Source organism: Lepus europaeus, chromosome 6 (assembly GCF_033115175.1).
Source record: "Lepus europaeus isolate LE1 chromosome 6, mLepTim1.pri, whole genome shotgun sequence".
NCBI classification, from domain to species: domain Eukaryota; kingdom Metazoa; phylum Chordata; class Mammalia; order Lagomorpha; family Leporidae; genus Lepus; species Lepus europaeus.
In genome coordinates this window covers 30,910,953-30,983,041 of record NC_084832.1, presented here as the reverse complement: position 1 = coordinate 30,983,041, position 72,089 = coordinate 30,910,953, and positions in this window count along the sequence as shown.

Here is a 72,089-nt window from a genome sequence, read left to right as displayed (position 1 = left end):
AGAAAGAGAACAGATACCTGCTGCTTTACCTCACAAATGTCTGCAAAGGCTGAGGCTGGCCCAGGCTGGATGGAAACTCAATCCATATCTCCACAGTAGCCCAGTTATTTATGTGATTATTGCTGCCTTTAGACATTACCATAAAGCTGCAATCAGACATGTTGTCATACTCAAACCCAGGTGTTCTGATATGGGATTTGAGCATCTTAAACACTAGGCAAAACGCCCCTAGATAAGTATTATAAAATTGAGGAAAGGAACAGAAAAAAAGGCTAATTTGGGGGTTAGTAAAGGGAAAATGTCATTTTGCTTGTTTTAATCTTGCTTGAGTTAAACCACAGATTTGGCTTATTTTGTGCAGCAGATAATACACAGAAGTGAAATACGGTCAATGACACAGTTTACTATCATGTACATCAGAAACTTTTTTTTCCTCAGGCTCGCTCTTTAGAACTCAAATCTACTTACACTTACTAGGGCTGTAAATCCTTTCAACTTGGGGAAAAAAATCTTATAGAATAAATAGGCTTCACCATGTAATTTCAAGTGTTTGTGGTTTGACAGTCCATCTAGTTCAGCTAGAGTAGAGAGATAAAAAGTCTTTTTGTTAGAATTTGTCTCCACTGACACTGGTAGCTATATTTTGGCTTGGTTTTTCTTCAAGCCTTGATAAAAATCTACCACTGAATCACTGGATGTTAAAGAGTTGAAGGGCAGCAATTAATTCTCAATTTACTGATCTTCTCTCTGAAGACAGAAAATGTCTATATGGGAGACAAACATTTTTGGATCCACATCAAGTGGACCAACTGAGACTCCTATATTGAAAATGTAATTGCTGGATTAGTAAAACAAATCTTTTGGTCTTTGTAAAGATCCAATCTTACTTGCTAGTTTTGCACTGTGGGACAGTCTCACTCTAAACCCCATCCTTTATTCCTCTCAAGTTTAATTTTTCTTTTCAACTTTTGAACTGAATCTAAGGCAAAGTGTGGATTAAAGAAAATAAAATGGTGGTTTGAACTGCTTAAAAGTTACATTTATCAGTAAACATTTTTCAGGATCATTGTGATATTTTTCAGTTTTGCAAATAATGTGAATAGTATGTGACTATTTGTGCATTTATTATCTACTTCTTCCACACTAGGATTGTATTTTGTGACATGATTTATATGTGTTCATTTAGTACTATGTCCAAAATACCTAGAAAATTCCCTAGCACACTATAGTTGTAATAAAGAATTTTTGAATGAATAGATAAAAACATGAATGACTAAATGAAAGTTGCCATGCCATGCTATTTTAAGTGGTTCCCTGAACACCATTTTGTACATGCTGACAACTTACTTCTCATAATTTTGTGATCAATTATGCTAGGTTTCCCGATAATCTAGAGCTCTACAAAGGGCTTCTGGTAACAACATCAAAAACAATTTGACAAAAATTTCTTGTTGTCATACATCAATAGTATATACATTCTATACAATTGATAATTGGGTTTGAACTTTGAAAATAAAAATATGCTCTTTGCTTTGTGTTTTGCAAATGGTTCCTTCTCTTGACTCTCTCAAATCCGTATTAAGAGGATAAAGATGGAAATTTCAACCTTACATATGGACACACTCAAATATGTACTTTTATTAAGGTACATGTGGTTAGAACTAGTTGCATGGATATAATGTCCTAGTATTTTAACATTAAAAGTTAAGACATTTTGGTCCAGCGCTGTGGTGTAGTGGGTAAAGCCACCTTCTACAGTAATGGCATCTCATATGGGTGCAGGTTCGAGTCCTGGCTGCTCCACTTCCATTCAGCTCTCTGCTGTGGCCTGGGAAAGCAACGGAAGATGGCCCAAGTGATTGGGCCCTGGCACCTGCAAGGGAGACCTGGAAGAAACACCTGGCTGGGGCCTCCTGGCTCTTGGCTTCACATGAGCACAGCTCCAGCCATTGTGGCCATCTGAGGAGTGAACCAGAGGATTGAAGACTTCTCTCTCTCCCTCTCTCTCTGCCTCTGCCTCTCTGTAACCCTGCCTTTCAAATAAATAAATAAATCTTTAAAAAAAAAAAGAAAAGATAAGACATTTGTAATTTGGGAAATTGCACAATGTGGGTAACCCTCAGGGCTATTGAATTTATTTCCCTCTCTCTCCTTTTAATTTTTGCAATAAAACAAGTTCAAGTGATTTTATAATCAAAGGCTTAATGCAACACTATTCATAGTGGTCAACAAGTAAAAAGTAGAAAGAGTACTGTTCCACAGGAATATAGACAAGGACTATAAATAATAATTAAATCATATGATGTCAGTTTCACTCTTACACATTTAGAGTTTTTATTGACCTTAATATGTTGGCTATTGCACATGAGAGAAATACGATTTTTAAACTTTTGGATATAGAAGATTATTTGTGCTTTATTTCAGTTTTGTACCATTTTTACTTTACACTTGCCCTCAAATTCCAGTTTCAAAATCAGTTTACCTCCACTGTTCTAAGAAATTCTACTATAGTTCAGTGAGGAATTTTTAATAAAGCAATGATATATTTTGTAATGTTAATAAATAAGTGGTCAATATTAGCTATCTGCTCCTGCCCTGTGATACAGATACGGTTCAATTTACAACTTGTTTCTTGAGAAATTTACCGTGTGTGGATCCACAAAATCTTTTTAGGTTGGACATCAGATGAATTAAACATATAATTTAGAAAGTTAAGACCGTGAAGATAAGAAAACTAAGCCGGGGCCGGCGCTGTGGCTCACTTGGTTAATCCTCCGTCTGTGGTGCCAGCATTCCATATGGGCACCTGGTTCTAGTCCCAGTTGCTCCTCTTCCAGTCCAGCTCTCTGCTGTGGCCCTGGAGTGCAGTGGAGGATGGCTCAAGTGCTTGGGCCCCTGTGCCCGCATGGGAGATCAGGAGGAAGCCTACCTGGCTCCTGGCTTCAGATCGGCACAGCGCTGGCCATTGCAGCCATTTGGGGAGTGAACCAATGGAAGGAAGACCTTTCTCTCCATCTCCCTCTCTCACTGTCTATAACTCTGCTTGTCAAATAAAAAAAACAAAAACAAAAACAAAAACAAAAAACAAAAACAAAAAATATCTTCTTTTTTTAAGATTATTTATTTGTTTGAAAGGCAAAGTTACAGAAAGGCAGAGACAGAGGCAGAGAGACAAAGAAAGAGAGAAAAATCTTCCACCTGCTGATTCATTTCCCAGTTGACCACAACGGCTGGAGCTATGCTGATCTGAAGCCAGGAGCCAGGAGCTTTTCCCAGGTTTCCCATGCAGGTGCAGGTGTCCAAACACTAGGGCCATCTTCTACTGCTTTCCCAGGCCATAGCAGAGAACCAAATAAGAGATGGAGCAACTAGGACCCAAACCCACACCCATGTGGGATGCTGGCATTACAGATGGAGCATCAGCCCCTGAATACCTTCTAAAAGAAAACTTTACCACAAAAAAATTGGCTTGCTTAATACATAACAAAAAATAAAATTAGATTTAGGCAAACACAATAAAGAAGATGTATTGAAAATATTCAATATCTAATAATATGTAAAGACCAACATCAAAAAAAGAAGAAAGTTTTGCAAACCAAAAATCTTTGCTTTGAATGAAAACCACAGATGCAATAAAAAAGTCATTTTAGTAAAAGAAATCCAAGTCATTGCACCAATATGAAGTGATGCTCAATTCTAAGAAATATGAATTTTTGGGCCGGCGCTGTGGAATAGTGGGTAAAGGCACCTTCTGTGGTGCCGGTATCCCATATGGGCGCCAGCACAAGTCCCAGCTCTCCACTTCACATCCAGCTCTCTGCTATGGACTGGGAAACCAGTAGAAGATGGCCCAGGTCTTTAGGCCCCTCCACCCGTGTGGGAGACCAAGAAGAAGTTCCTGGCTCTTGGCTTCATATTGGCCCACATCTGTCCTTTCTGGCCATTTGGGGAATGGACCAGCAGATGGAAGACCTCTCTCTCTCTCTGCTTCTGCCTCTCTGTAACTCTTTCAAATAAAATAAATAAATCTTAGATATGTATTAGAACACAACAATAGTGGGTGCTTTGCTTAGCAACTAGACACCTGCATCCCATATCAGATTATCTGGGTTCAAGCCTCATTCCACTTTTGATTCTTCTTCCTTCTAATGTTCACCCTAAAGGCGGGGAGGAGGGTTGTTTAAATATTTGTGTCCTTGCCACCCTAATGGCAGACCTGGATGCAATTCTAGGATGCTGGTTTCCCACTGACCTTTCCTCAGCTATTGCAGGAACTTGGAGAGTGAACGAGAGGAAAGATGATCTCTCCATTTAGTCTCTAACTCTCCCCCTCCCCTTCTTCCTCTTTCTTTCAAATAAAAGAAAATAAACAAATAGGGACCAGGACTGTGGTACAGCAGGTTAAACCTCTGCATACAGTACTGCCAACCCACATGGGCCCTGATTGAAGTTTCAGCTGCTCCACTTCTGGTCCAGCTCCCTGCTAAGGCGTGAGAAAAGCAGTGGAAGCTGGCCCAAGTGCTTAGGCCTCTGTCACCCATGTGGCAAACCCGGAAGGCATGGCCATTTAAGGAATGAATCAGTGGATAGAAAATCTCTCTCTTTTTGTCTCCTCTCTCTCTGTGTATCTCTGCCTTTCAAATAAATAGATAGATACTTTAAACAAATAAATAGATTATAAGTATGTAGGATGACAATTAAAAAAGACAAGAATAATTTCACAAACAATGATACTCTGGGTCATAATAAGTGCTGTTGTAGATATGGGCCTGATATGATCATAGATTATTGTCCAAACATACAGAATATGAATCTTATTGAAATTATTAATGCTTGACTCCCAGGAACTAACAAATTCACACTTGTATATGGACCATGGAGAAATTTTCATACAGTGAAAATGTTTACATTTGAATGTATTTACTGCAGAGGGATAGGTGAATGTGTGTCCAGGTGACAGTAGGGTATTGGAAATAAAAGATACATGCAGTTCTGAAGAATATGGAAGTCAAATGTGAAGGATATTTATAGAGGGAATGAAACGATGAAATATGAAGCAACTCGAATATAATGTTAAAATTTGCTTTGGCACATTTAAATTATATGCACATAAAACTACACTTCTTATTTACAAAAACATAAAAGAAAACACATCAAATATATCTTAAATGGTTGCTTAGTCAGGGGACAAGACTGGGAGAGAGAAATGGGAGAGGACACATGAAGAAACAGGGATGTTTGAGTGTCTGTCTATGAATAGAAATAGGTAATATTTTTTTTCTTCTCTCCCTTTCTTTTTTTTTTATTAAACTTTTATTTAATGAATATAAATTTCCAAAGTACAGCTTATGGGTTACAATGGTAGCCCCCTCCCAAAACTTCCCTCCCACCCACAACCCTCCCCTTTCCCGCTCCCTCTCCCCTTCCAATCACATCATGATTCATTTTCAATTCTCTTTATATACAGAAGATCAGTTTAGTATATATTAGGTAACAATTTCAATTTTTTATATAACACCTAAGACACAAAATAACGTGATTTAAGATAAAAGTTATTAAAGGTAGGAGATAGTGCTTTATGAGGATAGAAAGCATTTGATAGGAGCCTTTGGCCATCCCCATTAACAATTACAGAAATTCTATACCAACAATCTTAACTACCAATAATCTACCCAGAGCATACCACTTTGATTCTAGGATTTTGCTAACCAAAAATATACTAAATCAGAAAAATGCTTTCTACACACTCAAAAGAAATGTGAATAAAGTGAAAGCTGATATGAAAACCAGGCAACACAAAATATTTCCGTTGTTGTGGTCCTTTCCTTATTGTGCTGTTACAGTGGCCATAACATACTTTCTTTAAGAGAAAGTAAGAATTGTTTGCATCTAGTGACATCTTAATGCTAAGCAGCGAGTGTTCTTCTAAAGTAGCACATTAAAAAGCTACAATTGGGAGAAATCAGCTTGTAGTTAATGAGCTTTAAGGCATATAGGGAAGGATCACCTACATAAAGACATACTCATGCAGTCCTCGGAGTGAAAACACTTCTCATTAGTGACTGAATCATTGGGGTTTGGAGTCAAAAGAATTTAATAACCTAAAATAACTTAAATGTAAAAAAAATTGCTTTGATTGCAATAACTAATGTCTAAGAAGTATGCTTTTTTCTTTTCTTTTTTTCCTCACATATTTGCATATGTGAGAACTGAAAAACAAAACAGCAAGGACACAAAAATATTTAGGCTTTAATTCCTGATATAACTAACAGAAGCAGATGAGATTTCAGTCTGAGACTTGTCATGTGCTCAGGGGTGAAGCCCTTCTGTGTCCCTTTGTGTTAAGCCATCTGAACTCAGATCATTTTGCATATTATAATAAAATGTTTTAGTATCTGCAAATGGTAATAGTGCTTTTTAATATGTATAGGGGAAATTGAGAAGACATGGGTTTTACAAACAATAATGCAAATGACAAAGCACCTCTGTTTTGTCTCTGTCAAATATTAGTATGCAAATTTTAATCACTTTAATTAGAATTGTTTGATGCAAAAGAACTGTAGAACTGCTGGTGTTGATTTCATATGAAAATGATTGTATTAAAATGAGTAAAGAATATAACTGAATTCAGGAAAGAAATGTATACTGTCTATGTATACTTATATAAGAAATGTATACTTATGTCTATGAAGGATAGATTTCTTGTCAGGATTTTGAGCATTCCTTGACTTATTAGATACTTTTGCATATTGGAAGTCAGAATATAAGTTTTTTTTTTCACTGTGTGCTTGGAATACCAATAAGGAAACTATTGCAAATCTGAAAAGTAAGGGCCCATATTCAAGAATAGCTCTAAAATGATTGCTTTTTAGTCAACCAAAAATGTAATCCTACTGTACTCATTTGTATAAAACTAAATGTAGGTTTAATATATTAACCAGAGGGACAAGTTTCCATACTTTTGTTTCAGAAGCTTTTTTTTCTCATTTTATGATTTATAGACTTCATTTTTCAAAATACCTTTTGGTTGATAGCAAAATTGAATGCAAATAGTTTTCAAATCTACCTCCTGCCCCGCCTATGCAAAGCCTCCTTCACCAGAATGGTATGTTTATTATTACCTGTGGACCCATATTCACCATTGTTATCACTCAAATCCATAGTTTACAATAGGTTTGTACATTACTTGGCTTTTGGCAACTGTAGAATGACATGGTATAGAATGACATGACAAATTCCAGTAGCACCGAGTATCTTCACTGCCCCCAAAATCTTCAGAGTCACACCTACATATCCCTCCCTTTCTCCTCAGCCCTCAGAACCACTAATCCTTTTACTCTCTTCATAGGTTTGCGGTTCATGAATGCCATATGAATGCAATCATACAGTATAAGCTTCTTCGGATTAACTTTATTATTCACTTTGTAATATTGAATTTTTCACTTTGTAATATTTGCTCCACTTATTTTAGTGGCTTGACTCATTCAATCATTAATGGTCATCTTAGTTATTTCCAAATTTTTGGAAGTTATGATAAAACATGTGTGTGGAGGTTTTTTGCATGTTCTATGTATTTTGTTTTAATAGCATAATCTTACATGAACCGATTAGAGAATAACTTGTAGGTAAATCAATGCTATCAATCAACAGCCAAAAGGTGGAGTTCAAGTTATAAAGAATTAAATTTCTTTATTTCTTCATGACCTCAGTTATTAAAAAGACACTGATAAACTTCCAAACACAGATAGTGAGAAGTGATAGGTTTTAGGTTCCTCATCACAATGAAGCAGCTACAGATCATGATAATACATTATATGCCACCAAAAGAACTGGAAAGGAACAGCAAGTAGGCTCCAAACAGGGAGCAAGAATGGAAGCGGATATGCTAATTGCCTGAATGGGCCAGCTTATGCTGTGTGCATGTGTGGAAATACCACATGGTGCCCTATAAAAGTGTACAAGTAGTACAATTTAATAAAATTTTAGTAAAAGAACTTACTGAAAAGGCTGAATCTTATATTAGTCAATACATCCAGTACAGGCAGAGCCAAGATGGTGGAGGAGGGAGGGCGCACACCAACAGTCCGGGAAAAGATAGTTTAACAAAAGTGGAGTTACTGTACCCTCAGGAAGAGACTCAGAAGGAAAACTGCAGAGGAAACTCTTCTGGATCTGGTGGATGTGACACAGAATCACCTACGGGGAGAGCAGGGTGGCCCACTGCCGCGCCGAGCCATGCCGTGGGACTGGAGCCGTGAGGGCAGAGCCGTAGGAGCGGGGAGCCTGGCAAGCCCAGCTACAGAAGCCCAGCTTCAGAATTGGAGCCCCAGCGCTGGAAGGAGAGGTAACCTGAGACATTGGCCGGGAAAGTTGGAGCGTGGTCTGGGGTCTCATGGGGGAAAGTGCACCAGGCTGACTGGAGAAGAGAAAAAAATGCGAATAAATAGGGGGAACAGCAGGGTCACTAGTCTCTCTCTCCACTCACCTTACAAAGACTAGCAAGACAAAGAGCAGACACCATTTTACATATGTAAAACAAACTCCCTAACCTAGGCAACCCGGTGAACTGTGTGGAATTTCTTCCCAACTGAGTCTTAAAAAAAAAAAAGAGAGAGAGAGAGAGAGAGAGAGAGCAAGAAAGCCAGCCAGAGAACAATCTGGGTGAGTAACCTTGAGCACACCCTTAACCCTGAAGAACCAAACAGAGCTCTTTGGCCACACCCAGCATAGCCTCTAAGGATCCATCAAAAGCAGGCAGTCCACATACTATAGAGTCATAGCATAATGAGATAAAACACCACATCGAAGGAAACAAAGAACACCTCCAAGATGCCAAACAAATGTAGAAACCAAGGTAACAAGAGCCAGGAAGACACTATGATGCCCCCAAATGAAAAAGACACCCCAATTCAAGATTATGAAGAAGATGAGATAGAAGAAATGCAGGAAGCAGATCTCAAAAAATTGGTAAGATCATTAAGAAGCTCTCAAAAACAAATTCTTGAACTACAGAAATCCTTCATGGACAAGATAGAAAATCTCTCGTGAGAAAATGAAATATAAAGGAGGAATCAAAATGAAATGAAACAACTAGTAGAACAAGAAACAATGATAGTGAAAAGAAAACATAATGAAATGAAATTCAATAGATCAAATGACAAACACATTAGAGAGCCTTAAAAACAGAATGCGTGAAGCAGAAGAGAGAGTATCAGACTTAGAAGACAGAGAACAGGAAAGGAAACAGGCAAACCAAAGAAAAGAAGAGTCAACTAGAAATCTAAAAAATATTGTTGGGAATCTACAGGATACTATTAAAAAACCCAACATTCGGGTTCTAGGAGTTCCTGAAGGCATGGAGAGAGAGAAAAGATTAGAAGGCCTTTTTAGTGAGATACTAGCAGAAAATTTCCAAAGTTTGGAGAAGGACAGACATCTTAGTACAGGAAGCTCATAGAACCCCTAATAAACATGACCAAAAGAGACCCTCACCATGACACATTGTAATTAAACTCACCACAGATAAACATAAAGAAAAGATCTTCAAATGTGCAAGAGAGAAATGTTAGACCACTCTCAGAAGATCCCCAATTAGACTCACAGCTGACTTCTCATAAGAAACCCTAAAAGTGAGGAGAGAATGGCAAGATATAGCCCAGGTACTAAGAGAGAAAAACTGCCAGCCCAGAATATTATATCCTGCAAAGCTCTCATTTGTGAATGAAGGTGAAATTAAGACTTTTCATTGCAAACAGAAATTGAAAGAATTTGTCGCCACTCATCCAGCCCTGCAGAAGATGCTTAAAGATGTGATACATACAGAAACACAGAAACACGGTCATCAATATGAAAGAAGGTAAAGGAAGGAAACCTCTCAGCAAAAGATCACAGGAAACCCAAAAATGGTAGGGCAAAGTTATTACTTATCAATAGTCACATTAAACGATAAAGGCCTGAACAATCCAGTTAAAAGACACCGATTGGCTGATTGGGTAAAGGAACAAAACCCATCTATCTGGTGCTTACAAGAAACACATCTTTCTAACAAAGATGAACACAGACTGAAACTGAAAGGCTGGAAAAAGATATACCATGCCAACAGAAATGAAAAAAGAGCAGGCGTAGCCATCTTAATATCGGACAACATAAACTTTACCACAAAAACTGTTAGGAGAGACAAAGAGGGACACTATGTAATGATTAAGGGATCCATTCAACAGAAAGATATAATTATTATCAATGTATATGTACCTAATTACAGGGCACCAGTTTATTTAAAAGACTTGTTAAGGGAATTAAAGGGAGACTTAGACCCCAATACAGCAGTATTGGGGGACTTCAATACTCCACTCTCAGAGATAGACAGATCAACAGGACAGAAGATCAACAAGGAGACAGTAGATATAAATGACACTATAGCTCAAATGGACCTAACAGATATCTACAGAACTTTTCATCCTACACAGAAAGAATTTACATTCTTCTCAGCAGTACATGGAACCTTCTCTAGGATTGACCACATACTAGGCCATAAAGCAAGTCTCAGCAAATTCAAAAGAATTAGAATCATACCATGCAGCTTCTCAGACCATAAAGGAATGAAGTTGGAAATTAGCAGCTCGGGAATCCCTAGAGCACGTGCAAACACATGGAGACTGAATAACATGCTCCTGAATGATCAATGGGTCATAGAAGAAATTAAATAGAAATCAAAAATTTTCTGGAAGTAAATGAGGATAACAGCACATCATACCAAAACCTATGGGATACAGCAAAAGCAGTGCTAAGAGGAAAGTTTATATCAATAGGTGCCTACATCAAGAAATTGGAAAGGCACCAAATAGATGAGCTTTCAGTTCATCTCAAGGATCTAGAAAATCAGCAGCAAACCAACCCAAACCCAGTAGGAAAAGAGAAATAATTAAAATCAGAGAAGAAATCAACAGGATTGAATCAAAAAAAATTACAAAAATCAGCCAAACAAGGAGCTGGTTTTTTGAAAAAATAAACAAAATTGACACCCCATTGGCCCAACTAAATAAAAAAAGAAGAGAAAAGACCCAAATCAATACAATCAGAGATGAAAATGGAAACGTAACAACAGACACCACAGAAAAAAAGAATCATCAGAGATTACTACAAGGACTTGTATGCCAGCAAGCAGGGAAATCTATCAGAAATGGATAGATTTCTGGACACATACAGCCTACCTAAATTGAACCAGGAAGACATAGAAAACCTAAACAGACGCATAACTGAGACAGAAATTGAAACAGTAATAAAGGCCCTCGCAACAAAGAAAAGCCCAGGGCCAGATGGATTCACTGCTGAATTCTACCAGACATTTAAAGAAGAATTAACTCCAATTCTCAAACTATTCAGAGCAATCGAAAAAGAGGGAATCCTCCCAAATTCTTTCTTTTTTTCTTTTATTTATTTATTTATTTTTTTTTTGACAGGCAGAGTGGATAGTGAGAGAGAGAGAAACAGAGAGAAAGGTATTCCTTTTTGCCCTTAGTTCACCCTCCAACGGCTGCTGTGGCCGGTGCATCATGCTGATCCAAAGCCAGGAGCCTGGTGCTTCTCCTGGTCTCCCATGTGGGTGCAGGGCCCAAGGACTTGGGCCATCCTCCACTGCCTTCCCGGGCCATAGCAGAGAGCTGGCCTGGAAGAGGGGCAACCGGGATAGAATCCAGCGCCCCAACAGGGACTAGAACCCAGTGTGCTGGTGCCGCAAGGCGGAGGATTAGCCTGTTAAGCCACGGCGCCTGCCTAAATCCTCCCAAATTCTTTCTATGAAGCCACCATCACCTTAATTCCTAAGCCAGGAAAAGATGCAGCATTGAAAGAGAATTACAGACCAATATCCCTGATGAACATAGATGCAAAAATCCTCAATAAAATTCTGGCCAATAGAATGCAACATCACATTAGAAAGATCATCCAGCAGACCAAGTGGGATTTATCCCTGGTACGCAGGGATGGTTCAATGTTTGCAAAACAATCAACGTGATACACCACATTAACAGACTGCAGAAGAAAAACCTTACGATTATCTCAATAGATGCAGAGAAAGCATTTGATAAAATACAACACCCTTTCATGATGAAAAACCTAAACAAACTGGGTATAGAAGGAACATTCCACAATACAATCAAAACAATTTATGGAAAACCCACGGCCAGTATCCTATTGAATGGGGAAAAGTTAGAAGCATTTCTGCTGAGATCTGGTACCAGACAGGGATGCCCACTCTCACCACTGCTCTTCAATATAATTCTGGAAGTTTTAGCCAGAGCTATTAGGCAAGAAAAAGAAATTAAAGGGGTACAAATTGGGAAGGAAGAACTCAAACTATCCCTCTTTGCAGACGATATGATTCTTTATTTAGGGGACCCAAAGAACTCTAATAAGAGACTATTGGAACTCATAGAAGAGTTTGCAAAGTAGCAGGATATAAAATCAATGCACAAAAATCAACAGCCTTTGTATACACAGGCAATGCCGCAGCTGAGGAAGAACTTCTAAGTTGAATCCCATCTCAATAGCTACAAAAACAATCAAATACCTTGGAATGAACTTAACCAAGGACATTAATGATCTGTACAATGAGAATTACAAAATCTTAATGTAAGAAATAGAAGAGGATACCAAAAAATGAAAAAATCTTCCATGCTAATGGGTTGGAAGAATCAACATCATCAAAATGTCCATTGTCCCAAAAGCAATTTACAGATTCAATGCAATACCAATCAAAATACCAAAGGCATTCTCAGATCTGGGAAAAATGATGCTGAAATTCATATGGAGACACAGAAGACCTCGAATAGCCAAAGCAATCTTGTACAACAAAAACAAAGCCGGAGGCATCACAATACTAGATTTAAGGACATACTACAGGGCAGTAGTTATCAAACAGCATGGTACTGGTACAGAAACAGATGGATAGGCATGGAAAGCCAAGACACTCTGGAAAAACAAAAAAAGACCTAAATGAAGGATCTCAGCGAGTGTGATCCCAGTGGAAAGAATGGGGCCATCAAGGTAGGAGTTACCTTTCTCTGAAGGGAGGAGAGAACTTCCACTTTGACTAAGACCCTAGCGGAATAAGATCGAAGTCGGCGAACCCTAAAGGCTTCCATAGCCTTTGCAACTCATGACTAGAACCTAGGGAGATTACTGACGCCATAAACAAGAGTGTTAAATTGTTAAATCAACATCAAGAGTCACTGTGTACTTACATCCCATGTGGGATCTGTCCTTAATGGGTTGTCCAATGTGAAGTAATGATATAGCTAGTACTGAAACAGTATTTTTACACTTTGTGTTTATGTGTGGGTGCAAACTGATGAAATCTTTACTTAATATATACTAAATCGATCTTCTGTATATAAAGATAATTGAAAATAAAAAAAAAACCTTGGTGTTAAATTGGAAATTACATAGAAAATTAATCAATTTTTTTAAAAAATTCATGTAGGATCTCTGTCTTTAATGTGATGTACACTGTGATTTAATGCTATAACTAGCGCTCCAACAGTATTTTTTCACTTTGTGTTGCTATGTGAGGGCAAACTGTTGAAATCTTTATATATACTAAACTGATTTTCTGCATATAAAGAGAATTGAAAATGAATCTTGATGTGAATGGAAAAGGAGAGCGAGTGGGAAAGGGGAGGGTTGCGAGTGGGAGGGAAATTATGGGGGGGAGGAAGCCATTTTAATCCATAAGCTGTACTTTGGAAATTTATATTCATTAAATAAAAGATAAAACAAATACATCCAGTACAGACATTTTTAGGGTTAGATTTTCAAACTCAAATAAGCTTTCTCACTTACCAAGAGAGAAGGGTAATTTTTATCTTAGGCATTGTATGGACTTGTTTGAATTAATATAAATTTCCAGCTTAATATCTTGTACAAATTGGTTTTAAAATAACATTAACAAGGCCAGCGCCGCGGCTCAATAGGCTAATCTTCCGCCTTTTGGCGCTGGCACACCGGTTCTAGTCCCGGTCGGGGCACCGATCCTGTCCCGGTTGCCCCGCTTCCAGGCCAGCTCTCTGCTGTGGCCAGGGAGTGCAGTGGAGGATGGCCCAAGTTCTTGGGCCCTGCACCCCATGGGAGACCAGGAGAAGCACCTGGCTCCTGCCATCGGATCAGCATGGTGCGCCGGCCGCAGCGCGCTACCGCGGCGGCCATTGGAGGGTGAACCAATGACAAAAGGAAGGCCTTTCTCTCTCTCTCTCACTGTCCACTCTGCCTGTCAAAAAAAAAAATTCAGAATAAATAAATAAGTTTTAGCTTTATTAGCTCATAGTCTTTACTATCATTTTTTAATCTAGTATAAATGTAGCTCTTTGTATGCTCATTTCAAATACTGATCACATTAATATGGATTATATTATAGTCCTCAAATTGTACTAATTGGTTCAGTTTCTAAATTATTAGGCCCATCAAAATTTTTCAAGGAAAAGTACAAACTTCTGGTAGTTTACTCAAATCTTTTGTAGTTCCTGGAGTCCTTGAAATACTATAGTTTTAAAACAAGGAAAATGATTATGCCAATAAAAAATGGTTTATGAAATGTCAAGAGAGAAATTCAAATACTGAAGAAGTCATTGGTACAACATAATTTTAGATCACTGATGGAGCTCACAAGTTAAAGTATGTGCCACTGATACCATGAAAATGTGTTAAAATTACTTCCATTGCCAGGCTGTCACTTCATATTAAGAAGAGCTACACTGAAAAATCATGGTAAATTTGCAAAAGCAGTGACACTCTAATACATACCTTCTGTTTTGACCTTTTTAATAGGTTGTTTGAGAACAGAAATGAAAATATTAGATTCAGCTCTTCAACTTTTACATTGATTGAGAAAAATATATTCTCAGATTCTGACAAATTCCAGTTTAAAATATTATAAATACCTGTATGTGTTTGAAAGTTTAAATATTATTTTTAAATAAGTCCATATTGGTAATAATCCAATCAAAACATGAGTTATACTTGAAAATTTTGATAGAGATATAATTTAAATAGATGTACTTTCTTTTTCCGTGTTAAAAAATTTTATCTGAAATAGTGCAAAGCATTTCTATGAATTCTGAAGTTTATCTAAGTTTTTTTTTTTTGTTTTGTTTTTTTAAGGGAAAGGATTTATTAGTGGGGAAACCCAACAGACAGGAGGGAGGGGGAGAAGAAGGAAAAGAGGGAGGAGAGTGTAAGAGAGATCGAGAGAAAGCAGGAGAGTGAGCGATATCAAGAGGCAGAGAGAGATTGAGAGAGAGAGCCACGTGTTCAGGAACAGGTCCTCTTAAACCTTTGCTAGGGGGCGGGCAGGGAAGTAAGAGCAGCAAATCCCATTAAGATGGGGGTGCAGCTGACACTGGTGGTTGGGCCATGGGGTCACCTGCCTTCCAGACATGGCGGTGGCTAGAGCCTAGGATGGTGTCTGGGGTGTAGATCACACCACAGCTAATACTGCACCATCTTGTTTTTTATAAAACAAGAGTTGCATGAGATTACATTAGCCCCAAAAGTCCAGGAGAGTTAGAGAGACAATGACCTGTCTTTAGAGCTGCTTCCTTCTGATATGGGGTGACAAGTTACTCTGCTGGCATGGGGTGATGTCTCAAGCTGCTGTCTTCTGGGTGGGGAGCAGAGTATATCCTTGTAGCAGCATTTGGTTGACTGCCTGGCTGGTGAAGGCCTTGGTTTGTTCCATTTTCAACTCCTGTAAACATTTAAACAGACACGGTAGTATAAAAGACAGAGTGAGAATAGTAACCAATGGTCCTAGAAGTGGCATTGACAAAGTAATGAGAGGATTTCATAGAGGACAGGAAATGAAGGGATCTCTGGACATTTTATACAGGGTTAAAATAGGGATTTATCAAGAAAGATCTCCTTTCCTCTCAGATCCATTACCATAAATTAGAAATTTCTCCATGTCTAGTAAGAATTCTTGATTTTAATGAATATATATTTTATTAAACTAAGTGCCAACACTATTAAATGCTTCATTTTCTATAGCATTGTGTAAGCTGAGTAATGTAACAGCAATAGGAAATGGAGAAAGTAGAATACAAAATCAGATCCTTCTCCACTGCTGATCTATATTGCTTTTCCATCAATGTGTATGAGGGAAACTGACATTTTAAGGTTTGATTATTGTGTATAGCCTTTGTCTATACTCCTGAGAAACAGTTGTCTTTCTACTTTAAGCTTGTTGAGTTCTTTATTTAATGGAGGATTAACACTGTGATTATTACATAAATTGAAAACATGTTATTACAAAAATTAAAAGAAAAATAAGAAAGGAGGAGAGAGGGTGGGAAGGAAGAAGGTGAGGGTATTTTTTTTTTTTTGACAAGTTGAGATAGTTCTTCTCTTTCTTCAACAGAAGAACAGAATTCTGGGGATAGATCTCATTGGCAAACATGGAAATAATTTCCTATCTTGAAATTATCTGCTTAAGACATTTTCAAGGGTTTAGGATAACCAAAGCCCATCAGCTAGCTAAAAATTTGGGGTAACTTTGTACAAACCACTTGCAATCCAGTACTTTGAATAATTAGAATCCTGTTTTGCCAGAAAGATGAAATATTACTGAGAAAACTATCATGCATTCACCTAGGTAAAATATTTAATGATACTTCTTTTAAAAGACATATTTATTTGTTTGAAAGGCAGACCTACAGAGACAGAGAAGGAGAAGCACGAAGAGAGAGAGAGAGAGAGAGAGAATCTTCTGTCTGCTGGTTCATGCCCCCAAAAGCCACAATGAATTGCAGGAGCTGGGATGATCCAAAGTTAGGAGTCGGGAGCTTGTTATTGGTCTCCCACGTGGGTACCAGAGCCCAAGGACTTGACCATCTTTTGGTGCTTTCCTAGGCACGTTAGCAGGGACCTGGATTAGAAGTGGAGCAGCCAGCACTTGAACCAGTGCCCATATCAGATGCTGGCATTTCTGGCATTGGCTTTACTAGCTACTCAATAGTGCCAGCCACTAGTAATACTTCTATGTTATTTCCCTTCTTAGATAGTCATGAAAAGGAATTAGAGTGCAAGAATACTGTGAAAACATTATACTTTAAGTTGCAAGAGTCATTCTTATTTTAGGCAAATTTCCCAAATTCATCCTTTATATTTTATATACATTTAATAAAATTCACACAATCCATGTTTATTATATTTATACTATACTTATTATTATTAACATGAATATTACAATCCAATAACTTTTCCTCCATTGTCTGAAAATCATAACTAAAAATTATGTATCTCTTACAGGTTTTTTTCTGTGAAGGAGACAAAATTGTATCAAAATTATGGCCTCTTGACTTCCAACTTGAAAGGGAAGACTTATTGATATACACATTAGTATCTTATGATTTATATGGCCTTCATTTTCCAACATAAATATTTATAATATGTGTTTTTCATAATTACTACTGTGTATTATTTTCTAGCACACAGTTAAAACCTAAAATACTCAAAACACAGTTTTGAGATTCCATTAAATAAGACTATAATTTTAAGGAAACTAAGATTACATGCAACAGATCACACAGAAATGGAAAAATTTAATTTATTTTAACATAATAGATACCCAGATATAAATATTACTCTTTGACTACAGAGATATTTTCATAGGAAACATGTGTGTTTATTTCACTAATTCATTTATTAATCCATGGATTTTTAATTTTATTGCTAGTTCATTTATTAATCATGGATTTCATTTTTTAAATCTATAGCCTAATAATTGGAAAAAAATTAAAAGAAACTCTGTGGACATCCATTGTACTAATGTGTATACACAGTAGGCATTAATATTGTTAGTTTTGGTTATAATGACAATATCCTGACTCTGATTAACTTATAGGAAAATTAATTCATGGAAACATAAAGGACTATCTCAAGAAATAATAAGAGAAAATTAAGATAGGCAGGGAAAAACTTTGGGTACTTCAAGGGTATCAACACGGAACTTCACTGACCTTTGGCTATTATATGCCTTTACTATTAAAAATATGGTCAAGTCAAAAGTAGAGTCAGCACCACTAGTGTTTTCTTTTCTTTTCTTCTTCTTCTTCTTCTTCTTCTTCTTCTTTTTTTTTTTTTTGAAAGGCAGAGTGGACAATGAGAGACAGAGAGAAAGGTCTTCCTTTTCCGTTGGTTCACCCCCACAATGGCCACTGTGGCACCGCACTGATCGGAAGCCAGGAGCCAGGTGCTTCTCCTGTTCTTGCAGGTGCAGGGCCCAAGGACTTGGGCCATCCTCCACTGCACTCCCGGGCCACAGCAGAGAGCTGGCCTGGAAGAGGGGCAACCAGGACAGAATCCGGTGCCCCAACCGGAACTAGAACCCGGTGTGCCGGCGCCGCAGGTGGAGGATTAGCCTATAGAGCCTTGGCACAGGCCACCACTAGTGTTCTCACAAAAGGCAATATTCTTCTCCATTTCTATACCAGAATCTACATTGTAACAAGTTGGATGATAGTCAACATGCACATTAACCTTTGAAATGTACAAGCATTTTAATTAATGTGACTTAAAGGAAATAATCTCTGTGCTTCATAATTACAAATCTCAAAAGTATAAGAGAAAATAAATTTCATCAATTCAATTATATTTCATGATTTAACTTAAGATAGATGCATTATCTGTAGAGTGGGAGAAAACAAAAGAGATATTTATTGACACTTTTTATACATTGTTATTTGACACAGTAGAGATTTTTACCTAATAAATTCAGATTCACTTGCTGGGTCAGATGTGAATACGTTATCAATATAGAATAATGAATAAAGAGAAGAAGGAGGTAGACATTTGGTTCAGGGGTTAAGATGACACTGGAAATACCCATATTCCATATGGGAGTTGCTGAGTCAAGTCCTGGCTTTCTCCCCATTCTAGATTCCTACAAATATGCAACATTGTGATATGGTGTAACTAGGCTATTACAGTTAAGTGAGATGCAAACTCCTGTATCTCTGCAAACAGCAGCTGTCTTTTTTAACTGACAGTTAGATATACAGATCTTTGTAGGATGCACCTGTTGCATCTGGGACAAGAGTACAGGTTCAGACACCTCCTCAGTTGTCTATCCAGTTGGAGTACCACTACCTTCCTTATAAAAAGAGGTGAACAGTGGGAGGGTGGTCTCTTTCAACCCTAGATCAGTCTCTGACAAATCTCTCCCACTCTTGCTTAGCAGAATCATTTTTTATTTTTTCCTCCTTCTGTCATTTACAGCCAATCCTTCAGCCCACTTATGATGGATAATTCTCTGTGTGGTGTGAGCCACATCCATGTGTGAATGTGTGTTTATTCTCTCACTCTTAATTAGATTCTGTTACTATATCCACACAGGACTAGTCTCCTGTTAGTGCTTCTATCTCTGTGTGAAATGAGAACTTGAATTGGAAATTAACATAATCATTGCCCACATAGTATTGACTAGCCAGTAGCTACTTTGGCAGAAATGTCTACATCCAGCTGCCAGGAAAGTTCTTCATGGTAGGTGGAATTAGAGTCTTCTCCTTCCAGTGTGGGACAGTAGGCTTGTGCCTATCATGTTTGGGTGGCAGCTAGCTGACTCATAGTCTAGTTAGGGTTTCATAGCTGCTGCAAATGCTCTACTGTTAGATGACTAGTAGCCAGAAGGAAGGCAGATTTAAATACCTACCTTTTAATTCCTGGCACACGAATGTGTCTTCTGCTAGCCAGCAGCTATGTAACATTCTACACGCGGACAAACTCTCCTTTGCTGCTGGGGACAACTTGAAGAAATATAGACACTGGGATTTCTTAGCTCCAACATCCAAAGAGGCTTAGAAGCTGCTACTAACTTGGAGTGTGGACTCCAGGTGTGAGTTCATGGCTCCCTAGGGTTGGGTTGTAAATATATTTGTGGCACAAAGAAAAAGTTTTGAGTAATGCATCTGAGGTATGGGTCAAATGCCTTCTCTGGTTTACTGGAAACTTAGGCATGGCTGTGCCCCCTTGGAGGCCATGTTCCATAGGTGTGGTGGTAAAAAAAAAAAAAAATGGCCCCAAAATAATTTGAATGCTGGGTAGTGGTGTCTGGGGAAACACCCAGATCCAAATCAACCTGCAGGGAGCACCAAAGCAGCCTGGGACAGGAAACCCTAACTTGGGATGCGAAAACAGGATGTTGAGATATCAGATCTCATGTAATACATGGGATTCAATCACATATTTAAGGATGACTGGGCTCATGCAGAACCATGTATACCTTTTGCCTTCTCAGGATCTTCAGAGATTTTCAATTGTCTATAGTTCTGCATCCATTTCTATTGACTCACTCATAAAGGTAATGTTTCAGAACTGGCTATGAGAGCCTAAATTTCCATGAGCTGGATGGTAAAAATAAAATTTAAGTTGTTTAATAGTATAAACAGGGCTGAAAAAGAGAAGGTAATACTCTAATGTGGGAAGTGGTACAGAAAACAGACCCATAGGGTAGCAGTTGTTTTAAATATTGTGGCAACCTCAGAGTCACCCCCAAGGCATTCTGTTCTGATGAAATAATCCACAAGAGAATATCTCAGGCATGGGAAGTTGATACATTAGTGCAAGGAGTGTCCCTCTGTGAAGGAACATACACTTAATGCAACATAAGTGGTTTTGGGAGAGGGACTGTTTTCTCCTGTAAAGAGAGAAAAGGGCTCCTACTTCACATGTGTCCATCTCTAAAAACTGATGGGGTCTTAGGATTCAGAAGGCTTCTACAGCTTAGACATCTAATGAAAAGATCCAGGTGATTACTAATACCACAAATAAGGGTGTTAATTTTTAACAGATATAGAAGTCCGGCTTGCACTAACTTCCCACTCAGGACCCCTATCTTTAAACTGTTGCATTATTATGTGAGTTGGTGGTAAACCTCGTTCTAATAAATCTACTTTGTGTTTTGTGTATCAAATAGATTTTCATATCTGTCACCAGCTTTGATAATGTCTAACTCCTTTGCTTGGGAGATATTTGCTAGCATCCCTGGGTGTTTATCTCTAATTAATTGATCCTAGCTTTAAGTTATCTGCTGTGATGTTAGCGAGCACTGAAGCAGACACACGCTTAGATGATTTTCCTGTTCAAATAAAAAATAAGTAGTTCTTGAGTTTGGGATTCATGTGTACCTGAGCGGGCTACACAGTCTAGTCATCATCTTCTTACAACATAAAGCTACATTACCTCATCAGCATCAGTATCCTATAAAACCAGAAGCCAGATTTGGGCTCCAACCCTTGATTGAGAAATTTCTCAAACGTGGAGTGCTGGTTCCATGCCAGCCTCCCTGTGAAACCCCCATTATGCCTGTTTGAAAGCCAAATGGGAAATACAGAATGGTTCAGGACTTCAGGGTCATGGGAGCTCTACATGCTACTTTTGTACCTTCTTTGTAAGTCTCAATGTATTTCAAAATAAAAATGTGAAAAAATAAAGCTTGCTTTCTTGTCACGGAAGTTTATTTTCTACATCTTCTAACAGAGTGGACAACAAAAATCAAATCAAGTGGCTAGAGTTATGTCGCAGCATAACCATTTGTGGTGCCAGCCCCATATGAGCATTGGTTTAATTCCTGGATGCTATGCATCCAATCCCACTCTCTGCTAATGTGCCTGGGGAAGCAGTGGAAGTTGGGTCAGGTGCCTAGTCACTGCCACCTGTGTGGGAGATCCAGATGGACTTCTAGGCTCCTGACTTGCGCCTGGCCCAGTGTGAGCCATTACAGCCATTTGGGGAGTGAACCAGTGGATGGAAGATGTCTCTGTCTCTCCCTCTCTCTCTGTAACTATGCATTTAAAATAAATAATTTCTTGGCAGGCACCATGGCTCAACAGGCTAATCCTCCGCCTAGCGGCGCCCGCACACGAGATTCTAGTCCCGATCGGGGTGCCGGATTCTGTCCTGGTTGCCCCTCTTCCAGGCCAGCTCTCTGCTATGGCCCGGGAGTGCAGTGGAGGATGGCCCAGGTCCTTGGGCCCTGCACCCCATGGGAGACCAGGATAAGCACCTGGCTCCTGGCTTCAGATCAGCACGGTGCGCCGGCCGCAGCGTGCCAGCCGCGGCGGCCATTGGGGGGTGAACCAATGGCAAAGGAAGACCTTTCTCTCTGTCTCTCTCTCTCACTGTCCACTCTGCCTGTCAAAAAAAAAATAATAAATAAATAAAATAAATAATTTCTTAAAAATCAAATCAAGCACTCAGTTTAAATATGGATTAGAAAGCCTCCTTTAAAAGATGGGAAAATTCTCTGTTGTGGAGCACTGACATAAGATACCACCAGCAATGCAGCCATTCCATCTTTGGGTACCAGTTTGAGTCTTGGCTGGTAGCTTCTGATTCAGCTCCCTAGTTACACACCTGGGAAGGCAGCACGGATGGTAGAAGCACTTAGGCTCTTGCCACACATATGGTAGACCCAGATGGAAATCTTAGCTTCTGGTGTTGTGACCATTTGTTGAATGAAGTAGTAGCAAATCAATCTCTCTCTGTCATCTCTCTCTCTCTCTCTCCCTCTTCACTTTTCCTTTTAAAAAAATAAATTGAAATGAATAAATAAATTCGTCTTTTTTAAAAAGGATAGTAAATTTGGTAAACGCTTCATATTAATATATTTGTAGTGTCTTTGATTCAGCACTAATATTTAGCTAATTTTAGTAAATGGCTTTTTAATGATATTAAATCATTAGCCATTAATTTTATTTTTCCTATATGAAGAAAAAAATCAGTTTATGTTCAACAAGGTGGTTTTTATTTTCTGTCTTGTAGCTAGTACAGAGAACTGAATATTTTCCAAACACTATATTTAAAGAAGCAGTGCATGTTTTTGTTGAATGCTAAGTCATGTTGTCAGACCATTATTCTAGTTCAGTAATAAATAATTCCTTTTGGCCTTGCTCCCAAATATTTTCTAGAGTACATAAATGTTTCTTAAGCCCACATAATATTCATTGCATTATACTAGGTTCTGAAATATATAAAATACATATATACCATGGATATATCTTTTAAATAACTTACTTATGTTGCTAAATAGTTTTTACTGAATTCAGAGTATTGAAAAATGTAACGAATGCATAGCATATAGCATGAATAATAGTTTTTAGGAATTTGGAGTCCAAAGAATGCACAAAGATTACTTGCCAAGGCAGAAAGACTTTAGGAGAGACAGGGAAGTGGGGTCTGGAAACAAGGTGTCAGCCCACTGTGCACTGGATGGTCATCTTTTCAAGCTGCTTGTTGGGAGGCTGCATGTGGACTTACAGAATGCCACATCTTCAACCCCGACAAAGTGGGCTTGAGACTTGGGGAAAAGGCCCTTTGGTGCTTGTTGACTAAAGCCACTCATTTGCAGTTTGCTGTGTCCCAGGATAGGTCCTTGTAAAAGCTGATGCCAGGGTAGCCAAACACCAGGCAATAAAAATTCCACTAACTTTAGATTAGCCACTTGTACCTAGTTTCATCAGGTTTGAAATTAACTCTTTTTGCACCAGTGACCTAGCATATTCGAAGAAAGGGTATAAGGATTCAGTGTAAATAATTTTTTTGTTTATTTTTTCATGTGGTTATCCAGTTGTTCCAGCAGTGTTTGTTGAAAGAGTGTCTACTTTGTATTTTCTTTACTCCTTTGGCAAAGATTAGTTTGAATAAATATTGTGGGGAGTTGCTTCTTTTAAAATTATGTTTATAAATTTTTGCATAACAGTGACAATATGTGAAAAAATACCACCCTTATATTTACTTTCCATTTTAAAAGAAAAGAAAAATCTCTTTGCTCTTTAAAGTTAAATCTAAAGCTCTTAAATTTCTAAAAAAATTACTTCAGCATATTTGGACACCTTTCTGGATTAAGAATAGTTAAGAAGGTGAAGAAATATCAGACTTTGAACTTCCTAAGGAAAAGAAAGTGCATCAGTCAGTACATTCTCCTTTTTTAGGCTATTGTATGGTGTCATCAATACTAGAAAAGCTAGTCTGTCACATTACTATTAATTGTTTAATCACTTCACTGAGAATCTTATACCTATCTAGCCACGATATTATTTTATCACATCTTACACATGTATTAAGAGCCATATAGCACAATATTCACAGTATGTCAAACATTTGCAAAGAGAATGGAAATCAAGATGCTCATTTACTTCTTTAGAAGTGCTAATTAACGCTCAGGGCCTGAAGTTCAATAGGCTAATCCTCTGCCTGAGGTGCTGGCACACTAGGTTCTAGTCCAGTCCGGGTAGGGGCTCCGGATTCTATCCCGGTTGCCCCTCTTCCAGGCCAGCTCTCTGCTGTGGCCCGGGATTGCCCAAGTGCTTGGGCCCTGCACCAACATGGGAGACTACGAGAAGCACCTGGCTCCTGGCTTCGGATCAGCGTGGTGCACCGGTGGCAGTGGCCATTGCGGGGGTGAACCAACGGAAAAAGGAAGACCTTTCTCTCTGTCTCTCTCTCTCACTGTCCACTCTGCCTGTCAAAAAAAAAATGCTAATTAATGATGAACAGAGCCACAGAAGTTGTTATCTAAGAGCAAGCCTACTTGCTACAGCAGCTTTGTGTGTTATGAAAATGATGTTGCTCCAAAAAAATACTTTCTATGGGCATTAAAGAAAAAAATACAGCACCCTTCCATCTTAATTGGAAATATCGAAAGGTAACTTTGAAGCCCAGAGGAAGAAAACAAAGTAAGAGACTGCAAATGATAAAAAATAAGTAAAAAATATAGACACTCTAAAAACAAGATCCCTTAGGAAAAAGGTTGAAATTAGAGTACAGTGTTGCTTCATAGAGAAATCTCAATGGATGGTTTTTAATTTACATCTGAAAATCATATTTTCTAGTGACAGACATCTAAAAATTTTCACAATAACCTTTGGTGGAACAAGGATATAATCCTCAGCCATTTTAGCTCTTTGCCTGAAAGAAGATAAAATTCCCTTTACCCTTTACCGCTGCCTTCTTTCAAGGAACCAGCTCGGCTCCACGCCTTGTACTGTTCCCCATCCCACACTCTGCATTCTTTTCCAGGTTTGAAAGCCCAGGAAAATACCTGTGAGAAGAAGCTCAGCTCTCCCTACCGCCCTCCCCTCTGGACCCTTGGCCCATGCTAAGCTGTGTAGGACTCAGCCTAAAGGAGGATGGTGCATGGCTGCAGTTGGCCATCTCTGCACATTTATTTTTCTTCTTGAATACATTTGCTGTGAGTTCATATCCTGTCTCCTCTCTGTTCTGCTCCCCTTTTCCTTACAACTTTAAAGATAAAAACAGCAATAAAGGGGCCTGAGCTGTGGTCTGGTTGGTAAAGCCACTGCCTACAGTGCTGGCAGTCCATATGGGCACTGGTTTGAGTCCCAGCTGCCCCACTTCTGATCTAGCTCCCTGCTAAAGTGCCTGGGAAAGCAGCTGAGGATGGCCCAACTTCTTGGGCCCCTGCACCACAGGGAAGATCTGGGAGAAGCTCCTGGCTCCCGGTTTCAGACTGTCTCAGACTGCCTCAGCTCTAATTGCCTCAGTCTCGGATTGACTTTGTACCATTTGGGGAGTGAACCAGTGGATACAAGAACTTGCTCTCTGTAGGTGCTTCTTTCTCTTTCTGTAACTCTGCCTTCCAAACAAATAAATAAATATTTAAATAAAGTAACATACTTTGTCTTCCTTAGAACGAGGTCCTGGGGTTCAAATCAGCAGTAACACAATGACATCAATGCATGTTCTTTTGCATATGGTAATATTCATTATTATTTGAACCATATAAAACAGGGAGGCTTAAAAGTGGTTTATATTCTAAATAATAAAAAATAAAACAAAAGGTAATAGAGCTCTAAATAATTTTGTATTTGAGGACGTATATCTAAGTGTGTTCATATGCACAATGCATGAACTTATCTATCCCCATATTATCTTTATGTTCTAGTATAAGATGCAGATTGAATTACAATATGAAAATAATCTCCAAAGGATTTCTTTATCTATATACTGTGAGGAAAATATGTTACAAATAGAAAAATTCTGGCTTTTTAAAAGCAGAATTATTTTCTAACAGGTTCATCATAAATTGCCAGTGAATAAATGCTGGCTATTTGTTCAGTTCCATGTTGGTTGGCCCTTAATCATCCTAAACTCAGGTCCTGGGTAAGCACACCACTCCAGATGGGATTAACAGTTCTTTTGCTGTGCTGTAGCAGTGGTGGTTTCTTCATAGTAAAGATGGACTGCCCAGTAAGACAGTTAAAATGGAGTCACTGAACTGGGCTATTTGCTGGAAGCTAATGACTGTTTCCAGCTGATAAGTTTGACTGCTTCCTTTTAGCCAATGCAGAAGCCCTAAAGGGGTTCACTGCTGTAGTCTCTTCCTTAGGTCTTAAGCCTGTTCTGCAAAGCTCTGAGAAAACTAAACCAATTAAAAGACTGGTGGAGTTGTTTTAAAGGGAAAAGAAAATAATTTAGGGCTACATAAATAATGCATTATGTAAGCAGAAAAAAATGAACTCAATAGAGCTTTAAAAAAGGGAAAACAAATTCATCAAAAAGGAGCAACTTTAAATATGTGAAAAAGTAGATGGCCATTGTATAGCATATTTAAATTGTTTCATTTTTTCAACTAAAATTTGGTAATAATATTATTTTTCATTTATATTAAAGTTGAAAAAATGGTACCTATTGTTAAGTTTAAATATTGTAGTCTTCAAAGAAGGTGAAAATATGGCTAGTTAAATTAGATAATACTTTATTTGGGGGGGTTGCGGAGGGGGTGTTTAAGAGTAGTGGTTGAGCCTGCCCAGACACAACTCTGAGGGTTAAAAGCCAGGCTTCATTGAGCGACAGGCATCCTCCCTCCTTAATGTGCTTGCTGGGAGAGGTGCAAAGAGCCACATAAGAGACCCTGATAAGGTGGGTGGGAGACATGCAGAAAGGATCATCAGTGAAGTCTGCAATCCATTGTCTTGTCTTAGCAGTTTGAAATGTCCTAGGAGGGGCTTTCCCAAGCACAATTATTGCACTGCCCCAGAGGCCCAGTGACCTAATGGGTTTTATCAGGCCTCAGTGGCCTCCTCACACCTATTTGACTTGGCTGAAAAGTCTTTTAAAATTTGTCCTGCAGGAGGCCAGTATTGCAGTATAATAGGTTCAGCCTCCACCTGCCATGCATGCATCCCATATTGCTTCCTATTTGTGTCCTGGCTACTCTTCTTTCAGTCCAGCTCTTTGCTTGTGGCCTGGGAAGGCAGTGGGAGTGCTCAGGCCTCTGCACCAATCTGGGAGACCCAGAGGAAGCTCTTGGCTCCTAACAACAGATTGCAGCTGTTTGGGGAGTGAACCAGTGGATGGAAGACATCTCTATCTGTCTTTTCTCTGTCTGCAACTCTGTTTCTCAAATAAGTAAACAAATCTTAAAAAAAAAGAAATTGTGACACAGAGATTGATCGTTCTTTACTAGAAACAGTTTTAGTACAACATGACATTCCAAATAATCTGCAATTATGTGAGTGAACTGAGTGGCATTTGAGATAGCAACAGCTAATTGTAAGACTAATGAATAGTAAGTAAATAGCTGTTTTCTCATTTTTTTAAATTATGAGTTTTCAAATATTTAGAACTGTGTTAATCAAAGAATAAGGAAGGGAAATTGAGGTTGCAGCAACATTTAAAACTCATCTAAACAGAGTTTCTAAAATTATTTCTTTTTTTTTTAGCTGTCTCCAGTAATCTTTAAGAATATCTACAAATGCGTACAGAAAAATACACCTCCTAACATTTTAGTATGCTGTTCACTTTTAGAAATCTGAGACAAGGATTGCAGTGATATTAATCTATTTCCATGATATTATGTGGACATTCCCAATTTGTGGATTTTTTTTTCCTCTCTAAGACATTTAAGCCTCTAGAAAGACATAGGCATGGCACCACAAAATTGCTGAGTGGTACGTGAATACTTTCCTAGAGAAAAGTGGCATTTGAAGGACAGGGAAAATGTTATCTGAAAGGGGCACTAGCGTTGACTTTCTGGAAAATAGTAATGGGAAGGAAACTGATAGTGGAAGGGAGCAACTGAGTAACATGGCAGATTTTTCTTAAGATTTTTTAAAAATGTAATTTAATTAATTTATTTGAAAGGCAGAATAAGGGCAGAAAGGCGGGAGTGAAATACAGAAAGAGATCTTCCATCCTCTGGTTCACTCTCCAAATGGCCTGGGCTCCTCCATGCCAAAGCCAGGAGCCGGGGGACTCCATCTGGCAGAAACCCAAATACCTGGGCCATATTGTGCTGCTTTCCCAGGCACATTTGCAGGAATCTGTATGAAAATGGGTATGGCACCTGGGACTCTGATATGGGTTGCTGGTGTTGCAAACCATGGCTTAACCCACTGCACCACAGCACTGGCCCCAAAGTTGTTCTTGATCTCACGATGGAGATGGTTATGAATGAGTACAGAGAAAACAGACAAGAAAAAATTAGCTGAAGATAGCCAGAACTTGATTAATCCTAAAAAATATTGGTACTTGAATATCAATAAGACTTAGAAGGCAAAATATGTATTAATATGTTTCCAGGGAAAGCAATTACTTTCATAAGAAAGTCACAGCTTTGAAGAAGGAGCTATAGTAACTCTAAAGTTTCATGTATAATTTACATTTTTGTTATCTTTGTCAAATAAATCCTTTATTATAAATTGCATTATTGGGAATAGTATTTTGAGAATTACATGTTTATATTTTTTGCTCTACAAACATTAGATGCACATACTAGTTTGCTGAAGATATTTATATGTCCTTAGGGAAATTAGTACTGGCTACAATAGGAAGGTAAATCTTAGATAATAAGTTTCTGGCATGTAACTTGGGACTGTAGAACCAGACAATAAATTTAGATACAACTACTTAGTAGTAATCATTTGCCTATTATTTTCTTTCCAATATCTAAACAAATGAATTTTGGAAGATCAACTCTGATCTTTTTGATTGTAACTCTTTGAGAATGTAATTTCTTTAAATCCTTTACAGTTTCGCACCGTCTATAGTAATGATGCAATCAAAATGGTGCATACGTATGGGAGAGACCAACATATTTGGGGTCATGGAAGATTTTGGGAAGGATAGCAAAACAATTTGTTTTGGAGCTCTGTCTTTGGTCTTTGAGCCATTGATGAGAAGGGGTTTTAGGAAGTAAGATTACCATTGCTGGAGGCTCTGACTCTTAGGAAGCCCTGGGAGGAGTTGCTTTACAGGCTATTCAGCACTAGACTGAGACTGAATCACACCCAACACATCAGGTAGTCCTCTATGCATATGCAGGAGACAGTCTCAGAAGCTTTATTTCTGCCTGTGCTCCACAGGCACCAATGACCTGTCCAGACATTTGTGAGAATCTGCCTAGAGAGTTTGCCTTAGGAAAGCCAGTTCTGTAATATCCTTGCAGAATGGACTGCCAGAGCACTCAACATTGACAAGAGCAAGAGATGGCCACCTTCTAGTAAGAAAAGAACACCATAAGCTCACATCCCAGTCAATAGGGATTAAGAACACAAATAGTCCTGGTGAGCAAAATACAGCATCCCAGAGGAGTGAGGTCTTTGTGTCCCAAAACTTTCCTTATCCCTTGTTCCAAACATTCAGGAATATACTTGAAGGAAAAGGCAGAGGCCATGAAGGAGTGATTAATTTTATATATCACAAAGAAAGTTAATGTGCATGTTATTGAATTAGACTAGATCATGTGTCTAATGTTGGAGTATATGTTGCTCTGGAACAAGTCCAAAGTAGTAGTTCTACACCTGTGATGATTTTCTATATATATAAGCTAAAATTTGTGACTGTGCCATATGTTCACATAGGTTCTAAAATGAGTAAGGAGAGCACTGATTTTATAATTTATTTCCAAGAATTAATAGATAATAAAGAAATAGCCACCCATATACACTTAATAACAGTGCACATGTATAGGTTACAATGTAATGTTTCAGTATGTATATAGTGATCACACCCCAGTATTCAGCGTAACTCAAACATTTGCTTTTTGGTGATGAAAACACTCAGAATCTTTTCTTTGATTACTTGGAAATATACTCTACAATGTGTTCAATTATTGTGCACTAACTGAAAAAAATATAAAATTAAATTCTTTCTAATATTTCTTAAATGCTGACCAATGTAAATACCTTTTCTGAAAAGATTTATTCATTTATTTGAGAAGAAGAGTTACAGGTAGATAGAGAGGAGCTTCTCCCAGGTCTCCCACATGGGTGCAGGGAGCCCATGTGGATCATCTTCTACAGCTTTCCCAGGCCAGAGCAGAGAGCTGGATCAGAAGAGGAGCAGCCAGGACACGAAGCAGCGCTCATATGGGATGCCGGTGCTGTAAGCAAGGGTTTAGCCCACCATGCCACAATGCCGGCCCTGTAAACATGTTAAATCTGAAAGTTTTTAAAACAATCCTTAGTATTTCAGGATAGAAAGAAAGAATGACATTAACTCCTTAAACTCCTTATGTTCCTTGCCTAGATCACAGTGATAGACTTTGGCAGTTAAGGGTTTTGGACGAATTTGTTTTCTTGGTAGCCTAATTCTCTTGCTGGTTTACAGGCAAAAAAGTGTTAGGCATCAGTAGTTGACAAACTTCTAAAATAACTTGAAAAGGCACACACACAGTGTCCTTTTGACAAAGCCAGTCTACGTTAACCTTCCTGTCCCTCATCTTTTCATGAGAAATGAGTGTTCAAGTTGGTAAGCACTGAACCATCCTGTCCATGCATTAATCTTATAGCCACAATAAATAAGCACAGGAAGCCAGAGGCTTATTTTAGAGCCTTGATGTATACTACATAAATTTACTCTGGGCTTGGTTATGTAATAATTTAATGTGTTCTAGAATATAGGCAGTGAGACTGGGAGGTGAGATTGTCTTGCGAAGGATCTAATTACATCTGTACTTAAACTGCTTTAGATGAGATCCAATGATTTAATCTCATTCTGAAATTTACTTTAAGGAAAATTATTTTGTCACTAGGCCTCTAGTAAATCTCTCAACACTTTTAAATTTATAGATAATTGTTTTACTTTTTCTAGTTAGCATTCTAACCATTCACTGCACCGTTGAACAACAGCTGAATAAAAAAATTAGCATTTTGACTGTAGCTTGCACAGACTAAATTTGCTTCCCTGATTATGCTCACTCCTGGAAGAATGAAGTAGCAAAAGCAGTAGTACAGCAAGAGAATATGAAGCGCCACACTCCACAGAATATGAAGAACAATATCGTGTATGAGACCGTAAATCCCTTTTTTAGATTGAGAGACTATGCATTTCTTTTTATATACTAGCCTTTATAAGACATAAACATATGTTCCTGCAACTTAAAGATTTCAGCTGGTAAGAATAGTTTAAGTGTCAAGACACTCTATTATGAAGCTTCTATTAAAATGAGGAATTCAGGGAAGGGAATACTTTTCTTCCTAATTATATTATATAATTTTATTTTTATGTTTTGTGATTATGTTGTTTAGTATTTAGGTTATATAATGGTATAACATAGACATTGCTGAATAATTCATGAAATAATATTACATTTGATATAGTGCTTACTGTGTCCAGAAAACATTTTCTCTATATTTCTTAAAATTGTAGTCACATAGAAAGTTAACTATTGTTATTATTGTCTGATCCTCTCTTATGTCTACGCTTTTTTAAAGTCATCTGACCAAGGTATTTATCTGATTGTCACTGTCTTATCTATATGAGATTTTAGTTAATTCATTGGGGTGAGTAGTTAAAATGAGTTTGAGGAACCTCATTACTATTTCACATTCTCACCAAGTGTGTATGAGTGCCCAATTTCCCTATATCCTCTCCAACACTTCTAGTTTTTATTTAGTTTTTGATAATATTCATCCTAACTGATATAATTTGGCATCTCATTCTATAATACTTTAAAAAAGAGAAATAATGTATGTTTTCACATATTTGAGGTATGTAAAGCAATCAAACTCATAGAGCCCAGTTGCATAGCAATTTCCAGGGTCAGAAGAAAAGCAGATGTGGGAAGTAGCTAGTTAATCAATATAAAATTTCAACCAAGTAAATGAGTAAGTTCTAAAGCTCTCAGATACAACATTGTGCCTATAGTTACCAGTTATGTATTATACATTTAAAATATTGATGAGAAGGTAGTCTTCATGTTAAGTGTTCTCATTACACCAAAAATGCACCTAGTATCTTTTTATTTATGTAATGTGAACAAATCTCATGTTTTTCATATATACAGATTTATGAGAATGTTAGTATTTCCCACTCTTTCCTCCTTCCTTCCCTCCCTCACTCCCACCCTCTCTTCTCCTTTTTTATATATATATATTTTAATTTTTACAATGACATGCTTTCAATTTACTTTATAATCAGAGGCATAACCCACCACTAAATAAAGCATTCAATAAGTAGTAAGTATAAACACCATTGTTCCTCAAGAGTATAGACAGGAGCTATAAACAATAATTAAATCTCAAAATGTCAATTTTATTTATATACATTACACTTTTTGTATTAAGCATAATGGCACCCAATTTCATCTATTTTGTTGCAAAAGACATGTTTGCATTCTTTTTTTACACACACACACACACACATACACATGTCACAATTTCTTTATCCAGACATCAGTCATGGATATCTAGGTTGATTCTTTAGCTTAGCTATTCTGTGTTGAACTGCTATAAACATGTGGTACAGATAATTCTTTTATAAGCTGATTTCATTTTCTTTGGATACGTTCCCATGAGTAGAAAGGCTGGGCCATACTGCAGGTTTATTTTGAGATTTCTGTAAAATCTCCATACTGTCTTTCCTAATAACTGTACTAGTATACATTAGAGTATCTTTTTTCCCCATATCCTTTCCAGCATTTATTATTTTTCAATTTTTGGATGATAGCCATCGTAGCTGGTGAGATGAAACCTCAGTGTGGTTTTTATTTGCATTTTCCTGTTGGCTAGTGATCCTGAGCATCTTTTCTTTTGAATTTCAGTCTTTGAAAAATGTCTATTCATATCCTTTGCCCATTTCTTAACTGGATTGTTTGTTTTGTGGTTGTTGAATCTCTTGATCTCCTTACACATCCTTGATATTAATCCTTTATCAAATGTATAGTTTGCAAATATCTTCTCCCATTCTGTCAGTTGCCTCATTACATTGTTGAATATTTTGTCTAATGTTAAGAAGCTTCTTAGTTTACATAACTGTGTCTGTCTATTTTTGCCTTTATTGCTATGGCATTGAGGTCTTATCCAATAATTGTTTGCCTATTCCAGTGTCTTGCAGTATTTTCTCACTCAATGTTTTCCCATGGTAGTCTGAGTGTTACAGGTCTTAGATTTAGATCCCTGATCCATTGTGATTTTTGTACAGAGTGGAAGATTGCAGTCTTAGTTCATACTTCTCTATGCAGAGATTCAATTGTCCCAACACCAGTTTTTGAACAGACTGTCCTTTATCAAGGGAGTGATATTATCTCATTTGTCAAGGATTAATTTGTTTTGGGTATGTGCTTTAATTTTTGGGGTCTCTAAACTGCTCCATTGTTCCACATGTTTGTTTATTCTTGTGCTAGTACAGTTCATTTTATTAAAATTGCTCTGCAATAAGGCTTGAAATCTAATATTGTGATGCCTCCACTTTTACTATTATTGTATAGCATTGTTTTTGTTATTCCAGGTCAATTTTGATTGCATATGAATTTTAAGGTAATTGTTTTCCAGATTGGAGAAGCATGCCTTTGGTATTTTGATTGGGATCCAATAACAATGCTATGGCTAGGATTACATAACAATACCGTGGCTGAGAAACCTTGTGAGACCCATCCCAATCACAATAGCTTCAAAAAATATAAATATTTTGGGGTAAATGTAATCAAGGCCAAGAGCAATCTATACAATTAAAATTATAAAGCATTTAGGAAAGAAATAGAAGTAAATGTTAAAAAAGAAAAATCTATGTTCATGGACTGGAAGAATTAATATCAAATTGCAGGTAGCATCTTGCAAAGAAAAATATGTAGAAACGTAAAATAAGTGTAAAAGGGGACAGCACTGTGCTTTGGCGGGCTAAGCCTCTGCCTGTAGTGCTGGAATCCCATATGGGTACCGGTTCCTGTCCAGCTGCTTAACTTCCGATCCATCTCTCTACCATGGTCTGGAAAATCAGTGGAAAATGACCCAGGTGCTTGGGCCCCTGCACTTGCTGGGGAGACCTGGAAGAACCTCCTGGCTCCTGGTTTGGGATTGGCCCAGCACTTGTAGCCATTTGGGGAGTGAACCAGCAAGTGGAAGATTTTTTTTTTTTTTTTTTTTTTTTTGACAGGCAGAGTGGATAGTGAGAGAGAGAGACAGAGAGAAAGGTCTTCCTTTTACCATTGGTTCACCCTCCAATGGCTGCTGCGGCTGACACATCGTGCTGATCTGAAGCCAGGAGCCAGGCGCTTTTCCCGGTCTCCCATGCGGGTGCAGGGCCCAAGGACTTGGGCCATCCTCCACTGCCTTCCTGGGCCACAGCAGAGAGCTGGCCTGGAAGAGGGGCAACCGGGATAGAATCTGACACCCCAACCGGGACGAGAACCCGGTGTGCTGGCACCGCAAGGCGGAGGATTAGCCTGTTAAACCACAGTGCCGGCCCAGGTGGAAGATCTTTGTCTCTGTCTTTCCCTCTCTCTGTCTATAGCTCTATCTCTATAATAAATAAATAAAACTTTACAAAATTGTAAAATATTTTGAAGTTGCAAAGTTTCAGAAGGAAAGGAAAACCATCCATTTTACTTTGAAGTGGAATATCTCATAAATTGATTCTTTACACTAAATAATTATTGTATGAGCATATTTTGGAGGGGTAAGATACACCTGAGTTTACCACTTTGAAATTATCAAATATCTTCATGTTATTTTTTCAGAGGTGAAACATTACCTGTGTAACTAATTATGTCTACATCCAAGAAGCCCCAAGCTATCCTTTGGGCTTAAATATACTTATTTATAGTTCTCAGCTATTAATCTTTCCTAATGAGTTTTCATACTTATGATTTATTTTAATTCACATTCTTGGCCTTTTTTACTGTAAAATTAATTTTTTCCATTAAATTTAAACACCTAGGAATAATTGTGTGTTAATTAAAGAGTTCAATCGATAATATTAAGTAGAACAAAAAAATACCAGAAGGGATAAAGTATTAAATTGTTCCTCGACAGTCAGGACAAGGGCTGATCAAGTCACCGTTTCTCATAGTGTCCATTTCACTTCAACAGGTTTCCTTTTTGGTGCTCGGTTAGTTGTCACCAATCAGAGAGAACATATGATATTTGGCCCTTTGGGACAGGCTTATTTCACTCAGAAAGATGCTTTTCAGATTCCTCCATTTTGTTGCAAATGACCAGATTTCATTGTTTTTGACTGCTGTATAGTATTCTATAGAGTACATATCCCATAATTTCTTTTTCCAGTCTAGTGTTGATGGGCATTTGGGTTGATTCCAGGTCTTAGTTATTGTGAATTGAGCTGCAATAAACATTAAGGTGCAGACAACATTTTTGTTTGCCAATTTAATTCCCTTTGGGTAAATTCCAAGGAATGGGATGGCTGGGTTGTATGGTAGGGTTATATTCAGGTTTCTGAGTGGCAATAAGAGAGGGAGGAGATGTCCAGTTTGGGACATGCTCAATCCAACTTGCCAAATGGTAGAGTTAGAAAAGTGCCAGGGGATTCCAATTCAATCCCATCAAGGTGGCATGTACCAACGACATCTCACTAGTCCAAGTGATCAATTTCAGTTCACAATTGATCACACTGATGGGTCTAAGAGTCAAAGGGATCACACAAACAAAACTAGTGTCTGATAATACTAACTGAAAAAATTAAAAAGGAGAGAATGATCCAACATGGGAAGCAGGATACACAGCAGACTCGTAGAATGGCAGATGTCCTAAACAGCACTCTGTCCTCAGAATCAGCCCTTAAGGTATTCAGATCTGGCTGATGAGCCCATGAGAGTATTTTAGGCATGGAAAGCCAACACACTCTGGCAAAAAAAAAAAAAAAAAAAAAAAACCTAAAGGAAAGATCTCTGCGAGTGAGATCCCGGTGGAAAGAACGGGGCCATCAAAGATGGAGGTACCTTTCTCTGAAGGGAGGAGAGAACTTCCACTTTGATTATGACCTTGTCTAAATAAGATCGGAGTTGGCAAACTCAAAAGGCTTCCATAACCTTGGCAACTCATGATAAGAGCCTCGGGTGATTACTGATGCCATAAACAGGAGTGTCAAATTTTTAAGTCAACAACAGGAGTCACTGTGCACTTACTCCCCATGTAGGATCTCTGTCCTTAATGTATTGTACTATGTAAATTAATGTTATAACTAGTATTCAAACAGTACTTTACACTTTGTGTTTCTGTGTTTGTGCAAACAGTTGAAATCTTTACTTAATATATACTAAATCGATCTTCTGTATATAAAGATAATTGAAAATGAATTTTGATGTGAATGGAATGGGAGAGGGAGTGGGAGATGGGAGGGTTGCGGGTGGGAGGGAGGATATGGGGTGGAAAAAGCCACTGTAATCTAAAAGCTGTACTTTGGAAATTTATATTTATTAAATAAAAGTTTAAAAAAGAAAAAATAATTTTTCCTTTTTTTCTGCAATCTGTGTATGATCCATTGCATTGCAAATGTATACTGGGCATTCCCATGCATCTGACATGAGGAGAAGTTGCTGTTCTGGAGGAATATATTTATTGATCTCAAAAGAGTTTTAAGTTGATACAGAAAATATACAATAAAATGATGCAGCAGGAGTGACAATGTCAGAACATCTGTGTTTTATTTCTACCTTATTCTGTACTAATCATGTGATCTCTTTGTTTCTCCAACACCCTAGCATCATAAACAACCATATATAGGTGTCTGTTTTCATATTATAAGAAATAATGCTAACTAATTTCAACCCAGAGATTTATAGGTATATGTGTTGATTTTTAATGATCAGTTCTATGCTGATGCTTAATAACTGTTCAGACCCTGTGATAGTAAATCTTTCCAGAGGAGTGACAAAGGATGAAGGGAGCAGGTGTGAGATTCTTTCAATTTGGATTTGATTGCTACAGAATCAAGAAACTGGATTTTATATCTGTGTACCATACGTATATAATGAAGCTAATTATTCTAAAAATAATTGAGCTGACATTTCTGTGGTAATACCATCAAACCTGAGTGTCATAATCTTTGAAAAGAAAAGGTTGGAGTTTAAATGATTATCTTATTTATAGTACAATAATTCTGCAGAGCCTGGAAAATACTTTGTAGGATTAGAATAGATGTTAATCAAACCCAAACAAGACATGAGAGAAATAATTGGAGTTTAGGGTGCAGGTTTAATTAAGGAGTGTATAAAAACCAGCATAAACCATTTATTTATGTAGAGAGTACACATAATAACCTTTAAGGAAGTTTTGATAGCAAATGTATGACATTCAGAAATCCTTATGAGTATTCAATGCACCACAAAAACCACCTTACAAAAATAAATGTATTATACTTTTTCTTTCAATGCTGGATCCTAATAGGAGATTGTGTATGACTGATGCTAATCATACAGATTAAACATTGAAAATACAGATTGGAAAGCAGTGTTCTTCTAAATATGGTCAGTAGACAAGCTCATTATGAATAATAATCCTACAGGCAGCTTACTGAAGAAGCATATTTACCAACCTCATCAGAATGTTTATTAGTAGAATTTAGGACCTGAATTTTATTTTTCATGGAACCCAGAGGAGTCTTATGATCACTAAAATTTGAGAATCACAAAGAGGTAACAAAAATTTGAGTTTATCCCATGATAACACAAATAATTCCTGTTGCATACTAAATATATGCCAATAAATAATAGGTAGCCTGACAATGTAGAGTCATCTATCTCACAGGGATCTTGGAAAAAAAAACAGAATATGCGTTTTGAACTGTTAGCTGACAATTTTATGCATTGTTGAATTTTTGAAGATTACAAATTGAATAAAAACTTGTAGCACACGGAGTTTCTTCAATAATCTTGCACATACTGTGTTTCCTGTATAATCTTGAATGTATCTCTAGGGAAAGCACTTTCTAAAATTTCTAAAACTTTAAAATTTACTGTTAATGGGTGAAGTGATCATTTTTATATTCAATCATGGTTTATAGTCATTGTCTATCTTATGACTAAAATAAGGCCTTTTTGCTTTTTACTTGTTAAACTTATTCTTTGCTGAAGTATTAGCCTTGCTACTTTCACAAATATTTAAAATATGTTATCTCAAAATCTAAAAAAAAAAAAGATAGAGAAAGGAAGAAGAATGGGAGGTAGGGGAAAGAGGAGGGAGGGAAGAAGGCAGGGAATATAATTAGGTTCTTAGAACTGTATCTACAAAGTACATTGAATCTGTGAGAAAGTAATCAAAAATTAAAGCAAAATTTTTTTTTTAAAATGCAACATCTTTTACATGCACTTTTTAAAAAACAATGATTTTGACTCATTAGTGAATGATGAAAAAGTAAATTAATAATAATGATCTCGTATGCATACTCTTCTTAATATTTTTGTTTTTGTTTTTTGGACAGGCAGAGTGGATAGTGAGAGAGAGAGAGATAGAGAGAAAGGTCTTCCTTTTTGCCATTGGTTCACCCTCCAATGGCCGCTGTGGCCGGCGCATTGCGCCGATCCGAAGCCAGGAGCCAGGCGCTTTTCCTGGTCTCCCATGCGGGTGCAGGGCCCAAGCACTTGGGCCATCCTCCACTGCCTTCCCGGGCCACAGCAGAGAGCTGGCCTGGAAGAGGGGCAACCGGGATAGAATCCGGCGCCCCAACCGGGACTAGAACCCGGTGTGCTGGCGCCGCAAGGCAGAGGATTAGCCTGTTAAGCCACGGCGCCGGCCAAATACATACTCTTCTTAATAACTTATTTATAGATTATTTTATTTGCTTTCTCATTAATATCTAAGCAATAGGTCAGACATTTTAACTCCCAGAGAAAAAGCATTAGCATTCTCTATTTTGTTTTATTCCTTCACTTTTTCCTTCATACTAATCAGTGAACTCTCTGCTTACCGTAGGGTTAATCTTATGAGTATGAAAATTAACTGAAAATTTATCTCTTTAAACAATAAGAATGGGAAAGAAAGAGGGAGGAGGAAGAAAGGTGAGAGTATGGGTAAGAAAGAGGTAGAGGATGATGAATCATCATTTTCCCAAATCTGTATATATTAAATGCATGAAGTTGTATTCCTTAAATAAAATAAAGAATATATAAAAAAACTTTTAAAACTATACTTTTCATCTATTTTAAAGAGAAAGGGAGAGAGAGAGATCATCCTTCTCATTTACCTCCAAATATTTCTGTTTTCCAAATTCTATGAGTATGATTTCGCAAAGCAAAGATAGATATCGTGACAATTGATAACTGAAAAGCAAACATATTTAAGCATATTTAAATTAAGTAAAATTTGACACCTTCATTTAAATAATCACAGTACATGTCAAAAAATAAAATTGGAATGAATTGTACAAGATAGAGTATATATAAAGAAATTCATATTTTAGTTTCTAATAGTACAAAGTCTTAAAAAGATAAATGTAAAGCAATGCAAAACTTTGCATTATATGCTTAATAAAAGGAAGCATTTAACTGATTATAGTGCACATAGGAAAAAAATGAATAATTCTAATAGAAATTAGATTACTCTAACTTTAAAAATATTAATACATTTAGTTTCATTAAGCTACTTTTAAAAAAGAGAATATCCCAATTCCACTGTGATCAGTAGTGTAAATTGTTATTTTACATATGAGCCCATTAGACGTGGAATTTCCTTGTTGATAAAACAGTGTAAGATGTTACTTTCTGCAGTTCCATAACAATGTAATCAGTATCACGCATCACCCCTTTCATCACTAATGGGAATGTACTGATTTCATCAGAAATGCAAGAATTGGGGCTGACGCAGTGGTGGGCTAGGTTAATCCTCCCCCTTTACGTCAGCATCCCATATGGGCACCAGTTCTAGTCCCGGTTGCTCCTCTTCCAGTCCAGCTCTCTGCTGTAGCCTGAGATAGCAGTGGAGAATGGCCCAAGTGCTTGGGCCCCTGCACCACCATGAGAGACCAGGAGAAAGCACCTGGCTCCTGGCTTCAGATCGGCGCAGCACCGACCATTGTGGCCATTTGGGGAGGGAACCAACGGAAGGAAGACTTTTCTCTCTGTCTCTCTCTCTCTCACTGTCTGTAACTCTACCTGTCAAATAAATCAATAAAAATCTTAAAAAAAAAAAAAAAGAATGCAAGAATTTAAGTTACCTTTAGATGATGAGAATTATTGGAGGGGTTAAATTTTGATGAATATCCTTTGCCAATATAATGGCACTAATAATTTTACTTCAACCCATCTCACACACACTCACACACACTTATATTCTAAAAGAAGCCAATCAACTCTTTGTTTTTATGTTATAGGTTAGAAACTAAAGCTTAGAGATATTAAATACATCCTGAGTATTAACCCAGTCTGTGAAGCTCATAACAAGCAAGCTACTAAAGAGATTGCAAAGACATAAAGAAATCTCACCCTTTTATATGTTAAGCAGAGACAACCCACTGCAAACATGTTCCAAGATAAATAATAGTCAGTCTTCAAGCTACAGGGTTTGAAAGCATGATTTGTCACATATATTAATCCAAGATGCATTGGGTAGTTGGGGTGTTCATCTGTTACGTGGCTTTATCCAAAGGAAAAATAAGCTAATATCTTTGTGAAAGGACTTAGTTTTGCAATTTGGAGCAAGGTGCCTACTGGAAATAAGTGCCTAAGCTCTTTCACAAACTGGGAGATAGAGGTACTATGTTATCTAGTGGTTACTGTACAAAGAAATGTTTGACAAGTCCTTGAGAATGACATCCCTTGAGTATAAATGTGGTAAGAGGCTTGTTTAGTTTTTAGAAAGTTTCCCATATGTTTCCAAGAGACAGGGGAAGAACTAAAGAGGGGAGATTTCCATTATTTTCTTATTACTTAATTTATGATTTTTTACTTTTGCATTTTCTCACTTTTACACTGCAAATCAAATTGATGGGCACCAGTTAAAATAATGGCATAGAGGAAAGTACATAGCTTTAAATTATTATATTAGAAAATAAAAAAAATATTTGAAATATATGATCTAAAAAGTGTATGGAGAATGAATTCAATGTAAGAAATATAAAAAGGAAAAAATAAGAGGATAAATCAGTGCTATAAAATAGAGATAAGCCATAGGAGAAATTAATGAAACCAAAAATTAGCTCTTTACACTGATAAACAAAATCTACAGGCTCTGAGCTGAGTAGGTACAGAGGAGAAGGGAGGAGGGGAAAGGAAAAGCTATAATTACAAATGCTATCTACCTTAATGTAAATGCAAACATTAAGCACTGTAAAATAAACCCTAAACTTATATTAATTGAACACATCTCATGAAAAATACAAGTTGTCAGAACTAACACAAGCTATAATATTAAAAATTATGCATTTCTTATTTATTGAAATATCAAATTCATTTTCAAAAACTTCATGTTAAAGGAGACTCTGATAAGCCAGTCCTTCTAAATTTTTACTAGAGATGGAGGAAAAAAACACTTTCCAACTCATTTTATAAAGAAGAAGACCGTTTGCTAATGTTGGTAGGCACTGGGAAAGCATCAGAAAAGGGTCAATGGCCGGCGCCGTGGTTTAACAGGCTAATCCTCTGCCTTGCGGTGCCAGCACACCGGGTTCTAGTCCCGGTTGGGGCGCCGGATTCTATCCCGGTTGCCCCTCTTTCAGGCCAGCTCTCTGCTGTGGCCTGGGAAGGCAGTGGAGGATGGCCCAAGTGCTTGGGCCCTGCACCCGCATGGGAGACCAGGAGAAGCACCTGGCTCCTGGCTTCAGATCAGTGCGGTGCACCAGCCGCAGCGGCCATTGGAGGGTGAACCAATGGCAAAAAGGAAGACCTTTCTCTCTGTCTCTCTCTCTCTCACTATCCACTCTGCCTGTCAAAAAAGAAAAGAAAAGAAAAGAGAAGAAAAAGAAAAGAAAAGAAAAAAGAAAAGAAAAGGGTCAATGACCCAAATTCTCAGCCAATGGGGCTAGAGAAGAGCTACCCCAGGAAGGGGTACTGCAAAAATGCTGTAGCTAAACTTTGTCGCCCTAATCCTCCACTCTGGGCATCTTACTCTTTCACAAACTCCTTCATTGACCATTATTCTCAGTATCTCCTGGATCCACACTGTTCTGGGAGACTCTTGCCCATTATTCTCTGTGGCCCTTGCTGGATTGCAAACACACAGGTCTCTTAGTTCACTTCCTAGATGTATTTAAAGCCAAGTGGTTTCTCTGTGTTGCCTGTTTAACTGTGCTTGGGTATCTTTGGATTTGTAAAATGTCAGCAGAATCTTCATAAGGTGCTTCCTTATTTACAAAGCATATTAAAAGGAACAAGATAACAATACTCTCTCATAGTTGCTCATCTCTCTGGTAATCACTTTCTTTCTTTTTTGTAATACGTACTTTATTTATTTATTTAAATTTTTAAGGTGAACAAATTACATGTGTTTTATACATACACATTTAAGGACACAGTGATACTTCCCACCCTACCCTCCCTCCCACCCATACTCCCACCCTTCCTCCTCCTGCCTCTCCTATTCCCTCTCTTAAATTTTATAATGATCTACTTTCAGTTTACTTCATCCTCATAAGATAACCCTACACTGAGTAAAGAGTTCAACAAAAGTAAGAAGAAAATTTACTGTTGTTCAACAGTAGAAACAGGGCTGTGAACACAGAATCTCAAAATGTCAATTTCACTCCTATACATTACTTTTTCTGATACTCTGTTAGTTGCTACAGGTCAAAGAAAACATACGATATTAGTGAAGTTTTCTTTAATTTTTTTTCTGCCAAGTCTGTCCATCCACTATCAAAAAGCATTTAATTCTACTCTTTATAGCAAATTGTGTTTTATTCTTTACATTTTAAGTACAAATGAATTGTGTTTGCAGTTAATTTTCAGCTATATTTTGCAACTAAATTTTTTACTATACAAATTTTATTCATATAAATGAATATATTCAAAATGACATGTATAATTATAGTGTTAAAATACTCAACAGAAGAAAACTTGGGGCTCATTTTGTTAGCACTTCATGAGATAAACAAATGGATAATTACAACAGGCAGATTTTATAAAAAATAAGACTTGGACCTGCAATCTGCCACTCAGGAAACCAAATCACATTGTATTAATTGTAGTAATTGGTCCAAAATGATTAGAACTTAATTAACACCTGCAAGCTTATTTTTTCCCATTGTCAGTCCCCCATCCAACTTAGGCATAAGCAGAGAATGTCAACTATATGCTCTTGATCAGTCAAGGCACATGGGACTTTGCACTTCCAGTTATTCTGTCTACAACCTACCCTTACCAACAATCTCCAATAGGAGTAAATCCAAAGTCTCCCCTCCTTTCCACAGAAATGTTTTACACCTTTCTGCTTGCTGGTAAGTCTTTGCAAGTGATGGCAGGGGGCTCTGTCTCACATAGTAAGTTCTACATATGTGCCACCTACAGGAAACTATCCAAACTCACTCTCCTGACAAGCTCATGTTTCAATAAGCTATTTAATTTCTTCCATTTAAAATCAAACATCTCATAGATGATAGGAAAAAAGTAATACAATCAAACCAGTCAATCAGATGTATTTATGACATAAGTGCAGCAAAAAGAATGAAATTCTTTATAGTTTGTAGGTTTTCTGAAATTGGCAGAAAAATTCATTTTGATATTGATTAATTAGTCATGTAAAGGCCTCAGCAATAATGTATTCACATGAATACAACTTCATTTCAGCATTTATTCATTATTGATTTCAAGGCATAAAATTATAAAATCATTTGTTTAGAAATATGTTTTTGAAAGAAAAACGAAGTTTTACACTTGTATTTTATTACAAATGAAGAGAAATTCTACTGCTTTCTGGCTATAAAGACACCCTCCACAATTTCCACAGTATTTGTAACCCAAATGCTTGCCTTGGTTTCTTTTCTGCAGTACTTAATATTCATGTCAGCCTCAGAGCTTTGAGGCTTAGACTTTGGATAAAAAGATCACTTTGGAGAGTGATGGACCACATACCAGAAATCCCTTGATGGAGAAACTACCACCTATTTAGAGAGATTTGTGGCGTGAGGTAAAATATATCCAATAGTTAACAAGAAGATTCAGTTTCGGTTACAAGGGTGCCATTTCATCAAGAAGGGAATAAGAATTACAGAGCAAACGTGGGCTAAGATATATTCAGACCATCTGAAGGCTGCAATAAAATGTAAATTTGAAGTCAGAAGAAATGCAGTAAACATATTGCAGATTGAGGGGACCTCCACTTCCGTGTGTTAAATCGGGCTCAGCTCAGTTTCCAAATTTTTTTTTGTTTCTACAACTTTATGATTCTTTTTGTCCGAGTGCTTTATTATGCTCTTTTTTCCAATTGTGAGCTGACTTGAAATGTTTTATTTTAAAATTATCCTATTTCCCACTTTAGGTAAGCCATGTTTTTAAGTCTTAAACTGCTTCAATCCATTACATTTTAAAAATATAATTCTTATTGATTCCTATTAAAGGGGTCAGTGCTGTGGCGCAGTGGGTTAACACCCTGGCCTGAAGTGCCGGCATCCCACATGGGTGCTGGTACTAGTCCCAGCTGCTCCTCTTCAGATCCAGCTCTCTGCTATGGCCTGGGAAAGCAGTAGAAGATGACCCATGTCCTTGGGCCCCTGAACCTATGTGGGAGACCCGGGAGAAGCTCCTGGCTCCTGGCTTCGGATCAGCCCAGCTCCGGCCGTTGTGGCCACCTGGGGAGTGAACCAGCAGATGGAAGACCTCTCTCTCTGTCTCTACCTCTTTCTGTAACTCTTTCAAATAAATAAAATAAATCTTAAAAAAAAAAGAAACTAAAGACTCGACATATTTAAAAAACTTCATATTTGAAATTTATTTTTTATGATCAGTGCAGCCTAAGGTTGCATCTTTATACTGACCTGAAATAGCATACTTCTAGAAAATAACTATTGCTTCACTAATAGGAAAACAAAGCAAAACAAAAGAACTGCTTTTCCTAAGACCTACACAGTGTTCATTTTTTTTGATTTTTAATTAATGGCTATTTTTCCAAAATTAACTAAGTTTTCTGAAGGATAGTCAAAGTCAGATCGCTAAGAAACTTTGGTGGATTTGGTCTTCATGATTTAGTTCATTAAACAGCCAAAAGCCTTAACAGATAACAATAACAATAAGCAAAAACTAAGTCTTCTAATGTGAAGCAGGTTCATCTTGCAGAGTGCAGATTCTCCCAAGGGCTCATTTCAAATTACAGTCAGCTAACAAAAAGAAAGCAAAGCAAAGAAACAAAGAAATAGGGTTTTCATAATAAATTATGACTCTAATTTTCCTTAAATCATAATCAATTTTACTTGATTGATATCTACTTATATGTAAAAATACTTTGTGGCTATGGCAAGGTGACCATAAATAAGAATCATCATAAAAATCACATAGGATATCCATTGTTGCCACCTTCTCTTATTCTTTAGAAAATCAGATTCAATAAAATCTCTGCCTTTTGCTTTTGGAATATGCTCGCCCTTTCTGGATGCTTACCAGTGTTCTGTAATTCTCTTTGTGCTGCATAACAGTTTTTTTTTTTTTTAATCACCGAAAGTAGCTTGGGCAAATTATTATGTTGTTTTCAGTGTAACTTTTAGGACCTTTGCAGACAAATCCCACTGCTCCCACATGTGTTTCTGCTGATGCCTACCCTGAGGGTACTTTTTTTTTTTGGAAAGCCAAGCCTTTGGTTTCCCTCACTTAGGAGCTGCTGGGATCTGTGTTGATCCTGTTTGTTATAGAGTCTCTTTCAGTTTGCATTTCTTTGAAAATTGATGTTTTTTGGATATTTGTATATCCTCTTTTGCTTAATATTTAAATTGGGATGTCTAACATTTTATGATTGGCTTGTGGAACTATTGGTATTGCATGAATATAAGCTACTTATTGATATGAACCTGTATTGCAAAAAGCTTCTCCCTTCTTTGCTTCATTTTTTCTTGTGATTGTGTCTATCTTTTAATGAAAAGAGTTAAGAGTTGTTCATTTTTAAAAATAGATTTTTTTTTTCTGACAGGCAGAGTGGACAGTGAGAGAGAGACAAAGAGAAAGGTCTTCCTTTTGCCGTTGGTTCACCCTCCAATGGCTGCCACGGCCGGCGCGCTGCTGCCGGTGCACCGCGCTGATCGGGTGGCAGGAACCAGGTACTTCTCCTGGTCTCCCATGGGGTGCAGGGTCCAAGGACTTGGGCCATCCTCCACTGCACTCCCTGGCCACAGCAGAGAGCTGGCCTGGAAGAGGGGCAACTGGGACAGAATCCGGCGCCCCGACCAGGACTAGAACCCGGTGTGCCAGCACCAAAAGGAGGAGGATTAGCGTATTGAGCCGTGGCGCTGACCCAAAATAGATTTTTTTATGTGTTTGAAACACAGAGTTATAGAGAGAGGGGAGCCTAGAAGAGAGAGAAAGGAAAAGAAAGAGAGAGAGAATATCTTCCATTTGCCAGTTCATTTCCCAAAGGGCTACAACAGCTGGTGCTGGGCCAGGTTGAAGCCAGGAGCCAGGAATTCAATCTGGGTCTGCCCTATGTATGACAAGGGCTCAAGTACTTGGACTATCTTCTGCTAATTTCCCAGGGATATTATCAGGTAGCTGAATCAGAAGTGAAGCAGTCAGGTTATGGGATGCCAGTTTTGCTAGTGGTTACTTAACCCACTACACCACAATGTGGACCCCAAGAGTTGTTCATTTTAATGTGATCAAATTACACATCTTTTTCTTAATATGTTAAATTTTCTAAGTATCATTTAAGAAATTTTTCAAATCCTAAATTTATGAAGATATTACCTGATGTGGGATATTTTGGGCTTATGCTTCACGTTTTGACATACAACAAAAGAAATAATTTCTATGAATAGTGTGTGATATTTTGAATTTTTTTAAAGATATGGCTCTTTAATGGACATAGCACCATTTAAAGTAACATGAATTTCCTGAGCATTGTGAGGTATTATCTTTATGAAGTGTCTCTCTGAATTTAGTCTTTTAATCCATGGGTCTCCTTGCCTAACCTTTAGTATATACAATGGAATACCAGTTTAATTGAATGACAATCTTCTGTATCTACAAGAGTTAGTTTATTTTTAAAAAATATTTATTTATTTATTTGGAAGTCAGAGTTGCATAGAGAGAGGATAGGCAGAGAGAAAGAGAGAGAAAGGTTTTCCATTCACTGGTTCACTCCCCAATTGGCTGCAATGGCTGGAGCTGCACCGATCCAAAGCCAGGAGCCAGGAGCTTCTTTCGGGTCTCCCACGTGGGTGCAGGGGCCCAAGGACTTGGGTCATCTTCAACTGCTTTCCCAGGCCACAGCAGAGAACTGTATCAGAAGAGGAGCAGCTGGGATTAGAACCAGTGCCCATAAGGGATGCTGGTGTCTCAGGCCAAGGCCTCAGGCCACTGTGCCACAGCGCTGGCCCCAAGTTAGTTCATCTTTATATTAATTATTGTCCTTGGTCATTGGCACATTTTTTTTTTTTTGACAGGCAGAGTGGACAGTGAGAGAGAGACAAAGAGAAAGGTCTTCCTTTTGCCATTGGTTCACCCTCCAATGGCCGCCACGGTAGGCACGCTGGCTGGCGCACCGCGCTGATCCGATAGCAGGAGCCAGGTGCTTCTCCTGGTCTCCCATGCGGGTGCAGGGCCCAAGGACTTGGGCTATCCTCCACTGCACTCCCTGGCCACAGCAGAGAGCTGGCCTGGAAGAGGGGCAACTGGGACAGGATCGGTGCCCCGACCGGGACTAGAACCCGGTGTGCCGGCGCCTCAAGGCAGAGGATTAGCCTAGTGAGCCGCGGCGCCGGCCCATTGGCACATTTTTAAAACAAATTTTTCAATTTATTCAAAAAGAGTAAATTGATTGAGTTTGCATTATATTTATACATCAAAGTTTAAAATGCATGTTTTAACTGTTTGAAGTCCTGTGCTTCAACAATATGTTGATATCTTTCCATTTTTAAAAAGATTTGATTTATTTATTTGAGAGGCAGAGTTAGAGAGACAGAAGGAGAGACAGAGAGAAAGGTCTTCTTTGTGCTGGTTCATTGTCCAAATGGCTGCAAAGGCCAGAGCTGGGTCAATCTGAAACCAGGAACCAGGAGCTTCTTCTGGTTCTCCCACATGAGGGCAGGGGCCCAAGCACTTGAGCCATCTTCTACTGCTTTTCTAGACCATAAACAGAGAGCTGGACTGGAAGAGGAGCAGCCAGCACATGAATTGATACCCACAGAGTTGCTGGTGTCCCAGGCGTATGCTTAGCTAGCTATGCCACAGTGCTGGCCCCATTATATCTATCCATTACTTAAAATTTGCTTTTCCATTTCTATAAAGAAGATAAATTTCTAATATAATTTTTACTTAGTCTTTAGATCTTTGATGTCTTTAATTACATTGTATTTATTTTTATAATTGAATTTGGTTGTATTTGATACAAATACAACTTATTTTACAGGCTGTTATTACATATTAACTTTTGTATATTGATTTGACATTTAAACATATTGCTAAATTTACTTATTAATTCTGCTAATTTATTGTAGTAACTTTTGTTGTTGCATACACACAATTATGTTATCTGTGAATCATTAAATTTTTAATTTCAATCAATAATATTTAATATTTTGGTCTTATTTGTTGACTATCATCTTGAATATAATTTTAGTGAAAATTGAGTCTTCAATTATTTCCAAATTAGAGAGGGTCCAATATTTCAGTTTAAGTATAATGCTTATAATACATACTTTTTATTTGAATATAGACTTTCCATACTGACATCCTGTGAATTTTAATCCAAAATGAATGTTGAGTATTATGAAATGCCTTATCCATATGCATAAGATAATATTATAATAACTTCTCCCTTCATTTTGTTAATATAACAATGTTATCCAGTGCAACAAAGAAAGCTTCATTATATATTGTTAGTGCCAGTGCTCCACAGCATTTCTACTATCCTGGGATAGATTTTGTTCCTGACTATATTTTACAGGAGTTTTCCATATTAAGTAGTTTTGGAAGACAGATAATAGTTCCCATTAAGCAGAGGGAAGATCTGTTTCCTTCCAGTATAATACAGACACCAATATAACCTTCCAGAAGGAAAATTAGGTAACTATGTCTGCTGCTTCCATATAAGAATGGGTATTTTCTAATCGGGATTCTTGAGCTGTGTAGTATCTATGTGGGACCACCTCACCATTACCCTGTGGAGCTTGTGTACAGAGGTGCAAAGTGGATATAAATTTGGAATTCTGACTGCTTACTTAGGACAAGAACTGACAACTCCATTAACTGTATCCTTTATAGGTCATTTTTTTATTCTTCTGTTGATTTTCATTCTAATTTTGTTTCTTACATCCCTAGTTAATTTTGATTGAATGCTTGCCATATTATACTACAATTTATTCAGATAATATGGTGCTCTGGATTATGAACTATTAATCCAAACATTTTATATTCTTGTTTCTGGAATTAATAAGAAATTGAGATGATCTGAATATTTCTCAGTTTAGGTGAAGCCTTGACCCTTTCCACTTCAATCTTATTCCTGAGTTACAGCTGTTCAAAGGTTCTTTGAATCCCATGGATTTATTCTGCATGGCCTTGCTCCAGTCATGTGCTGTGTCCATGTTTATGCTGTGTCTACTCTCTCCAAGCAGGTCCACAGACTTCCCTTTCCTCTTATATGGTGTCCAGTGTGGCTTTCTCTCCAATTCTCTCCCAAGAGTTTACTTTCTACATGAATTTTGTTTTTGTTTCTTCTTTTTTTTTTTTTTTTAGTATTTATCCCTAGCCCAATACAGTATGTAATTCTTTAACCTGCCATCTTGGAATCACACATCTGAAAAATAAAGATGCTAAAATTCATATGGAAACACAAGAAACCCTGAATAGCTCAAGAAATCGTATACAAAAAAAGAAAAATAAAGAAAAACAAAAAAATTAAAGCTGGAGGCAGCACAATACCTGATACTAGCACAAAAAGGACATGTAGACCAATGGAACAGAATAGAAACTCCAAAAATCAATCCACACATCTTCAACCAACTTATCTTTGGCAAAGGAGCTAAAATCAATCCCTGGGACAAGGACAGTCTCTTCAACAAATGGTGCTGGGAAACTAGATCTTCATTTGTAGAAGTATGAAGCTAGACTGCTACCTTACACCTTACACAAAAATCCACTCAAAATGGATCAAAGACATAAACCTATGACCAAATATCATTAAATTATGAGAGAACTTTGGGGAAGCTCTGCAAGACATGGACATGAGCAAAACCTTCTTGGATAAGACCCCAAGAAGCACAGGCAATCAAAGCCAAAATTGACAGTTGGGATTACATCAAGCTGAAACACTGCTGCACTGCAAGAGAAACACTAAGCAAAGTGAAGAGGCAACCTGCAGAATGGGAGAAGATATTTGCAAACTATGCAACTGAAAAAGGCTTAGCATCCAGAATCTATAAGCAGCTCAAGAAACTCAACAACCACAAAACAAACATCCAGTTAAGAAAGTGCAAAGGAGTTGAACAGGAATTTCTCAAAAGAGGAAATTCAAGTGGCCAACAGACAACTGAAAAAATGCTCAGGATCACTAGCATCAGTGAAATGAAAATTAGAACAATGTGTGAGATGTTTCATCTCACTCCAGTTAGAATGACTCTTGTACAGAAACCAACAACAACAAATGCTGGTGAGGATGTGGGAAAAAAGGTACCCTAGTCCACTATTGGTGGAAATGTAAACTGGTCCAGCCGCTATGGAAGACAGTATGGGGATACCTCAGAAATCTGAATATAGATCTACCATAAAAGCCAACCATCCCACTTCTGGGAATTTACCCAAACCAAAAGAAATCAGTATATGAAAGAGTTACCTATACAATTGCAGCACAATTCACAATAGCTAAGATAGGAATCAATCCAGATGCCCATCAATTGTTTACTGGATAAAGAAAGTATCATATTTATACACTATAGAGTAGTAAAAAAAAAGAAGAAAAATGAAATCCTGTCTTTTGCCATAAGAGGATACAACTGGAAATCATTATACTTAGGGAAATAAGCCAGTCCCAAAAAGACTGATATCATGTTTTCCCTGACCCAAAGTAACTGAATAGAGCACCTGAAAGTGCTGGAGTGAAATGGAAATGTTGAGATTCAATGATTACTTACAGCCCTTGTCTCTTTTGTTGAGGAACAGTGTTCTTTTTTTACCTCATATTATTTGTTGAACTATTTTATTAGTGTATAGTTAACTCTACACTCATTAAGTAAACTGAAAAATAGATCTTTGTAAAAAAGTAAGAGTAGGCATGGGAGAGGGAGGAGAAAGAAGGGTTGGAGCACTGTTAGGAGGGAGGGTAGTGTGGGAAACATCACTATGTTCATAAATCTGTATATATGAAATACATGAAACTTGTATAACTTAAATAAAACTTTTACAAAGTCACTTCCAAAGTGACCACTGCAGCTGAGGGGATGGTCAAATAGGGTCAGCAACATTGCAGGCAGAACTGTAAATTTCTTGTTAGAGATGCCCCCTGCCTTTACCTGGCCAGCTCTCCTCCCAGCCCAGCCAAGTAATGAAAGTCAACAGAGTGCTTTCCCCTAGGAGGTTCACACCTCCCTTAGGATATACCCCATGTGAAGAGATAGATAGGTCTGGGCCTCTTAACTTACAAGGCCTAAAGCCCACCAGATTATTATCAAGCCCCTTCTGTCAGGTTCTATTTGCTTCTCAGTCAGAAAACTTCATTGTAGCTTAGACAGCAGCTTTCTTAGCTCCTCTAATAATGACTCTGTCCTTTGTTCTAGACCCTGTCTAGCACACTTGGGCCTCATTCCTTTGTAATCATAACCTCTACTCTACCACCAATGGCTCTACTCCCAACCTGTGTGTACTGATGGTCCTCTTCCCCACTTAATGCTGTATAATTGTTCAAACCTGGTCAATGCCACTCTTAGGATCATTGGTTACTATCCTCACTCTGTCTTTTATGACCTTGTCTAAATATGATCAGAGTCGGCTTCCATAGCCTTGGCAACTCATGACGACAGCCTAGGGTGGTTACTGGCGCCATAAACTAGAATGTCAATTTGTTGGGTCAACAACAAGAGCCACTGTGCACTTGCTCCTCATGTGGGATCTCTGTCCTTAATGTACTGTACATTTTGATTTAATGCTATAACTAGTACTCAAACAGTATGTTTCACTTTGTGTTTCTATGTGGGTGCAAACTGTTGAAATCTTTATACTAAATTGATCTTCTGTATATAAAGAGAATTGAAAATGAATCTTGATGTGAATGGAAGGGGAGAGGGAGTGGGAGAGGGGAGGGTTGTGGGTGGGAGGGAAGTTATGGGAGGGGGAAGCCATTGTAATCCATAAGCTGTACACTGGAAATTTATATTCATTAAATAAAAGTTAAAAAAAAAAAGTCACATAGGAAAAAAGACTAATGGAACTTAAGCTCTACCAATTCAATTTCATCTGAGAGTAACACCTGTTAGATATATTTAAATCTCAATTGCATCTACTTGTAATATTATCAAATATAAGATGTAAATAATAAACTATAATGGGCCGGCACTGTGGCGTAGCAGGTAAAGCCACCACTTGCAGTGCCGGCATCTCATATGGGTGCTGGTTCGAGTCCTGGCTGCTCCATTTCTGATCCAACTCTCTGCGATGGCCAAGGAAAGCAGCAGAAGATGGCCTGGGTCCTTGGGCCCCTGCACCTGTGTGGAAGACCTGGAAGAAGCTCCTGGCTCCTAGCTTCAAATTGGCACAACTCCGACTGTTGCAGTCATCTGGGGAGTGAACGAGTGAATGGAAGACCTCTCTCTCTCTCTCTCTCTAGCTCTGCCTTTCAAATAAATAAATAAATAAATAAATCTTAACAGCAACAACAAAGAAGAATCAGTCTAGAGGGGGTGCTGTGGCTGAGTAGGTTAAACCACCACTAGAAATATCCATATACCATATTGCAGTGTTTGGTTTCAGTCCCACCTACCCTGCGCCTCCAATCCAGCTTCCAGATTGTGTGTCTGGCAGCAGTCAATGTTGGTCAAAGTACTTGATTTCCTGCCATCCACTTGGGAGACCAGGATCTCCTTTCTGTCTTCTGGCTTCAACCTGGCCTAGCTCTTGCTGTTGCAGACCTTTAGGGAATGGACCAGTGGATGGAAGGTCTTTCTTTCTCTCTCTCTCTCTTTCTTGCTGCTTTCGTTTCTTGTTCTAATGTTCTCTCTCCATCCTGCTGCTTTTCAAATAAGTAAATAAATCTTAAGAGAAAATGAATTAGTCTGAAAATAGAGACCAGAAAATTTAAGATTTCTCTGCTTTCTATATTCTTTTTTGAAATTTAGAGGAAATGTCACTAGTAACACATTCTCCTTGCATCCTTTACTTTTTTTTTTTTTTTTTTTTTGACATGCAGAGTTAGACAGTGAGAGAGAGAGAAAGACAGAGAGAAAGGTCTTCCTTCCGTTGGTTCACCCCCCAAATGGCCACTATGGCCGATGCTGTGCCGATCCGAAGCCAGGAGCCAGGTGCCTCCTCCTGGTCTCCCATGCAGGTGCAGGGCCCAAGGACCTGGGCCATCCTCCACTGCCTTCCCGGGCCACAGCAGAGAGCCGGACTGGAAGAGGAGCAACTGGGACAGAATCCAGCACCCCATCCAGGACTAGAACTCGGGGTGCTGGCGTTGCAGGCAGAGGATTAGCCTAGTGAGCCACTTTTTTTTTTAAGATTTATTTATTTGAAAGTCAGAGTTACACAGCGAGAGAGATGCAGAGAGAGAGAAAGGTCTTTCATCCGCTGGTTCACTCCCCAACTGGCCAGGAGCCAGGAGCCTCCTCTGGATCTCCCATGCGGGTGCAGGGGTCCAAGGACCTGGGCCATCCTCCACCACTTTCCCAGGCCACAGCAGAGAGCTGGATGGGAAGAGGAGCAGCCGGGACTAGAGCTGGCACCCATATGGGATGCCGTCGTTTCAGGCCAGGGCGTTAACCCACTGTGCCACAGCACCGGCCCCCCCTTTCCTCTTTTGTATCCAGTAACTTATCTGTTTTTTGAGAAATACCAGTTACATAGCCTTAAATGGTTAGAATACTCATGAGATAAATGGATATCAGATGGATAGTGCTATTGTACACCTATATATGCACTCTCCATTTTAGTTGATATGATTTACTAAAAGGAGAAAAGTGCTTTGTAGCAAAAGCACATTTTTTTATTTCTCAAGACTTTATAAGGCATAAATTATACAGAGATACACACTTACCTCAATGAAGTTTATTTTCCCTATTATTTGCTTGGCTAAATTTGTGCTTCCATAACAGGTTCCTACATACCCACCTCTTTTCTTCACCAAAATGATATGTCCTAAAAGTCAAAGAGGATGCTTTATAGAAGAAATAGTCATGGGGCCGACACTGTGGCATAGCGGGTAAAGCTGCTGCCTTCAGTGCTGGCATCCCATTTGGGTGCAGGTTCAAGACCCAGCTGCTCCACTTCTGATCCAGCTCTCTGCTATGGCCTGGGAAAGCAGTAGAAGATGGCCCAGGTCCTTGGGCGCTGGCACCCATGAGAAAGAACCAGAAGAAGCTCCTGGCTCCTGACTTCGAATCGGAGCAGCTCTAGCCATTGCGGTCAACTGGGTAGTGAAACAGTGAATGGAAGACCTTTCTCTCTCTCTTTCTCACTCTCTCTGCCTCTCCTTCTCTCTTTGTGTAACTCTGACTTTCAAGTAAATAAATAAATCTTAAAAAAAAAAATCCATAAAACAGCAGTTGTAATGTCCTAATCACTTTGCTGAGTCTCTTGTCTTATGAGGACCTATTTTTCTAGGGGTGCTGAGCAAACCATTGGAATTCCCTCTCAGCGAGCTGAACAGTTCATTTAAAGCTGTTACACATCCTTGTCTGAATCATAGGAACTTAAATGCCTTTTATAAATGAGGATGGTGGTATCTTCTAAAGGGCAATTTAAATCGGTTTTATCTGAACTTAAAGTGAGAACTTTTGAAAAATCATAGCACATTAACCAGTGACTGTAGTTTCTGTTCAGGGTAATTCTCAAATTTAGTACCACTTCTTAGTCTTCAGGGATTGTTTGCATTCTGTTCCAAAGGAGATCAACTCCTGAGCTCACTGTGTTAAGAATATCATGTTCATAGGACTGTAGAGTTCAAATTAACAAATAATCTAAACGTTGTAGGAATGCATCTTTCAGGGTGGGAAATGTATCCCATGAAACATGTAGAACTTCCAGTTAGAGTGTTACATCTTTTGTTCATTACCACTGAAAAAGAGATGCAGGAGATCTGAAACATAACAAATAGAGAATGAGACTCACAACATGAGAAAATGCTCCAGTTAACCCTTTAAGAGGACTGAATCTTACTGGGCTGTTTAGCTCACTCAAGTGTTTGTGACTTGTCAGAATAGTCTATGAAGGTTATAACAAACAACAGTTAGAATTATTTTGTGGAAGCCTTACAGTTTTGAAGCAAAACCATTCTATTCTTTGTGTGTAACCATTATAATTTTCAGAAGTAGCTTTTGCAATGATAATGGATAATGAATGAATAAAAAACCCTGAAAATTTAATGGTGAATAGTTACTGCGTTATCATATTACGCTAAATGTTATTTAGGAATTATTTTTAATGGCTTGATGAAAAAATTGGGGTGCACATCACAGATTAGGTAATTAGCCCTCTTGTTATGATTTCTTTTGTTTAAGTTGGCTATGGTTAGTTTCTCTTGTTTCCACTTCAGAACTCAAACTTCCATGTAGAGAAAGCTTATGAGTTGCTAAGAAACTAAAATAAATTGCAATATGTGAGGGTCAAAAACCTACTTAATCCCATTATGAAGTGTATGTGAGCAAAAATTACTTCGTAAGGTTAACTCCATGTTCTATATCAAATAAACAAAAATACCAGGTACTATGGATCATGTCTGTGTGTCCTAAAATTCTTATGTTGAAATCCTAATACTCAATATTGTGTTATTTGGAGAAATGGCCTTTGGAATGTAATTACTTCATGAGGGTAAATCCTAATGGGATTTATGTCTTTCCTCCTCCTATCCTCCACACCTCCCCTCAAACTCACACCCTGCCACCATTCTGCAGTGACAGAGCAAGAAGAGGGCACCTGCAAACTAGGAAGAAGGACCTCAATGGACACTGGACTTTTGCTATTGATCTTCTCTGCTTCCAGAACTGAGAAAAATAAATGCTTGATGTTTAAGTCATATAGTGTGTATTAAGTGTTTGTATCAGTCCAAACCAAGACAGGGAAAAATAAAGAATAATTCAAGAAAAAGCATTTATATTAAGTAAACAAAATATGAGACATGTATGAATATGAAATATAAGTATATTGTGAGATAGTAGATATGGATTTTGCAGCATATTAAGGTTCAGAAAAATAAAAGACACAAATAATTTTTATTACTAATTAAGTAAGCAGAGATACAGTGGGAGTAAGTTTCATTTGGTTTAAATCCATTTCTTAATTAAATCAGTGCTTAGATTCCTGTTAAAACTATGGAAACAAGATCTACCATTGTAGGCTGCAGTGATTTTGAATTGGGATAGGTCCAAGGATATTTACACTTTTGGCAAAGTTTCTAGATAATCTCACCATCAAAAATGTGACAGTTCTGAACTAAAAATAATTTTTTGTAAGGAAAAGTAGTAATTATCAGCAGATGTTTGACACCCAGATAATTATGATTGAAAGGATACTTTCATTTATAATACTAACACTAACATGATTTTGAAAAAAAAGTTTCTAAAAGGAGATTTGAAAGAAATCCCAAGTTTCAGAATGTTGTCTTGCTCAATAAACTAGACACAGGGAAGTTGTTTTATTATGTTACTTGTAAGTAGCTTGGACTTAAAAGTGCAGGAAGGGAGAGTTGATTGTCTGCAGCTCCCTGAAACAGTCCTACACTGCTTTCAAATTCCTGGCAAGGATTTAGTCAGAAACATCTGCAAGAATTTAGCACTGAGCCATGTATTCACTGATCTCTCTACCTGTTACTCTAATTACTACACTATAAAATTTTTATTTTTATTCTAGCTCCCTCTGATGTTGGCTGGTAGATCACAGAGTAAACACAGCAGGGAACAGGAGTCTAAGAAAAGAAAGCAAAGAACAACGCAGGAAAATAGAGAAAATGAATTTGGAAGCTGTGTGCTTTGAATGGAATGAGGAAAAGTTCCTGTGCATCCTATGGTTTTTGCTTCCAACAGTACCTCAAAGGATGTAAAAGTTGCATTGCAATATTTGCTGGACAAAATGAATGTCAAGTAATAAATGGAGTAGGTGTATATACATTAAAATAGGGAGAAAGAAATGTATCATAAGGATGTACAACATTCCCTTTACTCTTTGTTCCTCATTTCTTAAACTGTATGCAGGAAGATAGTCTGATAAATCTTAATATATTTTCCCTGATTCTAAATCTATTTGATTCTGTTTACATAATAATGGCTTTTATGGTATCACCATTTCTAATGAGGAGACTAATTACCCATATGCAAACGATTTTGAGAGTTTGACCAATTAATTCTATAGAAAAGGAGATTGAAAAAGGGAAAAAAAGAGAAGAGAGTTGAAAGAGATGCCAGTGTCCCAAATGCTAAATAAAGCTCATAACTGTGTATTTGTCTCTGAGAGAATACATTGTTTTTGGAGTTTCCACTTTTCAGTAAATCAATATATATTTCTTAAGTTCAAAAGAAAACCTCATATAAATTCCTTCAAATAAAATTGAATTTAGAAGTTACGCTGCTAAAAATTTTGAGTTTAGTGTTGTTAAATCTACGTGATTCAATGTGTCCCTATGTCCTCTCTGTTTTTCTGGTGTCGTTTTTTTTCATATGAGGTGTCACCCTACAGCACCAGCGTGTAGTGACACAATAGCAGTTACTACTGATGTCCTCTAGTCTCCATGCTATGTAAGTAATAGAGTCAGCTTCCTCTGTACATGCAGGAAGGGAAGTCCAGAGATGGTGTCACATAAGATCCAGTTGGGTTACATTATCTATGTTGTGCTGAGCTATCCTGAGTGGCCAATATCAGGTCATATTCTTGTTCTGGGAATCACAGGTGAAATTATGTTTACCTAATGAAGCACGGAAAGAGAATTGTGGAGCAATAGCAACTTACAGTAAATTTGAGGTTCTATTACCACAAAAAAATAAGGAAAAGTTATTGGGCATGTAATAAAATGTGTAACATCTTTTATTGTATGTTTATAAGTTCCTACTTCAGTTAGATGGTAACATTTTCAGTCTCAGAATTGATAATCGTATTGACTAACACATGGTAAAGTAACTCAATGAGCAAGAAAAGTAATTACAGATGTTTGAGAAGGCCCATGCCATACTCATTTTATTGATACTAATAATTAACAGCTAATTCTACTTACTTATTTATTTTGCCTTCATCAAAAAAGAAAAAAAAAATGAGCTTCCATATTTCATAGTTGAACAATTGGTTTTATTTCAATTATTGCTTCTGTTTCCTGACTCCAGTTTCTTGTTAATGTAGACCCTTGGAAGCAGCAGTGATAGCTCAAGTAACTGGGTTACTGGTATTCAAATGAGAGACCTGGGTTGAATTCTTGTCTCTCAACTTCAGTCCAGAACAGCTCTGTCCATTGCAGACATTTGGGGATTGTACCAATTAATGAGAGCTTGCTCTCTTCTTCTATTCCTCCCTCTCAAATAAGTACAAATTTTTAATATGACAAATATGATCTTGTTTAGTCAGAAACTAAACATATTAATACTCTGGATTGCAGGTTATAGAAATTCTTCTTAATCTAGCTTAAGAATTAAGGGATTTATACTAAATCACAGACTCCACTTAACATTTTACCAAGTAAACTGTGTAGAAAGGAAGTGGAGAAGTGTTTGAGAAATAATTTTTGTGTTCCCATGACTCCTCCCTAAAGATATATTTTCTTGCCAGTTCAGTTTTTTACTTACTTACTTACTTATTTATTTATTTATTTTTACTGTGCTAAGGTCTACTTTACACCTGTGCCAAATCAGATGCTAAAAACTTCAAATTTTATTTTTTGGCTTTTTCTTTCCCAAGTTAAAAAAAATCCTATTAACACTAATCAGCTTGTAAATTCTGAACATGATTGAATCAGATATCAGCCTTGGTCCAATTAATTTTATTATAAAGGCAGCTTCCTCATTACATTTAAGGAAAGTGAGAACCCGCTCAAGAAAAGATGTTCAGTGCTGAATGTTCCCGGTTTTACATTAATTATTTAAGGCCACAAACAACTTATTTTTACTACTGCTGATATTATTTTTACTTATAAGTAGTATATTTGAGAAAGACAGATACTTTCAGGCTACAATGGTCCTACTCAGCTATTTCCTTAAATGTGATTCTAAAGATTAACCAAATTGTATATTCCAAGATTCCAGTATATCAAACTAAATAGAATTAAACACTCTACCCTGTGGTATTTTAGTTAGCATGAATTTCCTGTATTGCTGCCTCAATTTTCCATTATGTTTATCTACCTCGCATGTACGAATTAAACAACTGAATCTGTTTTCAGAAATAGAAGCTTCTAGGCAAAAATCTCAGATTGCAAAGGAAATATTTAAAGTATTCAGTGCTTAATTAGCATACTGGTAGGTTTCCTTTACAAAGTTGTAAGCTAATGCTTTCTGTTTAGAACTGAAAATCACATCTCCTATGGTTCACATTTATGTTTCATCTAAGAACAGGTGGGAGAAATGTGCACGCCAAGAAGCTTCCCATGGTATTCACAGTTTGAGAGCTTAAAGGGGATCAGTTGACATATAAACAGCTTTACTTTTCATATACAATTGACATGAAACTGGCTCCATATCACACAGGTATGCCAGAACACATTACCCTCACACAACACCACATTATAAAACACTTAGAAAACCATGCTTTTATTTTATAACTCAGAATTTCCAAAAATAAAGAATATGTAGTTAATGATCAAGCATAAAATATGTATTTTTGGGTCTGGCATTGTGCTGTAGCAGATAAAGTTGCAGTTGTGACACTGACATCCCCTGTGGGCACCCATTGGAGCCTGATTGCTCCACTTCCAATCCAGCTCCCTACTAATGGCCTGGGAAAAGCAGCAGAAAATAGTCCAAGTGTTTGGGCCCCTGGCACACATGTGGGAGATCTATATGAAGCTCCTAGCCCCTGGCTTCAGCTTGTGGCCAAGTGGAAGATCTTTTTCTGTCTCTCTCTCTCCTTCTCTGTCTGTAACTTTCCAATAAATAAATGAATGAATAAATAAATCTTTTTAAAGGAAAGTCTAACCCTTAATTTTTCAAAGCATGTATTTTCTTTAATAGGTACATAGGATTTCACTATAATCATAGTACGAAATTAATATTATGCTGTTTTTTTTTTTTAATTTTCATGTGCACACTTCTATTATGGCTAAATGTTAGGAAGAGTGGTCTCTCAGAGTAGCTAGCTCTAAGCCTATTGTAAGCATTTCCATATGACAGTGCACGTTGTCATCTTTTTCTAAACCACAGGATTAGAAATCTTTTTTCATGCTTTTTTCTAGAGATTGTCCCTGGACCCCTTAAGGCAGAAAAGGAATTTATTTCTAAGCACAGATATATCATAGCTATGATTAGAAGAAAATAAAATAATATATATATATATGTTCTTTAAAAATTTTCATTCAATTCCCACAATGAATTCATTGATGAAATTTAGGACACAGGATTAGCAAAAATATCAGACTTCCTTTAACTATGATTATACATCTCCATTATCATTTTTGATATGCCATTTCTTATTTTCATTTCCATGCATAGCTTTCCCATAATATGATTTTGCATGAACTTATTGAGAACACTTTTTTTTTATTATAAACACTTTTATTTAGTAAATATAATTTTCCAAAGTACAGTTGATGGATTACAATGGCTTCCCCCCCCCATAACTTCCCTCCCACCCGCAACCCTCCCATCTCCCGCTCCCTCTCCCCTTCCATTCACATCAAGATTCATTTTCAATTATCTTTATATACAGAAGATCGATTTAGTACATATTAAGTAAAGATTTCAGCAGTTTGCACCACACAGAACATAAAGTGTAAAATACTGTTTGAGTACTAGTTATAGTATTAATTCACCTTGGAACACTTTGTATCCTTGGATTTTAAACTGGTTTTGCACCAAAATAAACTTATCATTTAATTCCATGAACCATGAACTTTTTGAATTACTAAAGTTATTTAAAACAAAATGAAATATGTTATTATCTATACCAATAATCTTCTTAGTTATGAATTAATATGTTAATAGGAACCTTTATTATTAAAATAGCAATGTACACACATCAGCAACAAATATATTAGCCCTTATGTTGAGACCAAGTAACTCTTAATAAATTTCTGTTTATAATGCTCAAGTACATTTTAGAAGCACTTTGCTGTTATATCTAATTCCTAGTAAACATTTTTAAAAGATTATTCTAAAAGATTATTATAAGTTATATGCATTCAACCTTTTAAAATCACACTAAGTTCTCTTCCAGCACTGACATCAGTATGGGTGTCAACAGTACCTAAAATGAGTCTTTCTTGAACCAACTTTGGTCAGACTCCTGTGAGCCATCCTTTGGAGTAGGCTTTCCTCTTGGGCCTTGTTCTCAAGACTTCCCAGGCCAGGTGGAGCAATGGTTTTGTTCAGTTACTTTGCAAAGTCCCATTGTTGTTTCATGCAGTAATTTTCTATCATTGCCCTCTCTGTCCACTCAACCTTCTGCTATAAATGCCCAATTGTTGTTGATATATTAAATACTGAGCTCTGTTCTACACTGAAATTTTTTCCTCTATTGCAGTAGTTTCTCCAAAAAATCTGCTTATTGCTTTGACTAGAGTCTGGCTCTGTCTCTTTGACACATCCCAAAGTAACTCACACTTTTTTAGTAGTATAGAATAGCCCCATATATTCAGCTAGAAAAAGAAATTTATCATAAAGTGGATTTCTTAGAACCAGAAAAATCTTAAAACTTGCCCTTAAGTAATATTTGGCCCCATAACCTCATTTTATATCAAAGTTAACCAAGGCTCTAAAAGTATATGGATTTTCCTAAGGTTAGCTAGCACATTCGGAACTTGACTCTGGACACAAATTATAAGGTATGCAGTGCTGTGATATTTCCACAGTGGGGATAACACAAAATAATAGTTGATCATGGGATCCTGAGAAGGATATTTCCAATTAATAGAAATTAATTAAGAATTAAGAGCAGTAAATATGAGATTGCAATATACCAAGTGATATATGCATTTAAAAATATGATCACAAATCCAAGGAATAAAAATTAAACCAAATATGAAAAATAAGGAAAAGATAACAACAGAAGAAGAATGTGAAATTTGGAATGAAAGCAAAAAGATACTGGAAGTGAGTGTCTAGACACATGAATTTTTCCCATTTAACTCCTAAACAAGAGTAGAAAGCACCAGGCCTCTTGATATGGGGAAGGGTCAATCAAATTCAAATTAGGTTTGATTATAATACTAGTTTAGATATTTAATATAGATTCCCCCAGAGTGGTACATGAAATCATTAAGTGAATAAAATGAAATGAATGGCAGTAAATTGTGATAATACTAAAAGAGGGAATTCTAAAATTATTTAGACACCAGTTCCCAGTGTCTCATTTGGTTATATAAAATGTGCCTGATATGCTGTCTGGTAAAATTGATGAAGTATTCATTATAAATGTGATAAGGTGACCCAGTACCTTAAAGATAATGGTAGACAGAAGAATTCCACTACCCACTTACCTTAAATACTCTAGTCCCTAGAATTTATGAGTATGTTGCCCACAGCATGGCAAAAGGGACTTTGGAGATGTGAAGGTTCTTGAGATAGGACATTATTCTGGCTTATGTGGATGAGGTTGATGTGAACAAAGCGGTCCCTATTAGAGAAACGTAGGTGAGTCAGAGATGGAGATGGACGTGTGGCCACTGGAGCAGAGGAGAGACAAGGGAGAACTTCTGATTTTGAATGCCAGAACTGTATTATAGTAAGTTTTATGTTATTCTAAGCCAGTACATTTAGTTATTTCTTACAGTAATGATGCAACGACAATATAGGAAACAGAGTCATTTACAGGAAGACTCACTGTGCCAGGTGAAAACAAGGTAGCGTATGTGACCAAAGTAGGCTCTTAACATAAAAATATGAAACCCAGAGATTATCAGCCCTAGATGGTGTTATTGGAAGATGCCAACTCAGGTAAGAGAGAAATCATTCCTATGCCAGCCCATCCCAGTGGAAAGCAGTGTGGGCTCATCTGATACACGCTGCTCTGTAGACTCTCACATGCAGCTTGGAGACCATGCAACTATATTTCTTGCACAGCTCTATGCCCACACTTCAGCTGGGCTGAGAGAAACAGAAAGAGAATAGTAAAGAGAAAGGCCAAGATGGAATCTAAAGTGAATATAAGAAGAAAATAATAAGAAGAAAATATTTAAAGGTAGGTGTTTCAAATTGAGTATTTCTATTTTATATCTTGTGCCTGAATCCAGTCCCTGATTTATTCTCATTTGCTCAGTAAGAGTTCCTTATGATTAAATTAATTACAGAGTATAAGGCTGTTATAGTAACTTTGTTTTCAGAAATTTTTAATAGACCAAGAGTCGGATAACTTTTGTCAGGGAAATAGGTCATGCGAAGTCAAAAATAATTTATTCCTCAAAATAGTGTGCTTACTATGTGCCAAAAACAGTGGAAGGTTAATAAAGTCCACCATCAGTTAACTAAGTTACAGTATATGTTCTTAAAAGTACAAACAAAATAAAAATGAGACTCTTGGGGGTGGTATTGAGGGATAGCAGATTAATCTGCTTTTTGTGATGCTAGCTTCCCACACTGGAGTATTGATTTGACTCTCATCTATTCCTCCTTGGATCCAGATCCCTGCTAATGTAACTGGGCAGGCAGCAGAAGATGAACTAAATACTTGGTTCCCTGCCATTCATGTTCGAGATCATGAAGGAGTTCCTTGCTCCTGGGTTTGGCCTGGAGAAGCTTTGGATGTTGTGGCTATTTGGAGATTGAACCAGCAGATAGAAGATCCACCCCACACCCCTTCCTCACATACACACTTTTCAAATAAATAAATAAATACAATATTTCCTGAAGTCATAAAATAATATAATATTGTAAAAAGGCAGTCTTTAAATTGGAAGACTCATTAATCGCAAAGGAAGATATATAAAATTACCTATACCTACACAAATCATTGTGAACAACTAAGACAACAATAACAATGCAGAATCTTTGTTTTTCTTAAAGAAAATGGGTAACCTACAGAATTGTGAAAAGTTAATGGTATTAAATTTCTCATCAATAATGCTAAATCCTAGAGGACAATGGAGATCGGTTTTAAAGAGTCAGAAGAGACATGCTGTTTCAAAATAAATATTTATTTTATTTATTTGAAAGGCAGAGTTACAGAGAGAGGGAGGGGGAGAGATACAAAGAGAGAGAGAGAAAGAGAAAGAAAGAGGGAGAGAGAGAGAGATATTGAGATCCCATCCTCTGGTTCACTCCTCAAAAGACTGCAATGGACGGGCTGAAGTTGGGCAGAAGCCTGGGACTTCATCAGGTCTCCATTGTAGGCAATAGGGCCCAAGTAGCTGGCCATCTTCTGATGCCTTCACAAACACATAAACAGGGGGAGCTGGATCAGAAATGATAGAGCACCTGGGGCTCAAATGTTCTGATATGGGATGCTGGCATCGCAGGTGGCAGCATAACCCTCCGTGCCATGACACCAACCTGAAGACATGCTTTTTAACTTCAAATTCTCTCTCCTACCAAATTATAAATCAAATGGTAAGAGCTAGCTGAACAGATATGTATTTTCAGACTTGAAAAGGTTTGGAACTTCAATACATCTATTATTAAAAATATACTAGAGTTACTCCACATAGATAATTGAAAGGAAAAAAAATGAAGAAAAGTAAGATATGGAGTAAAGAAAATCATGTCCACAGTGAAGGAGGCAATGGAGGATTGCAGGATAACAGATATCCAGGATCCTAATGGGCATTCTGCACAGATTAATCTCAGCAAGAAAATTAAGAATTCTAGGGAAGAGGTGCTTTTGTTATTGCTGTAGTTTATTGTTGTTAATTTCAATTTATTTGAAAGTCATAGCAAAAGAGAGAGAAATAGATGATAGATAAATAAATACATAGAAAGATATAATTTATTTCATGCAATATCAAAAGCTTGCCCAGAGACTCCTGCAACCTTACAGGGGAACAAAAAAGCAATTGCCCAGCAATTGTCTATTCAATCTTGAATTAACAGCACCATGGTTATTAATTATTGTAGCTTAAAATTATTATTTCAAAATATCTTACATAATACTGAAGGACTTCTGAAAATTTACCTGCTAAAAAAAACTAGGAAGTTTCAAGAAAGGTCAGTTAGTTTCTGGGAAACTGCAACTTAGCAGATAACAGGGAATAGCAGTTTGGAAACCCCCCTTGTGCAATGGTTAAGATAAGTAAAACTGATGTGTACTGAGATAAGCAGGAATGCTGTATACTAAGATAAGTGAAATTACTGTAAACAAAAACCCCCTTCCCCTTTGTATTGCTTAAGATAACTTTGTGGTTTTTGCCTTTAAATACTGCCTGTAACCCTTGTCCAGTACCTCACTCTCTCAGGAGGGAGGGGTCCGTTTTGCGCAAAACGTAAATAAAGCCGCCTCTTGCATTTGCATTGTATGGTCTGAGGATTTTTGAGTCTGGGGTCGCGATCTAAAGGACCCAGCGGGGATTAGGGTCCTTCAATACCTTTCCTCAACTTTCTTGACTATGCCCGTAGTTTGCTAGGGCATGCATATTCCCATTGCACTGCTCTACTATCTCAAATACATGGCCTTATTCTCTCTAGATTCTTTCTCTGATTGTTGATGTTTTTATTTATTTATTTTACTTGAGTCCCAGAGAAATAGAGACAGAGACATAAAGAGGGACAGAGATAAGGAGATAGAACAGCTAGAGACACAAAAATAGACAGAAATCTTTCACCTACTGGTTCACTGCCCAAATGCCTGAAAGAGCCAGCCAAATCCAGGAGCCAGGAACTCCATTTAGATCTCTCTTGTGGGTGGCAAGTACCCAAATCTTTGAGTCATTACTGATAGCTCATAGAATGTGCACTAACAGGAAGCTCGAATGTGGAGCAGATCTGGGAACTGAACCCAAGAACTATGGTTTGGGGTGCAGGGGACCTAAGTGACATCTTCACCACTGTCAAATGCCTGCCTCTGTTGTTTCATTAATTGACATTTGTTTGTATGATTTTAATTAAAATAATTGGAATCATTTTTAAACTAATATAACTATATGTGGCTAAAATATGATGTTTGGTGTTTGCATACTCATCTAATTTTGAGGCTTAAGTATCATCCATATATTCATAACTCCCAAATGTAAACCCCAGATCTGATTTCACCTATGAAGTCAAGTAAAATTTTTCTATTATTGGCTTCACATTTAAGTCTATTAGCAATTTTTAATTAATATATCTAAAATGTTAACCTCTCCTTCAATAAAAATGTGTTTTTACTGAAGTGTTTTTTATCTCAGTAAATGGAAATATTAAAGGGAAAACTAGATTTCAACATATCTATTTCTCAACTGACCCTCCTATACACAAAATCTTAGTTAATTTTGAGATCTTTGTATTCAGAGCAAAGAACAAATTTCCATTCACTTTTCTTCAAATTTATTGCAATCACACTAAAACGATCAAAACCATCCAGCATTATTTCTTACTGGGCTACTGTATCATTTACATAATCTTTTTATTTCTCTGCTCTGCAGACACATTGATTTTCATTAAAACAAAAATTTGACTATTTTATTTTGTAACAAAGAACTATTAAATTCCATTTTTTAAAAGATTTATTTTATTTATTTGAAATACAGAGTTACAGAGAGAGGTGGAGACAGAGAGAGAGGTCTTCCATCCGCTGTTTCACTCCCCAGGTGACCTCAACAGAAGGAGCTGCGCCGATCCAAAGCCAGGAGCCAGGAGCTTCTTTGGGGTCTCCTACACAGGTGCAGGGGACCAAGGACTTAGGCCTTACTCTACTGCTAGCCCAGGCTATAGTAGAGTGCTGGATAGGAAGAGGAGCAGCCAGGACGAGAACGAGAACCAGCACCCATATGGGATGCCAGCACTTCGGGCCAGGGCATTAACCCATTGCGCCTCAGCGCCGGACCCTGAATTCAATTTTCTTTAAAAGAAAAATCAAATTCTCTCCACTTGCTGAAAGGCCCGTTAAGACCTGATATTGTCCATTTCACTGTCTTTAATCTAACACTGACACTTCCCTTCCCTAAGCGACTCTTACATTCACATTCTCTGTTTCTTTGAATACATGAAAATTTACCTCTAAATGAATATAAGGTATGTTCCCTTAATTTTAACTGAATTCTCTTCTCCAGATTACATGTCTCTAAAATTGTTCCCTTTTTTAGCTTCTATTACTTTAATCTACAATATAGATCCCATAGGTCTTAAGACCTTTGCTAATACACTAATTTTGAATCTCCTTTTCAGGAATCATTTGAGGATGAAGGTTATTGTTCAATAAATAACTGAAGTTAGAAACTTTAACCTGAATATAAAATATTAAATATTAGTTTGTCTTTGTTTTTGCTAAACCAAAGAAAGTTGTGCTTTAGAATATGATTTATTAAATATATTATTTTAAAGATATTAAAACTAAAGCATTATTTTTTTCTTTTTGTTTAGAAAGACGTTTCTTTAAAATGCAGCCAAAAGATACATCAAGAAGTATGGAGCAGGGCAGGCAGATGCTGAACATAATTGCCCTCCTTTGTAATAGCAGGAAGTGGAAACCTCATTGAATCTGATTTGTGAACTAACAAACAGACACTGTGACTCTTCTACCATCGGATTGAATGAGCTTGTTAAAACATGTCAGTGGGTTTGGTTCTCTTTTTCCTATTTCAGAGATGAAAAACACTTTTTTGAAGCTATTCTTCATCCAGTTTGGCTAGCTTGGCCGTATAAAATATGTGCTACCAGTCTACTGGAGGATCCAGGGAATATATTTTCTAACACTATGGAAGAGGCTGAAGGCAGCAGAAATGTTACAACCCTGAAAGGTAACCCAGATCTCCAAGCCACAAATAACTCAGACTCAAGAGTACTCTTCTAAAATAGCTCTAACACTTTTCTAAAATAGGTTGTGCCAACTGGCACTGAAGTTTGAAATTTCCACTGGAGACGGATCTTAGGCATGTTGATTTAATCACCAGGCTTAGGCTGACCTTCTTTGCTTATCTTTTTCCTGGAATTATGCCTAAAATTATTTAGTATTATGAAATAAAAGAAGAGATAACACTGACAATTTCAGTTAAAAATAATGGCAACAAAAAAAATTTGCTTGGCAAAGAAAATACATTATTGGAGACTCCATTTTTTTTTTCTTGATTCCCAGATGCTAATCTGGTCATCCAAGCCAAATAAAGAGAATTGCTGATAATTAAAAAATAATTCACTGAAGTGAGTGCAGCTGGAGCAATGAGCTCTACTGGCAGCCTCTTTGTGATCTATAGAAACAAATCCTAATTGTTTCCAGTGAAAAAATATTATTTACTCGTAAGAATAATTCTGAAATGTTGGTTTTATTTATAAAAACTTTGCTGAGTTGTAGCAATGAAATGTATAGAGGAAAGAGTACATTTTGCCAATCAAACAAATATTAGCCTCCTTTTAAATAACTGTGAACATTGGGACTAAATAGCTTGAAAATAAACATCCTAAATAGCACAAATGCTACTTATTCAAATTAGATCATTACACTGTAGGGCTACATATCAAAACATCACCCTGCACTCCATAAATATACATAATTATTACATGTCTATAAGACAGAAAATGCTACATGGAAAAATCAATTATTTATTTTAGCTTTTAAGCATTAAAATATACTTCTGAACGCTATTAGCAAAATATCATAAAAGGTTTATTGGAATTGTTTTGGGATTTTTCTTTCTGAGAGATATGTTTCCACAGCCTCCAGACTACAGTTCTGGGTACTGAGTACCTTCCATACCACCTGAAGTAAAGGTCACCGTTAGTTGACATCACTTTTAGTTGAAACTGAGCTGTTGCTTGCTTTGTCATTTAGCATGTTGCACTTCTTTTTATTTCTGCTTTGGTACTTACTGCAATTTCTATTTCTGTGTCCATCAAGATGCTGGCATTTTTTGAAAGTCACAGCAAGAAATATTTTCACCTCTTTTGTATAGATCTCACTTTCATACATCACGTTCAGTACACAGAATGGCTGGGAAAAGAGTAAAGCATTAATAAAGGTGTATTGAATAAAAAATGACAAAAAGAAGGATAAATCTTATACAAATTTCTGCAGTTTATTTATATTTCAATTGTTATATTTTTAATTTAAATATACCAATGCTGATTTCAATGTGTAATAAACATTAGTACACAGCTTGTATTTATTAATGACTGTCAGTTACTCAGCAGTAAATTATTTTGCTGTGTATACATTTATTAAATACATGTTGTGACTTTTATCAGACATATATTCAAGTTAGACATTACAATTCATTGGAAATTTTCATTAATGACAATTTGCTTTAAATAGACTTTGATTATAATTCAAATATTCCAGAACTAAAGGGTAGATTTATTCTCTATCAGAGTATATTTGCATGAAAGAAGTCTTTTAGAATCTTAATTGCAAGGAGCTATATCCTGAATTGTTCACAGGTTTGGATTTATAAATGGATCTATAAATTTTAAAATTAAGTTTTTAAATTATATTTAAAAATGTGTGTCAGTGCCAGCAATGTGGCATAGCAGGTAAAGCCACTGCCTGAGAGGCTGACATCCATATGGGTGCCAATTCGAGCTCCATGTACTCCACTTCTGATGCAGCTCCCTGCTAATGTCCTGGGACAAGCAGTGTAAGATTGCTCAAGGGCTTGTGCCCTTACCACCCATGTGGGTGAGCCAGGAAAAGTTCCTGTCTTCTGGCTTGAACCTGGCCTAGCTCTGGTTATTGTGGCCATCTAGAGAGTGAACCAGTGGATGGAGGATCTCCCTCTTGCTCTCTGTATCTCCTTCCTTCTCTATCTCTTTCAAAATAAATAAATGTCTTAAGAAATAATAAAAAAAATTCATATTGCAGATACTGAATATTTAGAATTGAGATTTAAAGTATTTATAAGACTTAAAATCAATTACATTTTAAGTATTTTTTAAAAAGAACAATTCTTTTAAAGCTTTTATTGAATGAAAGCATATTTCATAGGTACAACTTTAGGAATATAGTGGTTCTTCCCCTCATACCCACCCCTCCCATCTCCACTCCCATTCCACCTCCTACTCCCTCTCCCATTCCATTCTTCATTAAGATTCATTTTTAATTAGCTTTATACACAGAAGATCAACTTTATACTAAGTAAAGATTTCAACAGTTTGCACCCACCAACACACACACAACGTATAAAGTACTATTTGAAAGCAAGTCTTGCAATCAATTCTCATAGTACAACTCATTCAGGACAGAGGTCCTACATGGGGAGCAAGTGCCCAGTGACTTCTGTTGTTAATTTAGCAATTAACACTCTTCCTTATGATGTCAGTGATCACCTGAGGCTCCTGCTGCCAGGGCTATGGAAGCCTTTTGTGACCACAAACTCCGTCAGTATTTAGACAAGGCCATAAGCAATGTAGAAGTCCTCTCCTCCCTTCAGAGAAAAATACATCCTTCATTGATGGCCCCTTCTTTCCACTGGGGTCTCAATCGTAGAGATCTTTCACGTAGGATTTTTTTGCCACAGTGTCTTGGCTTTCCATGAAATACTCTCATGGGCTTTTCAGCCACATCCAAATGCCTTAAGGGCTGTTTCTGAGGTCTGAGTGATAAAAAAAAAAAAAAATCACTAGTGTCTAAGAATAAAATTGAAAATGTCATTAGGTTGATGTACAGGTAAGAAAATGGTGGATGCTGAGGACTGAAATTCTGGTTGAGATAAACAAATTGTGGGAACTGTGGCTCTCAAGAAAGTGAGAAGGAGGAGAAAATAATTAGATTAAAGGAAGTATTGATCAAAGACATCTGAAATTTTGTAAATTATTTTTATGGGAAAATTAGTTGTGGGAAGTGGTGAAGTCTTGGTTATAACTGTAGAGTGAAATACTAAAATAGAGGAAAGGATGAGATCTTGAAAAAGTTGATGTGGATATCAATATTAAGATCTTTGACAAGAGTAGTACTTGAAAGATAATGCAATAAAATATTTAATGGATGAGAAGAGTCCTACAAATATGCATATGTTTAAACCAGGATGGGTAAAGAATGTTGTGCTTTTTTTTCTTTTATAAGTGAATAGGAAAAAAAATAAGCTAGGCAGCAATAATCTCACAACAATAATAATGAAAACAATAATGTTGGTGAAAAAATCCCTTCAACCCCATATGTTGAAATCCCAGCCTGAGTGTGATGGCATGAGAAAAAGAGGCATGTGGTGTATGGATAAGCCATTCACTCTGCTCCCATCAAAGCAGTGCCCAGCAAAGGTCCCTCACCCACCTTTTCCATCAAGTTGGGGCACACCCAAAAGACAGCCACCTATGAACCCAGCAGACCCTCATCATACACCAGATCTGCTGATGCCTTCATCTTGTCCTTCAAGGCTTCAGAACTGTGA